The 63988-nt window shown below is 41.1% G+C and overlaps 3 protein-coding genes across 3 annotated transcripts; all 3 read left to right on the forward strand.

Moving 5' to 3' along the window:
• Nucleotides 1-29176: 29176 nt before the first annotated feature.
• ACRALDRAFT_1035222 (uncharacterized protein) lies at nt 29177-32326 on the forward strand (the record flags this gene model as incomplete). Its single annotated transcript, XM_071014990.1, has 3 exons — nt 29177-29273; nt 29400-30708; nt 31066-32326. Coding segments are annotated over 3 exons (2667 nt in total), but the record flags the coding sequence as incomplete, so codon positions are not given.
• A 2428-nt stretch (nt 32327-34754) lies between these two features.
• Nucleotides 34755-35183, forward strand: ACRALDRAFT_2107131 (uncharacterized protein; the record flags this gene model as incomplete). Its single annotated transcript, XM_071023326.1, has 1 exon — nt 34755-35183. A coding segment is annotated over one exon (429 nt), but the record flags the coding sequence as incomplete, so codon positions are not given.
• A 12049-nt stretch (nt 35184-47232) lies between these two features.
• On the forward strand, nt 47233-57275 carry ACRALDRAFT_2020547 (uncharacterized protein; the record flags this gene model as incomplete). Its single annotated transcript, XM_071020019.1, has 5 exons — nt 47233-47353; nt 47516-47600; nt 47651-47725; nt 47761-47847; nt 57248-57275. The coding sequence occupies 5 exons, from the start codon at nt 47233-47235 to the stop codon at nt 57273-57275; spliced, it is 396 nt and encodes a 131-aa protein (XP_070874229.1).
• Between the last annotated feature and the right edge of the window lie 6713 nt (nt 57276-63988).

Below are 63988 nucleotides of genomic sequence, written 5' to 3' on the forward strand. Positions count from 1 at the left end.
GAGGGGATATAAGACGGACTAAGGCCCCGATATAGCGCTTAAGGGTATTATAGATAAAGGAACTAGTATATATAAAGCCGCTATAGTATTAACTAATAAAACCCCGGTTTATAAGATAGAGTTACTAGGATAAGGTTTTATTTAATAATAAGACTAAGGAAAAAGCCACGGTGACCTTTAATAGGTGGGTCGATAAGCTAAACCCAGAGTATACCCTAATATTCTTAGACGGGTTATAAAGAGGCTAAAAAATAACCTAGGCCTACTCGATATAGCGCGGCGGGAGAGAAATTACCTTTAGTCGCGGATATATCCGTAATATAATGGTTTTTAACGGGGAGGTAACCGGAGTAGCTAGGGGACTAGCTATAGCGGTCCGCCTTCCGGAATAAAAGAGATTACCTGCTATATCGATAACTAAGTAATACTTTAGGGGCTCGCCGGTATAGTACTTAGATCGTTATAGTAAGAGTTCTTATAGTAATAACGCCTAGTAACTATCCACCTAACCCACCTATAGTGGTTACTAGGATATATAGGAATCCCGGGTAATAAACGGGTAGATAAGCTCTATTTAAGCGAAGACGCCTAGGGGATTCTATTAGAAAATAAAAGGCCGACTTACGCTATAGTAACAGCTATTATAATAGCCCGCTATAAAACCAGGCTTTAGAAATAGCACGCTAGGTCCTAGCTATACCGGTATAAAGCGGCCGTGTAAAAGAAGCTAGGGTTTAGTTAGAGATAACCGAAAGAACTAACCCTCCCCTAAAAGACCCTGATATGCCTTATCTTAGTAAGGACGGGACACGGGGACTTTAAAGAATACTATTAAAGGTTTTATTATAATAGCTATATAGCTTATTACGGCTATGGCTATATAAAGACTCGGGAGCACTTCGCCTACTACTATAAGGTTAGAAACTCCCGTAGATAGCTAGAAAAACTCTAGCACCACGAAGATAGGAGGAGAACTCGCCGCTTTAACCCCTAGGAGACCCTTATAGAGATCCTAATAAATAGCGCGGCCTTCGCCGCGCTAGCAGATATAACGGGCTTCCTTAATAGGATCTGCCCAATTCCTTTAAGCAGAAGGAGGACTAGCTAGAAGGTGGACGGTGATTAGTGGATAGTGGGATAACCATAGGCGCGTAGACCCCTAAGAGTATACGGCGAGACATAGGGACTTTCTTTTATCTTATATACTTTCTTTAATAATATAGTATAGATATCGTTAGTTATTATAATTTAAGAGGTATAGAGTTAAGCGATTAGCACTATACGGCCTGGGCATAGATATATAGATATTCTACCGCCCGATATCCCGATAGCGGGACGCGGCGCTACCTTCCGCTGGCCGCCGCCAAGGCGTTAAATAGAAACATACACACACACACACCTCTAAGATATCTATAACTAAGAAGCTCTTCTTAGACTAGACTATATAGGAACCTAATTAGACCTATACTAAGTTTATTAATAGGCTAAACGTATTATTTAATAAGGTATCCCTACCCTTCCCCGATAAGTAGCGTATATAATTAATCTTAATAAAGCTTAATAAGCCGCTATATAACTAGATTATAGCCGCTGGTATTCTTACTAATACTAAGGCGTTAGGTATTATAGCCTAATAAGCCGAGATTACTCTCTTATATAAGAATAAAGAAGAGACGCCCCGGAATAATCGCCTAAGGTATCCCTATAATAAGAAGTGTGGGCGTAATAAGGCCCTTAATAGGGCCTATACTATAACTATTCGCTCCTTTATGCCTTTTTAAGGTTTCGTGGAATCGATTAAAGTAAACGATATAGAAGCCCCCGAACCTCCTAAGAGGCGTAATAATAGTAGCGTTATATACTATAGCTATAACGAGAAGGCTTATTACCGGAACGAATACCCGAAGGAACCCTTCAAGTTAGGTTAGTTATTAGGATACTTTATTAGTTAGAACCCGAATAACTCACCGGTTAACCCGAGGCACCCTATTATTAGATAGGCTTAGACCTAGGAAGGGCCGCTATCTTAGCCGTTCTTTATTAGTAAAGGCGCGATTAAAGCGAAGTTAGAGTTACGGTTAAGCGGCGGATAGAGCTGCTAGAGCGCTAAGCTTAACGGAGGCACCGAGGTTAACCTAATCGACTAAAAAGCCCTGCCCCGTAACTATAGTTCCCTAGAACCACTAAAAAGACTTAGATAGGTTATCCCTAGGGTCGACGTATAGTTTATCGGGTCCTTTAAGACGTATATTAAGGTTACGGATAGTTAGGACTAAACCCGGATATATCCGATTAAGTTCGAGGTGCTGGATATCGATGCTAATAGGTCTTAAGTTATCCTTAGCATACCCTGATTAGTGGAATATAAGCCCGTTACCTTTTTTCGGTCCGGCGAATAGATATATCGACTCTAGTAAGAGGATCTTTAAGGGGTCCCGAGTCGAAGAGAGTCAAAGAAGGCGAGGGAGGATATATAGCTTATTATCCGCCTTATAAAGTCCGGTGCCCACTATATTAGCCGAGTTATCGGTATAAAGTAGAACGCTATTAAGGAAAAAAAGAATATATTACTTAATAATCCTTTAATCCCGGTTATCTAATCGGACCTATCGCTACCTATACCCCCTATCCCCCCTAACCCGACCTAATTAGACCGAGGGATCCTAGAATATCTTAATCCTAGACCCGACTAGGAGTTATTAGACGAGGGCGAGTTAAGGAATATTATCCCTAAGTATTATCCAGAGTTCTTAAACGTTTTTAATATTATAGAGGCCGGCTATCTACCCGCTTGCTAGTATTAGGATCACGTAATCGAGATAAAGGAAGGTAAGTTACCCCTATTTAGCCTTATCTGCCCCCTAGCCAAGTAAAAACTAGCTATCTTATAAGACTATATTAAGGAGGCTATAGCTGAAGGGTGGATTCGCCTATTAATAAGCTTTACGGGCGCCCTGATCCTGTTTATACTAAAGAAGGGTAGATAGCTACGCCTATATATAGACTATCGAGGTCTTAATAAGGTTACCTATAAGGACCGTAACCTACTCCCCCTAATACACGAAATCTTCGATTATCTCGCGTCCTCTACGGTCTATACTAAGTTAGACTTTAAGGACGCGTACTATTACTTACGAATTCGAGAAGGGGATAAGTAGAAGACGGCTTTTAAAACTAAGTATAGACACTTTAAGTACTTAGTAATACCCTTTAGTCTATATAATACCCCGGCTAGTTTTTAGCGTTATATTAATAAAACCTTAAAGGGTGTTATCGATACTATCTATATTATATACCTAGATAATGTCCTAATCTATAGTAAGGACCTTAGTACCCACCGCGTATATATTAAGGAGATCCTTATACGCCTAAGGGAATAGTCCCTATTCGTAAACCCTTAGAAGTGCCTGTTTAAGACGTAAAAGGTCGAGTGCTTAGGTTTTATATATAGCCCTAAGGGTGTCCTTATAGACCCTAAGAGGGTTAAGGCTATGAAGGATTAGGAGGAACCTAATATCGCATAGGCTAGCCTAAAGCAGGTCCGGAGCGGGTTATTCCGGGCCCGAAAGGGGGAGTGGATCTGCCGCAGGAATAAGGGCAGGAATTTAGCACTACGATCAGAGATTTCTATAAAGAAAATTAAATTAATAGATTAATCGCTTATTTTTACGTAATTAAGTTATACGCTATTTATAATAAATAAGAGTCTTATTTTACTCGAAAACCTATTAAAGCTATTTACACCGAGCTGCCTATAGCTATAACTATAACCTTAAATACGACTATCTATACGAGCCACGAAGACTAGGAGCTATAGAAACGCCTCTATAAAGTCAGGGCCCGTAGTAACGGAGTCTAGGACTTCCTACGCCCTAACGATCCAGCCCCTAGGCCGTAATAAGCCACCCGTCCCGAATTTACTTCCTATGCCTCTATCGCTAATATTAACGGGCAGCCTACTAAGATCTCCGAGCTAACGGTTATAGGTAAGGCCGCCTACACCGAAAACTACCGACGATATAAAGAAGATCGTAAAGACTACGAGACCTATTAGAAGGGTATTAACGGTATACTTAAGTGGGTGGAAGAGTTTATCGTAGCGAAAAGACGGAAGGCCCTAATAAAGGGCACGACCCCGGAAAAGATCTACGTAGTAGTATAAGCCGACACCGCACTATATCTCATAACCCGTATAAAAGACTCCTAAAAGAACTACGATCTATATAAGAATAAGCCGCCTACTAACCCCCGGAAGGTGGGCGCCTAGCTAGACGATTAGTAGGACCGGCTTTAGGACTATTATAACGTCGGGATATATAATAAGCCCCGGGAGATTTAAATTAACGACTTCTTTAACGCTATACGACCTACCCTAGGTGACTAAGAGGATATAAAGGAAGTAACGCTAAACCTTAAAATACTATCGGCGATAACCCTTATCGCGGAAAGAATAAAGGCGGCGGAATAACTAAACGTACCGCCTACTTAAAGCCATAGAACTATAGCCTTCCCGGCCCTAAACCTAGGCGAAGGTAACGATAATAAAGGGCCGTAACGGACCGGGAGGGCTAACCGGACCGGAGCCTAGCAGGGCTATAATGCCTACCCTAAAGGCAAGTCAAATAACTGTATAAGCTCTAAGCGCCGATAATCCCTCTTTTATAAAGATAAGTACCCCGCGTACTACCAGCGCGGCCATAATCTACAAGGCTACTAGATACTATTCCTAGAGTTAGCGCCGGAGGGCTTTTAAGCTAATAACTCTATTAGGAGGCTCGTAGAGAAGTCCCTTAGGATAGATCGGGACCTATAAGGCGCTATAAAGAAGATTAGGTCCTAAAATAAAAAGAAAAGGACCGCCGCCACTAACTATAAAATAACCGATAATAATAATAAAGTCGGTGGCGGCGGCGGTAACGGCGATAATAATAACAAAGTCCTTAAGGAGGCGTGATTATATACGGCTATAAAAGCTACCGCCACCGAATATAAAGTAACCGATAATAATAATAAAGTAGGTAGCGGCGGTAAAGTAACTAATAATAATAACAAGGTCTTCTTTAAAATCAAGAAGACCACGAAGCTAGAAAAGCTTATAAATGCATCCTATAAAGGGTAAGGCAAGGCGTTAAACACCGTCCGTTCTAAGCCATGCCGGCTAAAAGCTCCGGCGGCCACCCTCTCGGCCACCGTATATCCTTTACGGCAGTCCGCTATACTAGACTTAGGTTCTACCTCCCACGTTTTCTATAATAGAAGCAGATTTACGGATTATAAACCGGCCCGCCCTAATAACGTTATAATCGCCGGCACTATAGCGGTGCCGATTTAAGGGTATAAAGACGTTATTATTATAATAGAAGGAATAGCCGGCCTAATAAAGTTCCGATTAAAAGACATAGCCTACTACGAACATTTTATCTATAACCTAGTCTTTAATAAGAAAATACGTTAGAGCGGTTACTAATAGGATTAGGAGCCGCTAAACGATTATATACGCCGCCGCGATTAATTAATCTTTTATAAGCTAAGTATCTATTACGATTAAACCGTTATAAAGCTCTTTCTAATCACTAACGCCCTAGCTACTCTTCTAGCCACGAATCTACTAATCCGAAAACCGATTAAGAGGGAAGCCAGCTAAGCCGACGGCAATCTATAGTATCTCCGTTTAGGGCACGCTAGCCCTAATATAATAAAGTAACTAAAAGAGTAGTTATAGGGCGTTAAACTAAAGGGGCTAGGAATAGTAGAGTATAACGCCTACGCCTAATCAAAGATAAGCCGTTAGATTAGCCGGCGGACCCGTATAGCTCTAAGCTACGCCGGCGAGAGGTGGGCGATCGATTTCACGGAGTTCTAACTAACTACCGAGGGCTATATACGGATTATATTCTTGACAGATCGATATAACGGATTCGTGGTATATTACGTTATAACGTTAAAGAGGGCTTCCGATATCTATATAGTTATAAACTAATATATCCGATAGGTTTAGAGTTAATTTAACCGGCAAGTACGGGTTTTTAAGTATAATAAGGAACTAATATAATTGCTCGAAATACAGGGCTTAGCCAAGGGTTTTAGCATCCGATTAGAGTCCTCTTTAGCAAAGACCCCCGCTTAGAATGGTGGTGCCGAAAGATCTAGGGCTGTTATTATACTAAAGGCACGAGCTATACGAATCCACTCCTAATTACCCGATTTCCCATAGGTTAAAGTCGTTCCTACTGCCGCTTATATATAAAACAGAACGCTAAAATAACGCCTTGGCTAGAAGACCCCTTTCGAAGTTCTTTATTAACGTAAGCCGTAGCTAGGCCACCTTCGAGCCTTTAGTTATAAGGCCTTTCCTATAACCAGAGTAGTTCTAATAAGGTCTAGAAAGCTTTAAAATCGGCTAGCGCCGCGGGCCTATATCGGCTACCTTATAGGATATGATTTAACTAATATCTACCGTATCTGGGTCCCTGGCCTTGAAAGGAACGGGATCGTTCGTACACGTAACGTTATTTTCAATAAAAAGGAGTATTTTAACGGTAGTCTCGAAGCCCTAAAGGACGACCTACGTTAATTAACGGAAGAATAGCTAGCGGATATTATTAATTAGATCCGCCTACTAGATCCACACGTAATTAAGTAAGGAGAGCCGTCGTCGCCTAAGATATATATAATAGCATACTTTGAGCCTATTCTCTAGTCGGGTAGCGAGGTTAACGAACCTCTCCTAAGGGCTACGCCTACCGGCCGCGAGGCTTAGGGGGTAGAACCGGTTATAGAGCCCGAGAGGCCGGAACGGTAGGAGGAGCTTATAGAGCCTACGAGGCCAGAGCTAGAAAAAGACTCTTCTATGGCCGTGATTAATTACTAACGCCTAGATAGTTACCTTCTAACTCTACCAGAAACCCCTCCTTAGGTAGGGCTTACGGCGGCTGCTTTTACGGGCTATATACCTATAAAGCAGGGGGGAGCTAAATTTCGAAGCTATAATAGTAACCGAGTCTGGATCTCTGCTTTTAACGCAGGAAGATATACCCTATTAGTCCGTAATTTAAATAATAAGCCGCTAATAAAGTTAAAAATCAAAAAGGCACTTAAGAGACCCTACAGTAAAATACACCGTAAATAACTGCCGGCCCCTCTAAGAAATTAACGAGACCTTAAAAACCACTAATATAAGATACTTTTCCGATAAGCCTAAAGGCATTATCTAAAGAGTTATAAAGAGATAGGCTCGTGGATTACGGTGCTAAAGGATAGGGCGAAGGGGTATTAGGTGCTTAGCTATATATAGGTGATAACCTATAAGTATAATAAGCATAGCTTTCTATAGAAGTATAAGGCTAGACTAGTAGTCCGCGGAGATTAAAAATATTAAGACTTATTAAAAGATATATATATAGCCACGCTTACTGGTTATTCCTTTAGATTATTAATAGCGATCGCCGCCCGCTTCGATCTATCCTTAATATAATACGACGTTATTAACGCGTTTATACACGCCCCTCTACTACACGATATATATATACGGTACCCGCCCAGGACCGCGGTGCCGGGTTAATTATTATTACTAAAGAAGGCGCTATACGGGCTACGGGAGTCTCTATTACTATAGCAAAAACATATTATAGAAGTGCTAAAAAGAGACGGGTTTAAGATAGTGCCGTAAGAGCTCTGCTGCGTTATACGCCGTAGGCTAATCCTATTCTTCTATATAGACGATATCGTGTTCGGCTTTAAGGAGGACTTTAAGGAAAAGATAGAGCAGGCTATCGCGAGCCTATAAGAGCATTACGCCCTATAAGGCGGGTAGCCACTATAATAGTTCCTTAGGATTAAGGTTATTCGGGACCGTCCCTCGAGGAAGATATAGTTATTATAACGCGATTATATCGTGAAGGTAGGATATCTATTATTAACGGTATCTAACTATAAACCTATAAGTCCTATAAAGCTAGCAGAGCTATTACTATATATAGGAAAGTCTACTACTATTAGAAGCTATTAATATAAGATAGGATCCGTTCTATACGCTACGGTGATTATACACCCCGATATTGCCTTTATAGTATCTCGACTCTATAGATTTAATATAAATCCGAGCCGTTAGTATTATAAAGTAGCCGACTATTTAATCCGATATCTACTAGCTATATAAACCTACGCCTTAGAGTTAGGTGGTAGCGACTCTATTAAGGTGTTTACCGACGCGTCCTTTACGGATAATTTAATTAATTAAAAAAGTAGCTAGGCATTTATAATACGCCTATTTAAAGGCATAGTAGCCTAGTAAGCCAATAAGTAAGTAACGGTAATAACGTTAATAATAAAGGCGGAGCTACTCTCGTTAGTATAAGGTGCGAAGAAAGGGATATTCTCGAAGCGGCTATTAGAGGCGATAGGTATGATATTCGATAACCCACGATTAAAGGTACGATATAATAATAGCTAAACGATACGCCTACTAATAGCGGAGATCGCTTAATTAAATACGCGATTATGGTATATAGATATATATAACTGCTAGTTACGAGAGGCGTAATAGTATAGGAGGATTAAAGTTAGCTACGTTATAAGCGCCGATATAATCGCTAATAGATTAACGAAGGCCCTGTCTAGGGAAAAGTTTATAAGCTTTAGGGAATAGGTGGGAGTGATGGATATATAGGGATATCTTTATATAAATAAGCTAGAGGAGATCTTACTGGAGTATCTAGAAGAGCTAGAAGAGAAGTTCGACAGAAGCTACGTGGACGTTATAGAAGGGGATATATCGATAGAAAAAGCCTATAAATAACGTTAACTAAGTAACTATTATATAGGTACTTAGTTAGGGGGGTGTGTCGTATAGGCTGGCCTAAAGTAGGTCCGGAGCGGGTTATTCCGGGCCCGAAAGTGGGAGTGGACCTGCCGCAGGAATAAGGGCAGGAATTTAGCACTACGATCAGAGATTTCTATAAAGAAAATTGAATTAATAGATTAATCGCTTATTTTTACGGAATTGAGTTGTATGCTGTTTGTAATACCTAACTCTATTAAGAAGATTTAGGTTTGAGACTGGATATTCCGACTATACTACTTGGATATTCCGACTATAGTTCTGATATGGACCCACCCTTTTCCTTTTTCGGAATACTATATATTATACCTACGAATACTAAGTATAATCGTTAATCGTTTAATCGCCCGAATAGTCTTTTGATATTAGATTAATTTAATCTCTCGGGTTAATTAAAGGCAGTGGCTATAATAATTCGGATAATATTAATTAAGACCGATAGTTCTATTTTATAGCTGTTTGCCACTAATTAAGGCCTCTCTATAGAATCCAGTTCCTTATACTTTCCGATTCATGCATCTAACCTACTGCTGCTGCTGTTGTTATTGTTGTTGTTGTTGTAATTAACGGATCAGCTCGTTAGTTCGATTAAAGCCAGCCGTAGTAGTAATTGCTCCTCTTGCACCGCGCCCCCGGCCACGCCCACGGCCACGGGTATTTTCGCCTTGTTGCTGTTGTTGTTGTTGTTACTTAGTATTGTTGTTGTTGTTACGAGCCTTATGCCATCTCCTCCTGCCGAGCCACCGCCCGTTACTCTTCAAGCTCCTTTGCGTGATCGTGAAGCGCTATCGCGTTGTTGATTGACGTTATTGATTAACGTTGTTGATTGATGTTGTTAATTGACGTTGTTGATTGACGTTATTGATTGACGTTGTTGATTAACGTTGTTGATTGATGTTGTTGATTGACGTTATTGATTGACGATATCTTGATGGGTTGAATTGATGTGGTAGATTACTTTGTGCGTGGTCCAGAAACTAAATTTGATTGGCTAGAAAGGTGGGTCCACAGGAACTATAGTCGGAATATCCAAGTGGTACAGTCGGAATATCCAGTCTCTTAGGTTTTCCTGGGTTTTACCAGTTTCTACTAAGATTTTATTAAAGGCTACTCTAAGGTCGCCGCCCCCTTTATAGACCTATTAAGGTTAGGGGGCAGGCCAGGTATATTCTAGTTAAGAGATATAGAGAGGGCCGCTTTTAGGAAGTTACGATTATTATTCTAGTCGGTACCTATACTACGGTATTTTAACCTAGCCCTGCCTATTTGTATTGAACCCGATATATCTAATTTCGTACTAAGCGCTATAATTAGCTAGTATAAGGACCGAACCTAGCGACCCGTAGCGTTCCTATCTAGGAAGCTAAGGGGACCTAAACTAAACTATTTAACGCTAAACACGAAGTTAATAGCGATTATTAAAGCGTTCCGGTAATAGCGCTACTATTTAGCGTATAGTTAAACCCTAGTAAAGGTGCTAACTAACCACTTAAACTATTAGTATCTATTGAATAAGCCTCGAATTAAACCTTAATACGCCTATTAGCTAAAGGAGCTTAAGCTTTGATTTTAAGATTCATTACCGTCTAGGTGTTTAGAACCCCGTGAATAGGCTTTTACGGAAGCCGTAGCTCGCTATAGATTAGGCGGATCTTAAAGCGCAGCGGTAAAAGCCCGTTAAGGGATTTACTAAGAAGTTTGTTATTAGCCTTATAAGGGCCCGAGGTATACCTAAGCCCTTAGGTCTGCCTAGCCTAAAGGACGAGATTATCTTTGCCTAGAAGGATAATCCCTTTTATATCTCCTTAGTATCGAAGGATAACTTAGCGGACCTATAGTCCTATAATAGTTAGGGTATGGTCTACTTTAGGGACCGTCTCTTTATACCGAACTAGTTAGGTTTACGCGATAAGGTCCTCTGGGTATTTTATAACGCACCTATTACGGGCCACCCTAGGTTAGGCCATACTATTAAGAGGATTTCTAAGTCTTATTACTAAGAATACCTTTTACGAGATATTAAGAAGTTCGTGCCTACGTATAGTATTTATTAGAGGACTAAGCCGTATTAGTATAAGCCCTTTAGGTACCTAGCACCTTTGCCTATACCCGAACGGCTATTCTAAAAGATCTTAATAGACTTTGTAATAGGCCACCCCCCTATAACCTTATAGGGAAAGAAAAGGGACTCTATCCTAGTCGTAGTGTGTTAATACTAAGTACGCGATATATATCCCCTATAGTAGCTCTTGAATAGCGAAAGGCCTTACTAATATCCTATGGGTATATATTTTTAGCCCCTATGGCCTACCTAATAGTATCGTTTTAGCCTAAGGGTCTCTATTTATTAGTAAGTTCTAGACTACCCTATATAGCCTCCTAAGGGTTAAACGGCGGTTATTAACCGCGTTCTACCCCTAGATAGACGGCTAAACGGAACGATAAAACCAGAACTTAGAGTATTTCCTACGGGTATTCGGTGCCTTATATTAGGACGACTAGGTTAACTAGCTACCCCTAGCCTAGTTTACTTATAACACTGTATAGCACTTAGCTATCCAGTAAACCCCTTCTATTACGCTAATAGGTTTTAACCTACGCGGCCTATATAATATATAGATACGTAAGTCGGGTAAGGTTCGTGCCGCTATAGCCGAGTAAAGGGTAAAGCACCTTATATTAAATCGTAGGGCTATAGAGGTCCTTATTAGGAAAGCCTAAACTATATATAAACGGTATTATAACGCTAGCCGGGGGGCCTAGCGGTTTAAGATTAACGACTATATACTATTATCCTTAAAGAACATTAAGTAGCGTCGCCCTAATAAAAAACTATTAGATGAGTTCCTTAGCCTTTATAAGATTACCTCCGTAATAGGATAATATAGGCTCGCCTATAAGCTATAGCTCCTAGAGTCGATAAAGATTTATAACGTTTTCCTGATGTCGCTCCTCGAACTATAAAAGTCTTAGGACGGTAGGTCGCCTATACCCATAGACGTTAAAGTTAAACTATAATAATTTAACGAATACGAGGTAGAGAAGGTCCTGGCTTATCGCTATAATAGGAATAGGCGCGAATACCTTATTAAGTGGGCCGGGATTAATATAAATATAATATATAGGAACTATAAAGATACCTCCCCGATACGCTTATCGAGGAGTATTATAATTAAAAGAGTAAAACCAGTTAATAGTATCGTTAGTGCCCGGCAGGGACATTTCTTATTCAGGTCTAGGGAAGAACAATAAAAGAAAAAAAAAAGAAAAAGAAAAAAAAGAATTAAAAAAAAACCGAACGCTAACGCCCCCTCCGCCCCCTAACTCCCCTTAGTCCGAGCCTAATAACTACTATAAGTAATCCTTATTTAATTTTTATAGCCGGTCTTTTTATAAAGACCGGCTAACTTCGAATTTTATTTAACTTACTAGCCTAGGCGGCGGGTAATAGTAGCTAAGTAACGCTCTATATAAACAGGAGTATCGCGCCTTTTACGCTTAGCCTTCTTTTCCTCCTCTTAGCGACGATACGCTACGGGGTCGAACCCCTTATTATCCTAAGTATATTTCTTTATAGCCTCAAGAGCCCGATGTAACTTAGTTTAGACCCGGAAGGCCCGGAGCTTATATATATTAGCGGTGCTCTTTATAAGGATATTAGGCTAACTTATAGACTTTTAGTCGTTTAGAGTATTACTGCCCTATATAGCCGCCACTAATATCTTCTATAGCTCTTTAGCTACCTGCTCCGCTTATAATAAAAGCTATATATCAAGTTAATAACCTCGGGAGCGATTAAAATAAAGGGGACTATAGCTATATAAATATATTAACTTATAGTCGAGGCTATTACTATTATAATAATAATAGCACTTATTAGATACCTTACTACCGCGGTAGGGCTATATAGTAAGGGGGCCAGTAGCCTTATCGCCACGTAGCGCTAGGGAACCTAGCATATAGGCGTACCATCTATAAGGAGCACGTAGCTTTAGGCCTAACCTAACTAAAATAATAGGATATACCGGTATTTCGACGCCGCCGCCGTCGCTAAAGTCCGAGGGTCTATCGCTAGACCCGTTTATAGATAAAGCGAACTCCGATAACGATAACCTATCGGAGTTAGCTTCCTTATCGTTAAGGATAGTGGCTTTATCGGCACTACCCCTTATAATAATAGCCTAACTAGTATAGTTAAGGATACCCTCTAGGTCACTAAGGGGCTTAAGAGCACCCTATAGCGAGTTATTACTCCTTAAAGGTAGAGGGCCGGTCGACTTAATAACGAGAGTAGCTATAATACCGGCTTCTTAATAGTCCCGACTAGTATAGCTTATTTAGCTAACGTAGCTGCTATACCTAGCTACTCCATAGCTTTATTCTGCGAGGAGGAAGAAAACGATAAATCCGAAGACGAATCCGATAATAAGTCCGATAAAGGGTTAGACTACTACTACTACTATTACTATTACTATTACTTAAGAGTGGCCGCTATAGCCGCGGCCTTAGCCTTAGCCTAAGCCTTTTTAGCGGCCCGCTATGCCTTCTTCCTAGTAATCTTAGTTATCTCCTTATCGATAACCTTAGGTGCCACCTTAATAGACTTAGTGCCGACTGCGTCGGACTTTTTACCGGCCTTACCGGACTTCTTAGAGGACTTACCGGCCGCGCCGGACTTTTTATACTTATTAGCTAAAGCTAGGGGCGCTATTATTTAATAATAGTCTGCGTTTATATAAAGGGGATATAGTATTTATATAATAGTGATAATAATAATAAGAATAGTGATAATAATAATAATCTACTATAATATTAGCCGAATCCTAAGCTAGCTCGCGATCCTATACGCGACTAAAACGATATACGGAACCGCGTACAGATAATATATACCCTAATAAGGAGTTCGTGGGATAGGTTAATACCCTTAATATAGACGGGGATGGATAATGTACTATTAATAGCGATACTATTATTATTATTATAGATAGGTAAATAAGAAAGGGTAAGGAAAAAGATAAATAATAAGATAAGTTGGGTAAATAGAAAAGTCCTATATCAGAATAATCGTATAACCTAATATAGGCCCTACTTATATTATTCCTTCCCCTTTTACCTAAATACGATTACCTATTACGGGATTCTATAATACGGTTATTTAGTTAATAAAGGACGCGCCTAAGGTGCTATTATAGTGCACGCATCTACGGATAGGCTTTATTATTATTAATATTATAATAGATATCACGCCTTATTATTACCCGGCCTTAAGCTAGATAAGCCGCGAGAGGGCGATAAAGGAGATAGGGTAAGTTCTTTATTATTTAGGACTATATCGTGATAAGCCTTATTTTAAAGGTGTCCTTTATATAGGCTTTTTAGGTCGCCTTAATAATAATAGTAGTATAAGGGGAGGAGACGAAAGGAGCCTTAGAGAATTACGAAAGTAATAAGGGCTATAATTTACTGCCTATAAATACTACTACCGACCGACCTAATATCTGCTTTTAGAGTTATAGTTTATTCTAACTAGAGCCCTTTATTAGATAGGGCCCTAGCTATAGCGCTTAGGGCTTTATTATAGTATAGTCGTAGTAAGGGAAGATAGATAAAGGAGACCTAGGGGAGTTATGCTTTATCTAAAGATAACTAGGCCTCGCGGTTTATAAAGACTATGGTTATACTATATAAGGTAGGCGGGATTAATTAGAGGAAGGTTAGGTTAAGAGGAAATTAGTCTAGTTTAATTTCGGGAGGATAAGGAGGGAGTTAGTGACCCTGTTAGGTAGACTTAGGGCCGGCCTGCTCGTTCCTAGGTCGGGATAGATTGATAAACGGGCCGGACCGACGATAGTTACCGGCTCCCGTGGACGGAAGCCTTAGAAGGAGGGGCGTAATATTAGGGATATTCTATTTAAGGAGATTGGATAGGACTTAGAGGCGTTTAAGAAATATATTAAGGACCCGGGACCGGCCCTAAGGTTAACCCTAAGGATATTTAGGACCGAGTTATGGTTTAAGACTATTAAGCTAGCCTAAGACCCATATGTCTTAGAGCCTTGGGTTATTATATATCGATCCTAGGGAGGATAGTCACTAGTCCTTAAGTAGGGTGTTTCCCGTTAAGTCCTAAGTTAAAAGGGTTTAAGGAATAATCTCATAATCATTCCCCCCAAGGTTAGCTTCGTGACCTATTCTTATTATAGTCTTAACGACTCCCTTCACTCCTTATATAAACCTATGATAATAAGGGCGCGGTATCTTAGGGCTCCTTGATGGGTTTTTCTAACCGTTAAGGCCTTATATAACTAGATTTTCTTAAAATTCTCAGGGCTAGGGACTTACCGCCGTTCGTATAGGCCTTTATTACCCTAATTATAATAAGGTTAACTCTACGCCTTTATCGTTTCCTACTTAAAGGGCTATAGTATAAAATCTTTTTATATCTAGGCTCTATAGCCCCTAATAGTCTATATCCATAGCTTTTCCTATTCCGGTAAGGGAGCGCGACCTCTATCTTTATATGTATACTATATCCGGAATCTATCTTATAGTTAATTTATTCTTTATTCTATTTATTATACCTTTTTCTTAACTATTTTTCGCTTTTCTATCCACCTTTACCTTATCAGCGGTAAAGGCCTATCTCTCCGTCTATAGCTCTTATCTTATTTTTAGTAGGGATGATCCGTCACTGTTTTCTAGTTATTAGGTTTATTAAGGCTATATAGGGGGCAGGTTTCCTAGGCTATTATCGTAATCTTAATACTAATCTCGAATCTTAATGCTTTATTTTAATCTCGGCCCCTCGGCTATATACTTCCCTTTTCCCGTAATTAATATATAGTTTGTTTAGGTAGGCCAGAACTCCCCTTAAGTGCTTCCGGTTACCCTAATTAGACGATTAGGACCTCCTAGGCACCGAATAGATCCGCCTCTAAGCACTAATTAAAGAAAGGCGAAGCCGTTACTATACAGAACGGCTTAGGTAGTATAAACTAGATAAATCTTTAATAACAGGAGTGCTTAAGACCACGAAGTGTATATAACTAAAATAACATATATAATAAAGAGACCTTTAAAAGAGGTTCCTTAAGGTGCGCGCGACTTTAATCAAGGCAACGTAGCTTAAACGAAGTGAATATAATAAATGTGGTAAAACTTGGGGTTAAAAGGATAATGATTATATAGAATAATAAGTATCCTCTGCGTCTGGGTGGCGTCGCCACGTATATATAATATATAAGATAAATAAAAAAGATACGCGCGTCTTATAACGTCACGTGATATCCTAACGACATAGCACTGGGTCTCCGATCCACCCCTCTATATTACCTTAACTTCTATATACAAATTAGGTGTGATATATAGGGAGGTCGGGCGTCACGTTATTAGCCCACTAATTACGGTCGGAATAATAGGACTTATAGTCGTTCCAGTTAAGCCCTAGTATTATTATATAATTAAATGACCGTAAAAGGACTTATAGCCACCTCTAATAGAATAGTAATTATCCCCTCTAACTTATTTAGCCGATATTCTAGACTAGCTAGCGTAGCGTTATTACTATGGCGGTGGCTAGCGGGGTAAGTACGGCTAGCGGCGCGCTTAAAGGATACCACCGCTACTATAAGCCGACCTCGGGCCTACCTAAACTTAGCACGGTATAGTTTCGGCACCCCTAAGGATATAACTTATAACCACCCCGTCTCTACCCCTATTAATAGCCTTTATAAACTCTTAGTAATATTTAAGGATATATAACTATTACTTTAGGGCTATAGCCGGAACCTATACTAATTATTAGAACCCTATTACTACCGCCCCGGCACTATTAAGATACTATTATAAAACCGACTTATATCCTTATAAGTTTAACGACTATTGATATACTAATAGTATACTGCTCCCTTTTTAGTAGTATTAGCGTATACTTCTATATCCTCGGGCTTTTCGCCCCTAAGGCGCTTAGTGTATCTAAGATAACTATTTAGAGTTAGAAATAACCGCCTATTAGTACTATTTTAGTACCCTAAGGGTGTCCCTAGGAATACCTATAGCAGGACTCGTATAGCACCGGCCTTATAGTAACACGCGTTATTTCTCTTCTTAGGTTATTCTTCCTTAGGAGGTATCTTAGAAGCAGTTAGTACCGAACCCGGACCCGATACACGCCCCCTATAGCATCCCTTTACTTATAGCGATAGACTTAGGTTATTAATTATTTTAACTATTACTATTTGATTAACTATAATCTATCTTATTAGCCCGCTCTAACACCACCGACTTCCTGCCCGCGCTACCACTTATAAACAGATAATACTAAAAAGAAAAGAAGACCCTATCTATTTATAAGACGCTAGACGCGTATTATTAGTAACTACGGCATAGAACCGGGAACAGAGACAGGAATAAAGGGGCGGGCGGCTTAAGGGAAAATCTATAATATCGCGAAGAGAGGGTTAAAGGAGGGAAAATAAGAAGAAGGGCGGAGCCCTCGAAATTTTTAATTAACCTAACTATAGCTATAGAAGGCTACCGAATTCGGCAGGCATATATAATAAAGGCAGGAGCCCCTGCTAAGATCCCCCGCCTAAAAAGAAGTTGTAAATAAAGCCGGCTACCCTGATACAGGGAGGATTCCCGGAACACGGAACCGCCGCGGACCTCTTTCGGCCCCCTATATAGTATGCCATACCCTAGGCTAAGCTAAAACCCCCTGGCCTACTACCTTCCCGTTAGCTACTAGACTAGAGGTGTGATCTAGATACGTATCGAGTTACTGCCGGGACCGTTAAGGCCCCGAAGCGGCACCGATCCTAATAAGGAGAGTATAGGGGTTTTTCTAGGGTACGGTTAGTCCGACTAGGGCACTTGGTTATTCCGACTGGGGCAGTACTGACAACACTTGACGCCAGCCGGCACGACTTCTTTTTATACCTAGATACTTACAGATACGTATTAAGCGTATCGTTGTTACGATTATTTAACTGTATTATCACGATGATTAATTAACTGTATCGTCACTACGATTAATTAACTGTATCGTCACTACGATTAATTATATTATCGGTATCGTTACTACTATTAACCCAGTATATCGTCGCTACGATCGATTAAGTGTATCGTCGCTATGAGCGATTAAGTGTATCGTCGCTACGATCGATTAAGTGTATCGTCGCTACGATCGATTAAGTGTATCGTCGCTACGATCGATTAAGTGTATCGTCGCTACGATTAATTGAGTGTATCGTCGCCACGATCGATTAAGTGTATCGTCGCTACGATCAATTAAGTGTATCGTCGGTATCGTCGCTACGATCAATTGAGTGTATCGTCGGTATCGTCGCTACGATCTCGATTAAGTGTATTATCGCTACGATCTCGATTAAGTGTATTATCGCTACGATTAATTAAGTGTATTATCGGTATCGTCGGTATCGTCCTAACAATCAATTAAGTGTATCGTCGGTATCGTCGCTACGATCTATTAAGTGTATCGTCGGTATCGTCGGTATTACCGGTATTATCGGTACGTCTACGATCGATTAAGCGTATCGTCGTTATGATTAATTAAGCGTATCGTCGCGATCAATTGAGCGCATCGTCGTTATGATTAATTAAGCAGATATCCTATAGTATATAAAAGTATCTGGGTATAAGCGGAACACGCGGGCGGGTATCACCGGCTATTAACATAGGACCCTAGTCGGAATAACTAAGTGCCCTAGTCGGACTAACCGTACCCTTTTTCTACCTAAACGGGTTTTTCCCCTCTATAGCTAGCTAAAAAGGACTGTATAGCCTAAGCCGGGCTCCTAGATTACTTAGGATAGCGAAGTAAGAGAATAATAATAATAATAATAATAATAATAATAATAATAATAATAATAATAATAATAATAATAATAATAATAATAATAATAATAATAATAATAATAATAATAATAATAATAATAATAATAATAATAATAATAATAATAATAATAATAATAATAATAATAATAATAATAGAGCTCTTAGAGAGCTATAGTAACTTATAAATTAACCGACGATATAATAGCAGATAGTCGGCGCTAGTAATAATAATTATAATAATAGAATTAAGGAATAGATAAAAAATCATCGTTATACGATTAGCTAATATAATAATAGATAATAGTGATAGGAGTAAGATTAGAAGCTATAAGGGGAATCGCGTAAAGGAATTATATACTCGTCGCCGAATAGTTACCTAAGGTTAGGCATAATATCTATAAAAGGTTAAATAACTATAGGCAATAATAATAAGTATTACGGAGTTTCTATAATAATATTCGGATAGCCTTTATAGTATAGTAGTGGTATACCTAGTATATAGTTAAGGTAACCGGGTTAGTTCGAATCCGGCTAGAGGCGTATATAAAAGAGGAACCCCTTTTCCATTTTTACGCTACTCGGATCCTATTCTAGGGGGCCCTTATCTACTTTAATATATACGATAAGGGTTAAACAGGGGGCCCGTTAGACCCACCTTCCGCCTGGCTTCGCTAGTCGTTAATAGGTGCCACGAGGGAGTTAGTCGCCTTACCGTGGAGAATAAGAAGACGGTATCGCGCTGTCCCTAAGCGCGTAAGTAAAATACGCGGCGTCTCTTCCACGATACGGAGGCAGCCTCTTACGCTATTATATAAGCGTTCTGCGTGGGCATATAGCCCGCGTTAGCTCCACCTATAGCCATAGAAAGTATAAGAGAAGCTTAGGAGCTTTAACCCTAGGAAGCGCACATATACTATATAAGTCGCCTATAAGTAGGCCTATAGGGGTTAGCCCTAGGGTACACGGAAGGCGTATAAAATAAACAGAGATAACTACGCGCGCGCCGTTAAAATCAAGTATATAGTCGGCTTTAAAGCTGCTACGGGCTATATTAAAGGCTTCCTAGTACTAAAGCCACGAGTTTCGTATTAGTAGATAAGTTAGTATCGGGGCTGCTATGGCCCTATAAAGGCACTAATCCTAAGAGAAGAGTATAGGGGTTTTTATCTAAGTCTTATACTAGTTCCCTAAGTCTTATACTACGGTTTTCCCCCCTATAGGTATCGGAGAAGGACCGTATAGTCAGAATTCTGGCTCCTAGCTACTTAAGATAGGATAAGTGTCAGGTACCGGACCTCCGGTACCCAAGTACCGGATAATTACAAGTTATAATAAGGTTCTAGGCCGGTATAAAGTACGGATAACTACGGAGTATCCGGTCCGGGGCCTAACTCGGAGCTAGCTATAATATAATCGGCACCTAGGTATAAGTCGAGTTATCGCTATAAGCTAATAGACGGTAATCGATTAAGCAGAATAGACTCCCGTGCTAGACTAAAGCTAGCTAGTATATATAAAAAAAAGGATAGATAGCCGCCCTTAGGATAAGAAGGCTAGCGATTAATTTAACTCTTCGGCACCCCTTACCTTTTAACTTAAGTATAATTATATCTTAACTACTAAATACCTTTATCCTAATTATCTCTTTACTCTTCGGGATTACCCACTTAATATATTAATCGCTCTCCCCCTCTAAGGGCGCGAGGACCGTTAAGAAGTTAACATAAGATAGTTAACCTAATTAACGATTAATAGATACTCGATACCACTAGGTAGCCGGAATAAGCCTAGCCGGATACTAGTTTATCTATACCCACTATTAAGGCACCGCCGGGTTAGGAGTAAGGACTTACGCCTACGACGGAACCTAGTATCCCCGAACTTTAATAGGAACCTAATCCCGTTTAAGCTAATTATAGACCACCTATAAAAGGGCGTCCGATTATTATTTATTCGACGCCTACTGCTTTAATACCCTCGGGCCCTCTAGCCTATAAGCCGTTTCCTCTTAGGCCCCCTTATAAGCAGGTTCTAAAGGAATAGCTAATATACTAGTAACTAGAAGAACGCCTACGCTACCTAGAATAAGATAGGGAGCGTAGACTTAAGCGCTAGCTAGAGCTTAAGGAACTGGCTATGTATTAACTAGGTCTCGACTAGGACCAGTAATAGGATTTAGGCGGTATAGCAGTTAAACGTTTCGCTAGTAAATAAGTAGTTCCGGTTCCCGTTAATCAGTATACGACTATAAGAGGTCCCGGTATCCAGACTAATTAGGCTAAGGTTAACTACCCCCTTCCGAAATAGGACAGGATATCCTAGGCTAAGTACCGGACCTTTATCTAGGAGATAAAGGAATAGTTTATAATTAACCCTTATAGCTTTCTAACTAACGCTATTAAGAACTACTTTATTATCTCCTCCTTATACTATTATCTTAAGGAACGTTGGCGGAATAAAGTTCGCTATAAGTATAACGGTTAGTCTGCGCGGGTCTTATAGCCAGCACTTAAGGCCTGGCTTAGTTAATAGGTAGATAACCAGGATACTCGCCTCTAGGAGGTCGCTATTTAGATTATATCCGAGTAAGAGTCCTCCTAGAAATATAATAAGACTTTCTAATAATTTATCCAGAAATAGGAGACTCTAGAGTCTAAACTACTAAAGGAACCACCGAGTTCTAGCGTATTTAGATAGTCCTAACCAGAGTCTACCTAATAACCCGCGACTATATTATCGCCTAAGGAGTCCCACGGGTATATAAAGAGCTTACCCCCTTATACCGAAAGGCGGTGGCCTTAACGTAACCTTTAGAGAGTCGCTTTAAGGGTAGGCTATAATCACGATATAGCCAGCGTGACTAGCGTAACGACTAAGGTAATCGATAAGGATATTAAGATTAGATAGCGACTCTAGCTACTTAGTCCTAGACCACGGCGTAGCCCTAGAGTTCTCCTAACTCGGCACCTAGACGTAATAAGATATTTTCTTCTTCCTCCTATCCCCCTATTAAGAATATTACTTATTATAACTACTAATAGCGAGGCTACTATATAAGCACCTATAGTAACCCTCGCGTTAAGCGATAGAACCCGAGGCAGAATCTAAATAACTAGCTTATAGCCGGGATAAGGCTAACGTTAGGCCGTATTATAGTTAAGGACCGATAGGAACCTTCCCCGCCTAAGGATAAAAAGACTCCTATTAAACCCGTAAAGGCTTATATTAGTATCCATAAAGGCGGGGGTTAGGTTATAACTCTAGCGCGTTTAAATAGCGGCGCTAATAGTAATATAGCGGATCGGTCCCTTATAGGCCTAGATTAAATCGTTATAGGACCCCGATTATAGGTAGGATAGTTATTTAAGGGTATAATAATAATAACGTATAGAATAGTATCAGAAATTATTAAGATAAAAGACTATTAGGGCCGTATAAAGATCTAACGGGACGAGTTCTATATTATAGACCTCGACCCGTCTAGCCCTAAGATTATCCTAGGCTTACCCTAGTTAAGATAAGTTAACCCTAATATCGATTAGGTCCGAAAGACTTAGATTTACCCTCTTATATAAGGTAGCCTAGAGTTAGTTATATCACGAAGAACTATAAAAAAGGCAAAGGAAGACGCGTAGCAGGTATTAATACTAAAGTTACCTAAAGAGATTACCCTTTAGATAGGTTATATAAGCTTATAGCAGTATCCGGATAAGGTAGAACAGGCACCACTAGATAAAGAACCGGATAAAGATTATCCTAAGGCACCCTTTACCCTACCCGACTAATATAAGGACTTTACTAATATATTTAATATTAAGGACACGGGCTAACTACCCGCCTATTAACGCTAGGGCCACGGTATTAATATAAAGGAGGGGAAAATACTATTATTTAGACCTATCTACCCTCTCGCGATATAAGAACTCGAAGTACTCCGGTAATATATTAAGGATATACTTATAAAGGGTTAGATTAGACTATTAAGTAATCTTACAGGAGCCCTTATCCTGTTTATCCCGAAGAAGGGCGGAAAGCTACGGCTCTATATCGATTACCGCGGGCTTAATAAGGTGACGGTTAAGGACCGTATACTACTCCCACTAATTTACGAGATTCTAGATAGGCTATCTACCGCTAATTATTATACTAAGCTAGACCTTAAGGATACCTACTACCGGCTCCGTATCCGGGGCAGAGACGAATAGAAGACGGCCTTCCGGATAAAGTACGGGTACTTTAAATACCTTATAATACCGTTTAGACTTATAAACGCCCCGGTAAGCTTCTAATAATATATTAACTAGGCCTTAGCCGGCCTTATAGACACTATCTATATAATATACCTTAATAATATTCTGATTTATAGTTAGAACCTAGACGAGTACCGGGTATATATACATTAGGTCCTGTAGTAACTCCGCGACTAGTCGCTTTTTACTAATCCCGAGAAATATAAGTTTAAGACCCGTAAGATTAAGTTCCTCGGATTTATCTATAGTCCTAAGGGAGTCTATATAGACCCTGTATGTATTAAGGCTATCCGCGATTAGGAGGAGCTAAATACCGTTAAAAAGATTTAAGTTTTTACCGGCTTTACCGGGTTTTATAGGAGATTTATTAGAAACTACGTAAAGGTGGCCGCACCGTTAATAGATCTAACTAAGGGGGGGAACCCCGGGATTATCGTTTTCGGACTAAAGGCTAAGGCAGTATTTACCGAAATAAAGAGGCTTTTCGTAGAGGTACCCGTCCTTCGGCACTTTAACCCTATATTACCTATACGTATTAAGCCCGACGCGTCGGCGTTTATAATTAATATAGGTATTAGCCAGCTTAAAGATAGAATATAGCGCCTTATCGCGTTTATATCCCAGAAACTACGTAGAGCCGAACTTAACTATAGTACGCCTAATTCGGAGCTAATAGCGATTATTAAATTATTCCGCACCTAAAGGCACTATATAGCTTATAGCCAGACTCCCGTATTAGCCCTTATTAAGAACTTAAATCACCGACACTTAATAGATAAGCTAAAGTTAAAGGCGTAGTATACCCGTTAGCTTAAAGAGATTATAGCCTATGATTTCGAAATTAAGTAATGGCCGGGCTTATTAAACCCAGCTAATAGCCTCTCGCGGAAGCCGTAGTATACCCCGAATAACTCCGAAGTTACCTCCGAATATACTAAGGCTATAAATTAGTTTTTAAGAAAGTTTATCCTAGGATTAATTACCCTAGGAGCGGTTATTAATCCTAACTCGCCCACGTTATATAAAGAAATTATTAAGGCTTAAGCTAAAAACCCGTTTTATATAAACTAATAAGAAGCTAATAATAACCGGTAAAGGGCTAGCCCCTAGTTATAAGATAAGTAAGGTATCCTATATTTCTAAGGGAAGGTTTTTATACACGACTACTCCGGTTTATATAGAAAAGTTCTATAAGTATTCTATAAGAGTCTAGTAGCTAGCCACCACGGAATTAAGAGGACCGTTTAACGGATCTCTAGCTATTACTTTTAGAATTATATATCTAAGGATATTCGGGAGTTTATCCCTACCTATCTAGTATACTAGCGCGCTATGTCTAGGTATTATAAGCTATATAGCAAGCTAGTAAGTCTTCCTATTCCCGAATATCTATTTTTAGAGATTTTAATTAATTTTATTACTAGCCTACCGCCTATAATAGGGGCAGGCTATAAAAAGGATATAATTTTAGTCATAGTCTACCGTCTAACTAAGTACGTAATATGTATTCTGACTAGTAGTGGCTTAATAATACCCGAACTCGCGGATATATTATAGATATATATCTTTTATCGGTTCGGTCTCTTAGATAGTATTATTTTAAATAGGGGGGCCCTTTTTACTAATCGTTTTTAGGCAGCTCTTTATTATTACCTAAGCATAGATCGCCGCCCATCTATTATATAGTATCCGTAGATAGATAGCTAAACGGAATAATAGAACCAGAATTTAGAATACTATTTATAAGCTTATTACAAGTTATAGTAAGACGACTAAGTAGATAAGTTACGACTAGCTAAGTTTATATATAATATAGTATAGTATTCCGCCACGAAAATAACCCCCGCGGAGGCACTAATAGGCTATAACCCAAGGGGGCCCGATAAAGTAAAGTTATACTAAGCTAATAAAGTCCGCTCCGTAGAGGCGGACCGGTATACCGCCTAACTCGTGGCCGATTATAAGACCCTGGCTAAACTAATTCAGAGGGCTTAGGCTATATCTAAACGTTATTATACTCGGAGACGTATAGCCTAACGGTTTAAGATAGGTGACTATATCCTGCTCTCCACGAAGAACCTAAAGTAACGCCGGCTATCTCGTAAATTAAGCGATAAGTATATTAGACCCTATAAGATTACGGGAGTAGTAGGCAGCCACGGACTAGCCTATAGGTTAGAGCTGCCCGCTAGTATAAAGATATATAACGTGTTCCTTATTTCGTTACTTAAGCTATAAAGGTCTTATAACGGATTACTACCTAAACCGTAGGAGGTGGCGGTTAACCTATAAGAAGACGACGAATATAAGGTAAAAGCTATTATAGCCTACCGCTACTAGGGTAAATAATATAAATATCTTATTAAGCAAGCAGGTTAGGGCTATAAAGATAATACCTAGGAACCTATAAGGAATATACTAGCGGAACTAATTAATAGATACTTTATATATATTCTAGCGACGATTACGGTATAGCGGGAACTAGATTAGGACGATATAATAGTGGATTAAGGATATACGGAGTGCCTTAAAAGGATTTTTTATTAAAAAAAAAAAGAAAAGGAATAAAATTCCCTTCTTAAAAAGAAAAAAGAAAAAAAGAGGAGGACTAGTCGGCGGCGAGGCCGGTAAGACTTAGCTATAGGTTATCGCCGAGTTCCTGCATAGGAGTATTAGCGGTAGGAGGAGGAGGAGGAGGAGGAGGAGTAGTAGGTAAGGGGGTATCTCTATCTTTATCTTTATCGTTATTATTAGTCGTGGTGTTATCCTCGACTAGAATAGGGGTGGCCTTCTTCTTAGCCTTACCCTTCTTCTAGGCAGATAACGGTCCCGGGGTGGGTATACTATAAACGCCGTTACCGGCGCCTAGGTTAGGGAGCACTGCCCCGGTATTACTATTTATGATAGGACTAGTAAGCGATCCCGTAGCGGTAATACCGCCCTAAACCCCTAGGAACTGCTTTAATAAATTCGGAATCTCCTTTTAGGCTTTTAGGGAGGCCGATATTTCCTCTAATAAGGCCGCAGCCCGCTCTAGGGTATCCTGCTTAGCGGCGGTAATCTCTCTATCGTCGCGCCGCTCGGCCCGCGTACCCTTACCGGAACCACGGGTAGTCTCGGCCTTATACTTACCGATACTAACTTTTAAGATTTACTAAGCTTAAAGCGTAGCGTCCTATTATAGCTATTAGTATTTAATTAGACGCGGGATAGGAGATACTTATAACACGGGCTTAGTTAAACCCGCCTAGTCGTGTCTTAGCGGCCTTTAGAATATCCTATAAAACTTTAGCGGCGGCCTTACCCGTTATCGGTAACTAGGAGACGGTTAGTATAGAATAGACCACGGAGCGGTTTATAGCGGAGGGAGTATAAGCCTATATCGAGGTATAAATAATTACCGTTAACCTAATAGTAATAATATTTCGCCGATTTCTTTAAGAAAGTAGGTAAGTAAGAAGTTAAATATAGGCTAATAATAGGACACGAACTAACGCTATATCGGCACGACTTATATAAGATAGTGCCCCCCTCCTTTAAATCTAAGTCGGCTAGGTAGCTAGCGCACTATAAGTATAGGGCATAAAGGCCCTCCCCTTCGCCTATATTAATAAGTCTAGCGGCGGCAGCAGGCAGCACGTTAACGGCGCCGGCTTTCTTCTAACGTTTACTAGGAGTTCTAGCTACGCTATTACCACTACTAGCGGCACGCTTCTTATTACTCTTAGGAGCCATAGTAAACAGGGAACGCTACGATAATAGTTAGCTTATATTCTAATTATAGGTTAGACGGTAAGGGGAACTTATAATAACACGAAATAAAGATAGCTATAATAAGAGAACGAGACTAAAAAAAAAGATTAGAGTTAGTAATAAAACACGACGCAGATTAATAAAGAGAATGAATTTATATAAAGCTATCGTCGGCTAGTGTTAACTCTATCGCAGAGCAGCGTGGGATCACTTATAAAGCTAGCTATCTAATCTAATAAAGTTAATTAGAATAGGGTTAAAAGAGGAAAATAATAAGAACACGATTATAGGAAAGTTAGAATAGAATATCTATAAGGTTAGGTAGGACTAATCTCCGGTTTTACTTATATAAAAGAAATAATAAAGGTGACCTTATAACTAAAAGGAATAACTACCCTAGTATTATAATAAAGGTAGTCGCGGGCTAGCCTTACTAAAAGGATTCGGGATAATAAAGTAATTAGTAAAGGATTATATTATAACCAGAATAGGGTTATTATAAAAGACGATATTTCGGAATAAGTAATTAGAGGGAGAAACGTAACGGGTAAATTAGGCAGAAGTTATAATAGAGTTATTAGGTAGATCGGGGGTAGAAAGGATATAGAGGAATATCGGGTCTAAGGAAGATATAGGGATATCAGATTAGTATTAAGGTTTCTAGGACGGAAACTATAAAGACAGGGCGCCTTATTAGGTGCCGGATATTCGGTACCTAAGTACCGGATGATTACGAGTTATAATAAGGTTCTAGGCCGGTATAAAGTACGGATAACTATAGAGTATCCGGTCCGGGGCCTAACTTAGAGCTAGCTATAACGTGGTCGGCACCTAGGTATAAGTCGAGTTATCGCTACGAGCTAATAGACGGTAATCGATTAAGCAGAATAGACTCCTATACTAGACTAAAGCTAGCTAGTACGTGTATAAGAAAGGATAGATAGCCGCCCTTGGGATAAGGAGGCTAGCGATTAATTTAACTCTTCGGCACCCCCTACCTTTTAACTTAAGTATGATCACGTCTTAACCACTAAGTGCCTTTATCCTGATTATCTCTTTACTTTTCGCGATCACCCACTTAATAATAAGGATAGTAGAGTAAGAAATAATAAAAAAATAAAAAGATATTCGGATAAATTATAAGGTATATAGTCGGTAGATAAACACCGAAGTAAAAAAAGGAGCGGCTACTCTTTTTTCTTACGGGTTTTTAATAAGAGCTTGTGTAGAACCAGATAAAGGCAAATAATCGCGATAAACGCGTAATTAAAGGCATTATAATAACACGAGTCTACGGGACCAGACTTATTAAAGGGGGGTAGTGTAACACGATAATCGTAGAGCCGCTAGTATATAGTCGGACTGATAGCCGCGCATAGACCACTAATCCGAACCTATCTCTGTATATACGTTAAGGGGTTAGTTTAATCCCTTAAGTTAAAGTCTTAGTTTAAAGTCAGCGCTTAGTTAACGAATATACTGCGATTACTCTGCGGTACTAAGCTATTAAGCCGTTTCTATAATATCTTTTCCTTAACTAAAGTCTACGGACTTTCCTTTCGTTATAGGAGTTAGGTTCCTTCTCTAATTAGTTTTATCATTTTTGCTCGTGTTGCCGCGGTAGTTCTTAAATCACTCTTAATAATCGAAGATTATATATATAAATAATAAATATAAGGAGATAACTCGATAAATAGAACGGGGCATAGAGGATTTTGTAGGTAAAATCAGGGATTAATTTATATAAATTAAATAAATTGGAAATAGATAAACTAAGGTGATAAATAAGATTAAAGATAATATATAAACCCGAATATAAAAAATTAATAAAATCAAAGAATAAATAATATATATATAAGCGATAAATCGAGCTAACTACTACGAAGTTATATTAAGACTCGAATAGCTTAACTAAACGATACACTAACTTTATAAAAAGGGATACGCTAAGAATAAGCATATAACCCAAGAAGCTATTAAAAGGGAGGAGATAGTCGAAAATAGTAATAACGATAAGGAAACAAATAACAAGGATATTATAGTCTAACTACGGGGGGGCACCTATAGCGTAAGCTGTACTATTAGGTGGCGTTAAGCTATAACGGCTTTAGCGTAGTGGCTGGAACATATACGCGATATAGATTAGTTTACAGGCTTCGGCCATACAGAGATTAGCTTCTTTCAATAATCATCATCACTGTTCCACACAAACTGCCCACAAGCGGTCCGTCTGTTGCCCCACGCCCGGCTGCTTGTGATAATCCGGATCCGATATACCGTGGAAGCACACCATATACGTACTAAGTATGGCCTCCGTCCCTAATGTCCTTTTTCTTCCCGCTACAACACCACTGTTGGCATCTTGACTAGCCCTTTTCGGCGTCTGTTGGCATAATAATGACTACTATTAAGGCCATTGACCCCGCGACAGTAAGGGAACAGAACGTCTAGCTTATACTTTCCGTGCTGACACGCCAAGGTCCATCAAATTCAATCGGGCCAGGTCATCGTTGATCTGTGTTGCGTGGTCAAGGAGCTCGTAGAAAATAGTCTTGATGCCGGCGCCACCAATATAGGTATGTCCGTCGTATTTTTTCGTATCCACGCGTTCAACAAACGTCAAGCCCATGCACAAACGCACTCGGGACCGCGGACTGCCCGAATGTTGACATGACTTACCACGGTCGCTTACTACGTACTAGACGTGCGATTCAGAAACCAAGGACTGGACGGTGTTGAAGTTCAGGACAACGGTCCTGGAATCACCCCCGACAATTATGACAGCCTCGCTCTTAAGCACCACACGTCCAAGTTGGTGGCATTCTCGGACATCTCAACCATTCGTACGTTTGGATTTCGTGGCGAGGCCCTATCGTCCCTCTGCGCCCTATCCCGCTTCTCCGTCGTCACCTGCCTTGCTGCGAACGCCCCCAAAGGGACCAGGCTTGAGTTTGAGTCTTCTGGGAGACTTAAGGGAACATCTGTTGTTGCTGCCCAGAAGGGAACGACTGTCTACGTCAATGATGTGTTCTTCAATCTCCCCGTGCGTCGGCGCGAACTTGAGCGTAACATCAAGCGTGAATGGAACAAGGTTATTGTCCTCCTTAATCAGTATGCGTGCATACAGACCAATCTCAACTTCACTGTCTCTCAGCAGCCCAGTAAGGGCAAGCGAGTCCTCCTCTTCTCTACAAAGGGTAATGAGACGACGCGAGAGAACATAATCAACGTCTTCGGCGCCAAAGCAATGGCTATCCTCATCCCATTGGATCTGAAGCTCGACATCGATTCTACGGTGGGCCCAAGTTTGAGATCCAATCACCGTACCGCCGAGAAGGAATCCAATCAGGTCCGGGTCCAGGGTTTTGTCAGCCGCCCGGCTTACGGCGAAGGCCGCCAGACACCCGACCGTCAGATGTTTTTCGTTAATGAAAGACCATGTCTATTACCCCAGTTCTCGAAGACATTCAATGAGGTCTATAAATCATATAGTTCCTCTCAGTCACCCTTCATCTTCGCCAACATTCAGCTGGATACCCACCTATACGACCTCAACGTGAGCCCAGACAAGCGGACAATTTTACTTCATGACCAAACTCGAGTGTTAGAGAGTCTCAGGGATGCTCTCGCGTCTCTATTCGAGTCACACGATTATTCCATTCCCACATCTCAGACTGTCATTCCGAGGCCCATATCGAGGACACGACAATCCTTGCTAACCGGAGACCGAGCAAAACCCTACTCCTCTCCGCTCAACAAACTGACCTCCTTAGCCCCACAGCGCGATATCGGCCATATAGATGACAGTCTTTTGTACCATTGTCGGGGGCTCATTTCTCCCAAATCCGCCGAACCCCCCGGTGCGGCACTACAGGGTATTGCGAGCCAGCGGACATCCTTGTCGATCAACTGTGTTATTCCACCCAGTCGCTGTCGAGAAAATGCGGTGTCCAGGGCCGAAGGTGCGTCTGCGCACACGGCAGTTATCCTCCCAGCGGCAGACCCCTCCATGTCCCTGGGACAAGGAACGAATCAGCTATATCGAGGCAATGCCGGAGTCGGCATGTCATGGGGGGTTTTAGCAGATAGTCACACTGGGTCTGGATGTAATGGGAGCTCGGTTGCAAAAATTCGCGTTTGTCCAGCCTCAGCTTCAGCCGCAGATGAGAAAAGAGAGACAGTTATCAGCAAACGCCCCACTGCCAGCTCCATATTCACCAGCTTACAGCTCGGCATGAGACTCGACCAGCCCACTAGCATGTGTTCAATACCCATTTCGGCGTTTAACGAGGCCACTACCACCGCCGGCCGCCAAGCTCTCGATCCGAATCCGATACAAAAAAAACTGGAACACGCGAAGAAAGCGAGGTGCAATTCAGATACTCTCTCGCAGGGTAGCGAACAGTCACTACACACTCAATTTGGGTGGAGCCCGGGGAGTGGCATATCAAGACATCAGGCACCTATCGATTATAAAGAGAACGAGGAAGGCGATCTAGAGGCTGCTGAGCACGGCTGGGTAATTGATGGGACTTCAGCCCGGCACGTTGACGTCCGAGATCCGGTGACTACAGACGACATTTCGAATCACAACAGGCCACAAAGTGACCGCCAAACCCAGTCCCACACCAAATCTGGGAGGCGCCCTTTGCCGAGTAGCGACAAAGAAACCTCCGAAGAGCAACCCCCCAAGGTAGCACACTATTCCGGCTTGACGCTAACCGTTAGTCGAAGTAACGCCACTTTGCACCTTGTACAGACGATGAGTTCCGAGGAGACGGCCATTCCCGCCCGGATCAATGACCGTCATTTCCATGCGCGTCGCATTTCCTCTCAATGTTGCAATTCTGCTGCAATCACCAGGGAAGGATTCGAAGCAGACAATGCCGAGGAAACTCTGTCTTTGATCATAACAAAGGGGGATTTTGCTCGGATGTCTGTCGTTGGTCAGTTCAATCTCGGCTTTATACTCGCCGTCAGGCACGGATCTGGACCCAGACAACCGCATATAGGAGATGACAATCTGTTCATTATTGACCAGCATGCTTCTGATGAAAAGTTCAATTTTGAACGCCTGCAGTTGACTACGGCCCTCCAGTCACAAAGTCTTGTCCATCCCAAGCGCCTTGAACTAACCGCTTTAGAGGAGGAGATTGTCCAAGAGAACTTGTCAGTTCTGGAGCTCAATGGTTTTAAGGTGCGCGTTGACGAGTCGGGCTCTCAACCAGTTGGGTCGCGGTGCGAACTTCTTTCCTTGCCACTGAGCCGCGAAACTACCTTCACGATTGCGGATCTGGAGGAGCTAGTATCTCTGCTCAGCGACAGTCGATATGTGGACTGTCGCTCGGCACCTCGGCCGTCCAAGGTGCGTAAGATGTTCGCTATGCGAGCGTGCCGGAGTAGCATCATGATAGGGACGACCTTGACATCTCGCCAAATGACGAAACTGGTGCGTCATATGGGAGATTTAGATAAACCATGGAACTGTCCCCATGGCCGGCCGACAATGCGACACCTCTATCGCCTCGGCGCTTGGGATGGGAAGGATTGGGATGAAGGCTCCTGGTCAAAGGACGGAAAGGGAATTGTAGTGAACTGGAGACAGTACTCTCGTGTTGACGATGGTTGATAAGAACTTATCTCAGCAAGCTCAGACCACCCTGGGGCAATAGTGTGGCGTAGGTACGGAAATTATGCAAAATTATCGGTGAGGTACATTAATATAGGTCATATTATACTATTAACCAATTATATAGCTTTATTTCGTTTATCCTAGACTTGCCCGCAGGATAGTCTAAGGCGGGAACGCAAACAGAACCGTAGTTAACGAATACCTTTTTTTATAACTTCGGGCCCTATAACGCGATATCGTGATTAAAACCATTAATCGCTTCCTATTAATATCGTAGAGTATAGGGCTTTTTAATAATACCGATATTCCCGTGATTTCGACATAGCCGACCATCCTAGCAGCGAGCTAACTAAATTCACCCGTAGCCTAAGCGATCCAGGCGCCAGCTAAGAGGCCAGCTAAGAGGCCAACCAAGAGGCCAGCCAGGAGGCCAGCCAAGCTAATACTCCCACTAATCGACACGAGCGCGATTAGGCTAAAGATAAGGATAAGGCTAATAGTAGAGTGCCTAAAAGTATCATCGAATTAACTCGTGGTTTCTGGTATAGAGAACGTATTAAAGCTCGTCGTCTTAAATTATCTAACACTTCCTCTTAGTCGATCTAATCCTTTATTACTGCCTAGGTTAGAAACCCTTATTAGGCTCGCCTCCTAAAACAGGCCCTTAGCAGTCCCGAGGTCTCTAACTGCCTAAAGGCCCAGGGCGTTACTATTACTACGGACAATAAATCTTAAGATAACCAGGTATTTAACTCTTTTAATATTCGCTAAGAGCTAAGAGCCCTAAAACACTAGAGTGGTTTCGATATATTCGATCCGATTAGTTATTATAATATATAGGATAGCGAGATAATAGTTAACTAGGTCTATAATACAGAATAGTTAAATATAACGCTCTAGGGCGTTTAGGGCGTCCTAAATACAAACGCCCCTTATCTTTTAGCCCTGATTAGCTAGCTAATAACCTAATAGAGAGCTTCGGCTAAGACTATAATTAACTAGACGGCGGCTGATATTAACGTTAACGAATAGCCTTCCACGTATATTATTATATCTCTCTTACTCTCCGGCTACGCTAAAAGGAGTACGATATTCTTCCGATAAGTTATCGGCTTATATCTGCTATCTAATAGAACGCCTCGATCTATAGTTAATAGTATAGCTCGACTTAGTATCTCTATATCGTATAAATACCTAAACGATTTACTAAATCGTATATCGAAAACTATAATTATATATCCTCTAAGTCTCTATCTTTATTTTTTATTTTAATAAGCTAACTTTTATACCGGCCGATATTAAACGCGTAGCTTATAATCCTAATACCGTTATCGTATATAATAACTTTAACTTCCTTAATCGAGTTAGAGACCTTACTAAAGGTAAACAGGATTAGTTTATTAACCTAATAAACTCACTAATCGTGTAATGCCCTAAACTTAGCGGGCCTATTATATAACGTCAGGTTAACCTAACGAAGCCCTTTACTAAGAAGATAGTGCTGAACTATTTAATCCCTTATAAGCTATTACTCGACAAAGCCTTACTCTTTATAGTCCGTCACGCTATCGCTAGTATCTTCCCGTCCAATAATACCAAGCCTAAACTGCTAACCGTGGAGCGGGTAACTTATACTAATAGTCCTTACCTATAGCTCGAGGCGATCTTTAAAAATAAAGGCACTATTACTAGGGTTTATACTCTATATAAAAAGCTTTTTAGATAACGCCTAGGCTTAGACGATAACTAGACTGTTAATAAACGACTTATCCTTGTATATAGCGATTAGAAGATAACCTTATTTATTTATAATATAAAATAGTTATAACTCGAGTCTAGGAGCCCTTAGGAGCGACGCGATTAGATACTTCCTATTCCTATATTGTTCTATATCAAACTTAATATATTAGAGATACTATTCCGTAATTTCTAGGATACTAGTAATTAACGTGTTTAATCTAGTACCACTATATCCTATAACGTTATATAGTTCTAGCGCGCCCGTTATATTAACCGTAAAAGCATTAAATACCACTAGGCTCTGCTAGCCCTTCTATATAGATATATAGTAAGGATCCTGGCCTAGCTAATTTATAAGCTATTCTATAATTTATAAGAGGAAGGCACCGCTATTATACCGTCGAATATTAAAGATATAGTAAAGGATATCACGCCTAGCGAGCTTAATAAGTATCTTACTAAGGTTTAGTAGAAGCTATTTACCCTCGAGGCCTGGGTTAGTAATACTATATAATTAGAGGAAGACGGGACTATTAACGTTAAATTCCGTAGTTATTACCGCCTCCTATAGTATATTAAGGTTCTGCTTATCGTCCACGAGGCTATACGTTATAAAGACTTCGGTTTACTACGTGATATTATACCCTAGCTGCCTATCTTCTTTTAGGGAGGTAAATTATAGAAGTATGGCCTAGAGATAATGTATTTTGCCTGGCTCTTATATCCAGATATATCCGATAAGAAAGTAAGCGAGGCTATCTTAAAGGGCGGGCTTATTCGTTATGTTACTACTGGCAGTGGCTATAAAGCTATTAACTTACTAATTAAGTATATTAATGCCTCCTATACGCTAGACATTAAGCATAATAAGAACTCTATTCACGATATCTCTTTAACCTTTAAGAGATTAGCCCTGAATAGAAATTATATCGCTATTATTTATAAAGCGGTAGAGGGCTTCCTTAGAACTAAGCAGAAAGGAACTTATACCTATAGGAAGGCTTTAAATCAGATTATAGAGTATGCCTATAAGCTATATAATAATATAGCTACTAGTCCTCGACGCTATAAAGGGCCTACTTTTAATACGCCTAATATCTATAAGCTTAGTTAAGAGGCCCTTCTAAAGCGTCTAGAAGAGTTTAATAATAGCGTTAGGAAGCCGCTTAATCCCGGTAAATAGGCCGGCGTGCCGGGTATAGCTAAAGAGGATAATATAATTAACTATCGCGAAGAGGGCGATCGCTTATTTAGAGAAGAGTATGACTTTTAGACTGGAGGTTTTGACTAGGACGATTAAGGCGGTAATTACAGTAATCAGTACTACTAGAATAATAATTATCGTAATTATAGTAGTAATTATAGTTTAGTTACTTCTATTATTATTACTATAAGAAGGGTGCCTAGTTAAGTCTAGGTCCTAGAAGCAGACAGTTACTTTTATAATTATTACTATAAGAAGGGTGCCTAGTTAAGTCTAGGTCCTAGAAGCAGATGGTTGCTTCTATAATTACTATACTCTAGCTATTTAACTTGGTTTATACTTAAGATAATTATTCTAATAATAGGTAATACTTAGTAAAGTAAGGGGTGCTATAATATATATACTGCCTTTATAAACTATAATAAAGAAGTGATAATAGTACAAGAAATTAATAGAATAAGGGATAATTACGAGTAATTATCTCCTAATATAATATCTCCTCTAGTCACTTCTTTTGTTCTATCACGATCCTTTATCTAATAGTAATATTACTACTATCACTAATATCACCCCTATCACCACCTTTACCACCTTTACCACTATTACCGTTATAGCTTAAGATATATATGATCTCCCCTCCTTTTCGGATAAGGAGCGACGTATATTCTCTGTTATCTATTCGTGGATATCGTGTATAGATATACTAATCAGGAGGGTAGGAGAACCACTAAGTAAAAGACCTAAGAAGTATTAGAAGCAGAAGTAATAGCAGAAACGCCCTCGAGCCTAAGAGGAAGAGGTGGCGCCCTAGATAGGTTAGTTAAGTTAATTAATACTTTAGAATTATATAATAGCTAATAAGTACTATAATCTATATAGCGTACGAGTATATTAAGAAGCATCTTATATATAGGCTCTCCCGCCCGGCTACTAGCGCCGCCTATCGCTTCGCGGAGCTGGTATTAAAGAGGGGCCTTGTCGTTAGTAATAAGGGTGCGTTTACTACTAATAAGAGCCAGAACGTCGCTGCCACTATACTATAGGTCGCCGGCGATAAGGCTCCCTCTTTATATAGCCGATATAAAAGCGGCTTCGGCCTATAGGCTAGGTGTATAGTGCTACCTCCCGGGCTACGTAGTATTATAAGGGGCGCCTACGCCTACTGCTATTATAATAGCCAGGGAAGCAAGTGTTCTTACTATAACCGTACGTACCTAGAATAACTATAGGAGTTAGCAAGTCTCTAACCGTTATTCTAATAGACTATCTTATATCCTCGGCCCCCCCGTCCTCGGCGCCCCCACCACTATTAAGCCTGCCCGCCCCCCCCTTCGAGCCCCCTCCTATAATCGCCGTTTTACCGACTACCGCACTGCCTAGGTCTGCTAGCCTAGACCTGCTAATATAGAAGAAAGAAGAATACGTAAGGATAACGGATACCTAGCGGGCTAGCGTTAAGGCAAGGCTTTAGATTAAGATAGCGGCCCTGGTATAGGCGAAACTCGAGACGCAGTAGCAGCAGTAATAGCAGCAGTAGCAATAGCAGCAGTAGTAATAGCAGTAGCAGTAATAGCAGCAGCAGTAATAGCAGTAATAAGAGGAGGGATCCAATAAACCTAACGCTAAGGTGCCCTAGCCCTTCGTTCTGCGGTTATTCATTAAGCTAAACGCGAGCGCCGAAGCGGAGGGTAAGGATAATAAAGACGAGGAGGAAGAGCCGGATATTAACGAGCCCCTTAATATCTTAGAGTAAAACCCTATTAACGCTTATAATAGGAACTAAAGAGATAAACGGAATTAAGCTGTTTTCTTAATACGGAACGATAATAAAAGCCTTATTACCTAGGTAGTAATTACTATAATTATATTAGAAATAGGCGAGGCTACGAGCTTAATTTGACTATACTCGACTATATATATCACGCTTATACCCACCACAGCAACTACTATCCTTCTTTTCTTCTATAATAATTGCTTATATTTTTAGCTATTCTATAATAATTACTATAATAATTATCTCTCTTATTTCTTTATAGCGGGGCCGCTAATAGATTAAGGGCCTAAGCCACGGTCACGAGCTCGTTTATAACCCTTCTTTGCCTTCCGATTATCCTATACCTATAAGACCTTAGGTACTAACTTAATATAGCATAGATTAACTAACTCCTGCCTGTGACTCTTACGATACTCCTAATCTACTAGACTAGGGACCTTATTAACTAACTTAGCTATAATACTAAATAGTAGCTGGCCCTTATCCTTTATAAGTCCTGAAAACTAGTATACGATAGCCTATTAGAGGCGACTCTCTATCTATATCTCCGGGATAAGCATTATACGACGCTTTTTAACGCTAATAAGAGTCTATGCTTTCTCGCGATACTAGGCAATAATTATATCTAATACGATCCGGGTAAGGGACCTAACGGACGGTATCTTATTACTAGCATCACGAGGCTATAGAGAGGGTATATCGCTAAGGCTATAGTTATAACTATTATAGTAGATATCCGCGACGACTTAACGCTTATACTTAAGGTCTAAATTATCCGGCTCCTAGAGATAGTCCAGGATAGCCTTACGGAAACACTTTACGTTAAGGAACTTTATTATCTCCGGATAATCCTTAGTAAGCGCCTTACGTTATTTAAGCTCTGACTTCTACTATTTAACCTTCTTTTTGATACCAAAGAGAGTCTACGACTTACCTATTATAACGGCACGCTAATCCTAGTCGCTTATACCCGATACCTAGGAACCAGCCTCGCTATAAGTATCTATCTCTAGGAGGACACTAACTACTTCCTTAAGACGGCTAGGACGAATAGGCTTATACGTAGCAGCCCGCCGGCGAGGCTTAGTCCTATAAGGGATATTATCGACCTATCCGAGATAATCGAAGCACCATTAGGGTATAAAAAGGTAGGCGGTTCCTTGATCTCCTATGTCCTTACGTATAGCGCGTCCGAATCTTTAGATAATATTAGCCAGGTTTGGTTATAATAGTAGGCCGAACTAGACAACGTTCTTAATATCAGGAATATCGATACCGACGCTTATCGCTATAGTAGCTAATAGGACCCTAGTAACAGAATCCTCTTTACGGAACTCTTCGTAAATAGCATCTCTATTACTCGGGCGAACGTCTATATCGTACTATCGGATAATAGCAGCGGCTTATAAGCTAGTAAGATCCCGGTTTTTTCATAGCTAACGGACTAAATACCTACGGGCAGTAAATAGCCTAGGTTTTAAGTCTAAATAGATAATAGTTTTCGGAAGATCCTAGGGTCTCGGTGCTATCTATAGGATAAACTCGAGCCGGCGAGGGTCCGTTATATAGCCACGGATAAGGGGCTGGACGATAATAGAGATATTATACCTGTCGATAGATATCCTAAAGATCTTAAGGGTATAGTCGAAGCCGGTATATTCTATAACAAAGTCCTGACTTTCACGATCCAGTATCGTAGTATAGCCGAAGAGTAGGATATCCTAGGGTATAAGCAAATAAGCTTCCTAGATATAAGCGAAGTCAGGACGGAATTCGCGCTATTAGCTAATTATATAGACTTTATTAATAGCCAGTAAGCCTAGCTATTATCTAAAGGCAGGATCACGGGCGACGCTTTTAAACCCGGGGCTTATAAGCTGCTTAGGCGATAAGATAATATAGGAGTGCTTCCCTTAACGAACGTTATCCTAAACACACCGATTCTTTAAATGTTAGTATTTATACTAGAAGAATGCACTATACTAACGCACCTTTAGATAAGTCTCCGCCTCGATCTAGAGGGACGTCGATCCTGGAATATCCCGCTAAATAGCCTTGGCCTACTATACACCGAGTCGCGAAAGAGGCACGATTATAATAGTGATCTTTATTATAATCGCGGTATACGCGTATAGTATCACGCTTTTACTATATCCAGTGGCAGCGATAAGTATAGTATCCTTCTTATCGAAGATAAGACGTTAAATATAGTTAACCTGCCTTTAGCGCGGTTCCTATACGCGTAAGATTCGATAAATAACGTTTAAGACGATTACACGCTAAGCTCCGCGGTTCTATTTACTCGTATACTTATAAAGCTAGTTGACGCGCCGACGGAAATCTTCCTTAGAACCCTTATGAAATAACTTATTAGGATTATTAGGCTATATCTTTATAGTAACGGCTATTATCTATTAGTGGGTTAGCGCTACGACCAGCTCGCCGCTAATCCTACCTGCTAACGCCGTTACTATCGTGGGTAGTTTAGTATATAAAGAAATAAGAGGTCTTATAATAAAGAACTAATAGAACCGTTTTCTAGGTAGATACGATAAATAAGACTAACCTTTATATAAGTATCTTCGTGTCTACTCTAATCCTGCAGGAATAAGAAGGAAAAAGAATACCCGAAAACCAGGATTGGTATACTACTTAGGCGGTAACTTATAGAAACGTTATAAAACCTGCCTTCTAAGCTTCTCCTACGTTTAGCGATCCTTAGCCTATAATTCTTTTTCTAGTATCTGCTGTGGCGGTTAAGATAGAGGGGGGTCGTTATCGCGAGCAAAGTGTGTTCGTGGGGTTAAATTCTTAATCGGGTATCACGGCACGTAATTATAATATACCTATAGGTTTAAAAGTTATATAGTTATAATCTTTAATTAATTCTCTGCCTTAGACGAAAAAGAAGGAAGTTAATATCTTAGGTTATTATAGTGTTATCGTGAGTTAAAAAGAGACCCTTGATTCTATCCCTATACTAAACTATTCGTGGCCTACGCTTAGCTCTGCGTTCGCTCCTTAGACCTTTTTCCTAGGCATATTAGTTTAATATAAGTCTAATATACCTTTTATAGCGTGTAGCTAGGATTTACACCTATTAAGTGCATTCCATACATTCCTTTATATAGCATATGCATTAAACAGGAAAGCCCTGTGGGTACGTACTGCCTAGGCAAAAAAGGTCTGAGCTTGCTGAGATAAACAAGAACCTATGCCCACGGCCAATGCACAGATGTTGTCACATGACTAAATGGGTTATGTACACCTGTCAGGACACTAATATCGTACGAAGTGTGATTTGTGTTCATTGTAGACTATAAAAGAGTACCAGTCTACGATATCAAATATATATACCCAAAAGAGGGGAAAAAAACACTATGATACATCTAATAGAAGTACCGCCGTATTCGGAGCAGTGTGTAACGTGGCTCTGCGAATATACCTAACAGGCTTATCGGGGTATTTAGGCATAAATGCCTGACACCCCCCCCCCCCCCCCCCAGAGCCGCAGGATTAATCCTAACGGTTCTGATCGAATTAAAGCTTAAAAATAACGTAAAATCTAGGGTTTTTAAGCCTAGATATTAATCCAAAGGTCAACGGCTTATTAAACAGCTCGTGCCTTATTATGATCCTAAAAACAACGTGATAATTATTATATAATTATAGTTAATCTGATAATCGTTAATCGCGATCGTAATCTAATCCAAACTACCGTTAAGGCGATAGTAATCGATCCGCTTAAACTAAGCCAGCAGGGCTCTTTTCTATCCTAAGTATCTTAATAAACGTAGCGTGCTTTTACGGCGGTAATGCCTTTATTATCCTATCGCTAATAATCTTATTAGTGGCGATCTAATTAATTATAATCTCTCGGCGTTATGTAATCTACCGGATCTATAGGCCCTATATATCCAGATACTTTAACTTCGAGGTAACCTATAGCCGAGGGCTCTCTAATAGCTAACGGGTCTAATTATTATCGTAATAGATAGTGATAGGGTTAACCTTAAAGGTTAACGTAAGGTCTTTTATTAATTATAATATCGCGATATACTGCCGGGCGGCGGCATTTAGGGCTATAAGCTTTACCTCGGTGCTGGATATAATAACGCTCGTTTACTTATTCGCCTTCTAGTCGATAGGACCTCTAAAAAGCATGGTTATATATCCCTAAGAGCTATACCGAGTCTCACGATCGTCTCTAAAAGCGGCGTCGCTTATATAAAAGAGGGCGTATTTAGCTAGGTTTTTATTGAAATCCCGTGGCCTAAAGGATAAGCAGAGGGACCTTATTAAGTTAAGGTACTTAAGGCACCTATTAGCGGCCTTATTATACTAACTGGATAGATTAGTGGCGAATTCGGCTAATCTAAAAGCGGCCTTCGCGATATCCGGCCTTATTTAATAGGCTACGTAATTAATCGATCTGACCTTTTATAGATATAGATGGATAGAGTCCTCTAACGCGTACTATTAACTATTCGGTTCTAATATATCGGGAAAGGCGAGCGGCGTAATGACCCTCCGGCTATTAACGATATTTAACGCCTTTATCCTTTCGTTAATATAGTTATTAAGGGATAACTAGAGTCTTTAGCGTTTACGATCTCTTATAACCCTGATACTAAGGAACCACTTAATAGAACCTAAATCCTGGATCTAGAAGCGCTCTTATAGCTGCTTAATTAGGTCTTTGGCGGTGTTAATATGCTCCTTTTAATATAGTAAAACTATATCGTTAATATAGAAGAATATAAGTAGCTTATTATTTCGGAAGACGTAATCGTCCTCCTTTAACTGCGTAAGACTATACTTACCGAAAATAGAAAAGAGCTCCTGATGCTATAGCTTAGGAGATCGGCGTAGCCTATATAGGGCCCGGCGCAGCCGGTTAATCCCACGGTTCGAGGGGCGTAGGAGGCTTAAAAACGGCTCTAATCCGGCCTTATTAGTGATGTTAGTAGTAGAGGCGGCCTATAGGATATTCTATCCCGGCGGGTCTCTAACGTAGACCTTTTTATTAAGGCGGGCGTTAGTAAACGCATTAACGGTATTAAGTTAATGGGTCTCTAGATCGAAATAGGCAGTAATAGCTATAAGCGTTTTAAAAGTCCTTCCGGCCAGGGTAGAGGCGTAGGCGTTAAGGTGATTTTAAGGCTATTAATTACCCTGAACGCAGAGGCGTGCCTTGAATTTAGTAACGTAGCTAGATAGATTAACCTTATATTTAAATACCTATATTAGATCTAAAGGGCGGCTCGGAACGGTAGTATACTGTTTTACTGCTTTAAACGTGCCTATCTTAATAAGAGCCTATACCTCTTTAGAGGCGGCTATAACCCACTATGTCCTATATAGAGACCTTATTATCTGGCTCTAATTAGACGGCTCTTCGGGTATATCGCGGCGTAGCAGCGGCTTTTTTAGTATATTAAAGCGGTTAAGATAAAGGAAGGTAGAGTCGGCGTATCGTTATAGTGGCCGGCGGTTATATTATGGCCGAGAGGAGGCTGCCGGCGTGGTAGCCGGCGCTAAAAGTTCTAAAGATAGGGCACTTACCGTAGTAGTAGTTAAAGATAGGGTACCCGCTATAGACGAGGATAGACGGGTATCCGGCGCTGAATAGTCCAAAGATAGAGGGCCTGCCGGCGTTAAAGAGGTAGCCGGTGGAGGTAGCTATTAAGTAGCTGCCGCTATAGAAGGGCTCGGGGCTACCGTTACGGTAGCCGTGGCGGTAGTCGTTATTTTATCCTCTAAAACTAACTAATTAGGGGATAATAAACCTATAGCCGTGGTAGTGCCGGCGGTAGGCGTAATAGTATCGTTAGAGTTATCGGAATTAGAGGAATCTTTATCCGAGTTATTATCGTTATCGGTGTTATTATTATTAGAGTTAGCGGCGGTTACTACTAACGTTATAAGAGCTAGAGGCTTAGCCGGAGGAGCCGGCTAGTAAGCAGCTATTATAGTAGTAAGTGGAATAGCTGCTATAGGCGTTAATTAAGGTAAAGTTAGAGGCGTTATTATAGGAGGGGAAAAAGAGGAAGAAGAGGGCGTTGTTTTAGAGATTATTATAGGAGAGGTTTTAGAGGTAATTATAATAGTAATTATAGCCGGCGTTATAGCAGAGCCCTAAGCCGTGGCTGCTATAGTAGAAGGAGTAACCCGGGTAGCCATTCTAGCTGCCGTTTTAGGCGGCTATAATCGCTATAGTAACTTATCCACCCCCCTAGAATTAGGCGAGGGAGTCGAATTTTCTATTACTTTAATAGCTACTACTTTAACCTCTTCTTCTTCGACTTATTTAACTGCTTTAACTATAGCTCTTTTAATTACTTTAAGCTACTCCGGCCTCCTAATATCTTAGAATAACTCTATTATCGTATTATACTATAACACTATGAATTAATCGTAAAGCGGCATCACGCTAACTATTTCCAGGGTATCCTTATTAGTATCGTCGGCGTTAGGCAGGTTAAGCTCTTTAAAAAGCTTTATCGTAATAGGTGGGTCCACGTCACGATCCTTATACAGGATCTTTTTGTGAAAGCTAACGTCTCTTATACGCAGGACCCTTCCGGGCTTTAGCACCTAAATCCGATATATACTAGTATTTTCGTAACCGATCAGATAACCGATATAAGCCCTCTCCGCGAGCTTCTTATTCTTCCGGCGCCTATATTAATAGTTAGTAGTTAATAGATAGGCATAGTAACCGTACCTTTTTAGGTAACCGATTAAGGGGGTGCTAGTAATATGCTCGATGCCTATCTTATTAACCCGTTTATCTATATAACCCTTCGGCGACTTCTACCCGAGGTCCCGGCGTGGAATTAGATTATATAGATCTATCGCGGCGGCCACGATCTCCGGCTATATATCCTACTAAAAGTCAGAGGCGATAGCGAGGGCCCGGGCTATAGTATATATAATAGCCCCGTGGCGTTCGGCTCCGGCGTTCTAGGCGGCCGTATTCGGTAACGACCTCTTAATCAGGATCCCTGTAGTATACGCCTAGTTATTAAGGTTACTCTGCAGGGCTTATTTATTATCGACGCGTATTACTATAATAGGGCAGTGATACTACCGTGCCGTATATAGCTTAAAGGAGGTGACCGATAGAAAAGCTGACTTAAGGTCCTTTTAGGAAGTCCCCTACGATAAAGTGCGTATAAGGGCAGTGGTATAGTATTAGCTTTATAAGGCTATTAAAGGCCTTATTATTAAAGAAGATATCGATATCTATACGCTGCTAAGGGCGTGTGGGCCGGTGGTGTAGAGGGGTAGACCCGTGTTCCGGGTCAGGACGTTGGATATCACGTGACCACGTACGCGGTCCCAGAGATCTGGTCTTATATACGGCTATTCTTCGGAATAGACCCACTATATCTAGCTAGCTTTTTATCCGATCTTTCACGATCATCACCTATCACCCATTATAATCACAATTTGTATTATCCTTCCCTTTTTGGTTATCTAGACGTTCTAGACGATCCAGAAGAGCCGACCATAGGCCCGCCTGCCTATCTAGCTATTCGTTCCCCTGATCGGACCACTGCCGACCCTTCTAGAGGCCCGGCGACCGTCTCCTCGGGACCCGTTTAGCTCTAGATACGGACCCGTGATAAGCCTGACCCTCCCTTCGGCTAGCCTATTAGTTGGTTATTTGTTTTGGCCCTAGCGGAGCCGTTCTGTATAGTGACGGCTTCGCCTTTCTTTAATTGGTGCTCGGAGGCGGATATAATCAGCGTGGGGGGACTTTATCTATCCTTTCCTGCGCTCAAGGGTAGTTCCGGCCTGCCTAAACAAACGGCCTGTCAACACGTTATTAATACGATACGGTCACGGTTTTCTTTATTCTGTTTTAAGTCTTCGGTTTTAGGTCTTCGGTTTTAAGCCTGAGTCTTCGAGTCTTGAGCGTTCGGATACGATACGGTTACTGGTTAGTCCTTTAATAACGGGCGAAGGGCTCTGGAAAAGGCCTGGAAGAATATCGCGTTACGTGGGCACTAGAAGAAGAGGTCCGAGAGATAACGATTCTGTTTCGAGTTTAAGTTTTGATTCCGGCTACGATATATTATTAATAAAAACAACAAAAACACTATATACAACAAAAACGCCAAAAACAGTTGCCCGGAGCCCGAGTCTCCGGAAGAGCGATCCCGATAGTGCTTCGGAAGAGCAGAGACTGCCTGCTTAGAAAGAACAGTCCATCCCGACGCAGAGGCTGCCTGCAGATCAATAGCCGTAACCCATCCCGACGCAGAGACTGCCTGCATATTAATAATCCCACGGATCCGGTTCGACGGTCCCGAGTACCACGGATCCGGAAGAGCAGAGACTGCCTGCTTAGAAAGAATAGTCTAATCCGACGCAGAGACTACCTGCATATTAATAGTCCTAATACAAAAGGAAGACGCCTTAGCGTCGTAAGAGGAGGATATAATACCGGGGTTAGAGTGGTCAGAGCCGCGTATAGGATACGTTCCTGTTCCTCTTAATCGGGTTAACCTCCTGTTTTAAGGTCCTCGCGAGAGTCGTACTAAAGGCGTGCGAGGCAGCCCTATAGGAGCTATACGCTTAAAGGGCACGCGATATCTCTTTGCCGTTTGCTTCCCGTTTGTCTAATCAGACTAACGGTGACGTTGCTTGTGGGCAGTCTATCAAAGGCAGCCGTAGCTTAAGCCGAAGCAGTAGTCGGAAGAGCCGCCGCCGCTACCGCGGCAGAAGTACGACTCCACGGAAGAGTCAGGAAGAGAGTCCCGCCGCCCGGCACGATCCCGTTCGCCTAATCAGGTATTATTCCTGCGGTCAGGATAGCCACCATCGGCGTACATGCCCGGAAAGGAAGAGCCCTATTAGCTCCGGGATCCGGAAAAGCTCCTATAATAGCTCCGCGCTTTAGAAGAACTGGCGCGTTAGTTCCGTTAATCCTGTTATTCCGGCGCAGAGCTCCCGTGCTAGCTCTACCGCCCCCGCCGTAAAGAAGAGCCCCGTCGGCTCTATAGTCCCGAACGGGCGTTAATGTCTTTAGTGGATTTACCTCTAGGGCCAAGGGATTTTTCCTTACTGTCTTCCTCCCTCCACCTACCTCTTTTTCCCCTTCCCTCTTTTCCCGCCTCCTTTTCCTTTTTCCCTTTTTCCCTCTACCTATTCCTTTGCCTAATCAGGGTAATAGAATCGTTTTCGGAAGCAGAAGATATGCGTAGACTCCGTGAGAGCTGCTTTTCTAGTTCCTAACAGGGGCCGTGTCTTCTAATCGACGGGGGCCGCGACTATAGCCTCCGTGGATTCGAATCTAGGGCCGCGTCTCTTTTAATTACGCCCTGGGGCCGGATTTTTTTTTCCCGAAGCTGCTCCGTTAACCTAATCAGGACCTCTTATTTTTATTTATTTTTTAGGTTATTTTAAAAGCTGCCCTCGAGGGGGACCTCTTCGTATAGCTTTAGGGCCGATAGATAGCCCTGCCCTTCCCCCGATTTCACCCTCTTTTCTTTTTCCACACAAAGACCCTAATCCAGCCTATTCTTTATATGGAAAGCTATACGCCGCAGGAGCTTCTTCGTATAGCTTTAGGGCCGATAGACAACTAGGCCCGGGGCCTAGCCTATAAGTCTATAGGAGTCCTGCCGATTTTTTATAGATTTTTCCTGGCCAAGAGTCTATAGGAGCAACCTGCCGATTTTTCAGCTTTTCTTTTTACCTCTTCGTTAGACTATATCTTTTGTAGTTCTTTACCATTTCTTTCGCTCGCAACCACGTTGGCCTGATCAGAAGAAGAGTAATCGAACGGCTCCGATTTCGATTGATTTGGATCGCTAGTTATTAAGTTAATAGTTGGTTTAGTAGTACGCGTTAGATATCTTCGTCGTCTCTTTCGAAGCAGACCACGTGCCACTAAGCCCGCCTACTCTTTTTGGATCTTGATCCTGCCTGCCGTTTTTGCCGGCAGTCACCACGAGCATGCCCTGCTCACTCTTTTCCTTATTTTTCCTCTTTTTCCTACTCTTTTTACTACTCTTCTTTTCCCTTTTTCTTTTCCCGATATCTTCGTTCCTCTAATCAGCCCGAGCCTGATCCGCCTGTCTGCAGTTAATCCTGCTTCTTCTTCCTGTTCCTTCGAGCCCGGCGACATACTGCCGCCTCGAAGATCCTGCCGCTATTCCTGCCGAAGACTCGATGCCGTTCTTCGCCTATCGGCTCTACGAAGGAACCGACGAATCGACCTGCTTCCTGCGTGCCGTGCCACGCCACCGCCAAAAAGATCCGACCTGCGTACTTTACGCCTATGAACCGAGAAGTGGACTGCCTGCCTGCCTTAATATAGGCAGTGGAAAGAGATGAATATACTCTGCGCTATCGCCTGGTTCTGCGTTTTGCGTCGTTGATCTTTTACTAGGGCCGCCGCCTATTTACCGCCGCCTACCCTGTGTATGCGTTCGTCGTCACGGTCTTCTCGAAGACTACGCTAGGGCCGCCGCCTGTTTACTGCCGCCCACTGCCACCGCCGCCGCCGCCGCCTGGCTTACGCATGAAGGACCTGCGAGGTCACCTCTGTATCTTCGAGGTCACCGTCCTTCACGCCCGCGTCTTCGAGAGACGTCTTCAGGAATATACACACGCGAGGAAAGAAGGACTGCTGCTACGTGCAGCTGGAAGAGGAGCTGTATAAGTCTGCTTATGGATGCCCTGATCAGGGCAATGGAGATATATTTGGGACGTTGCTGTTTGTGTTTGTGTTGAAATTATCAAGACCGAGGCGTGGCTTGATAATTTGGGGCCGATTGTAGAGGGGTAGACCCGTGTTCCGGGTCAGGACGTTGGATATCACGTGACCACGTACGCGGTCCCAGAGATCTGGTCTTATATACGGCTATTCTTCGGAATAGACCCACTATATCTAGCTAGCTTTTCGTCCGATCTTTCACGATCGTCACCTATCACCTATCACAATGACAATTTGCATTATCCTTCCCTTTTTGGTTATCTAGACGTTCTAGACGATCCAGAAGAGCCGACCGTAGGCCCGCCTGCCTATCTAGCTATTCGTTCCCCTGATCGGACCACTGCCGACCCTTCTAGAGGCCCGGCGACCGTCTCCTCGGGACCCGTTTAGCTCTAGATACGGACCCGTGACGAGCCTGACTCTCCCTTCGGCTAGCCTATTGGTTGGTTGTTTGTTTTGGCCCTAGCGGAGCCGTTCTGCATAGTGACGGCTTCGCCTTTCTTCAGTGGTTAGGCGTTCTTCGTGATACTAGTCTCCGGGCCTTACTGCCGGAGCAGCTCTCGTACTCTATTATAATGGGAAAATCCTCCCCTTTAGAGACGGTGCCGCCTATATAGGCGGTTATAATATATTTAGGGGTTTAGCGCTTATATGGCCTAGCCGCTTATGCTATAAATAAGCGTCGGCGACGCTTATAATTAGGGCTCTCGAGCTATTAAAAAAGCTCTGCTATTAAGCCGTTAGTTAGAGGGTAAACTAACCTCCCACGTTCTTTAAAGGCAGGGTAACGGTCCTACCTTTTTCCTTGATTTCTAACGCCTATCTACCGGTAACGAGCGATCCTTTTAGAAGCAGGCGGAGGGCTAATATAAGGGTTATAGGATATCCCTTAATATACGCTATATTCTTTAAAATCAGCGTATACGGCTAATAATCCCGATCTTTAACCTATAGCCTTATAGTGCCGAATCCGGTAACCGGATCCGACTCTCCTCCACCGTTATCGAATATTATAAGCTTTTCCGCGGGCTGGTAGTCTTCTAGACGGTAACGCTTATTAGTGATATACCTTATAATGCCGGAATTAACTAATAGCTTATTTTTAAAGGGTCTATCTACGGCTCCAGTTAATAAAAAGCTATATATACTATACTATCCGGTTCTATTATCCGAATCCGAGTCCGAAGCAGCGCCCCCGGAGGCCACGAAATTAGATAAGTCCTTAGAAGGGTCTTTCGAGGGTGACTTCTATTAACCCTTATTTCCCTTACCTTCGGCGTCCTTTTTAAGGTTACTCTAGAACCTCTTTCGGCGTTCGTTATCCTAGCTAGCGATAATCCGGTTATAGCGTTCTGCCGTCTCCTTAGATAGTTTAAAGGTCTTCCCTTTTCGGGCCGGGTTAACGTTTAAGCAGGTCTAAATTAGCTTATAATAGCTTCGGGTCTTCCAGGCTATACAGCAATCGCAGATAAATTCCCTTTTAGTACCCTAACCCTGTTAATAATCCTTTCGATCCGGTTAACGATCCTGTTAACGATCCTGTTACTAACCTTCTTTATCTTTTCCTAGGAACGTGGGTGTATAGAACGATAATAATCCCGGCTTCCGATCTAAACGCAGAGGGTGCCTATAATATAACTAGGTGGTATATTCGTTAACGACGGTCTCGATATCCGGTAATTTAGCTTTATTTTCTTCTGTTAGTATTATAGAAAACCGGGCTTCCGACCACTCCGGGGAAATCGATCCAATCGTATTAAAAAATCTGTTAAGCTAGTCTATCTTCGAATTAATCGCGCGAACCTAATACGTCTTTACCTCTTTATATAACTTACGGAAGTCGTTAAGCTAGCGTTAGTAAGGTATCTTCCTAATAGATTATATATAATCGTCCTAATAGCGCTTAATAAATAACCTCTAGGCGGCGTTAGTAGGCTTATAGCGTGCCTTTAGGATTTATAAGATTTCCTTTAGGTCGTCTTTACCGGCGAAGGACTCCGCGAGGCTCCGGTCTATAGTAGTGGTGATATAATCTAGTACTGCCTTTATCGCGGCCTTTTCCTGCTTATATTCGTTATAGGCGTAAAGCTATAGCTTATATCTTTAATCCTTGTTTTTATTATCTTTGCTTTCGGTAGGAGGGTTAACCTTTTAGAGGCGCTACGGACGTTTGGTATCGTTAAGATCCGGATCCACGAGCTTCGTAACCTCGTTAAAGAGGGCGACTTCTATCACACGCAGATACCACTAGTACCAGTCTTTAAAGGAGGTTAGTATAACCAAAGTTATCGTGACGGCGTGGAAGAGTAGCTAATTAGATAAAGCAGGAGATGGAGAAGGAGAAGGAGGAGGAGGAATAGATAGAGGCGGTTAAAGGGGTTAGTGATAATAGGTAGGCGGACGGGCTAGTGGACGACTCTATCCGTAATAGAGCAGGGACTTAAAAAGAGAAGCAGAAGAGGGAGAGGCCATAACGCCTATAACTATTAGATCGACCGGAATAGAGGCGTATTACTAGAGCGCCGGGCTTATAACTATTAGGACACTAATATCGTATAAAGTGTGACTAATGTTTATTATAGACTATAAAAGAGTATTAGTCTACGATATTAAATATATATACCCAAAAGAGGGGAAAGAACACTATAATATATCCAATAGAAGTACCGCCGTATTCGGACCAGTGTGTGACGTGGCTCTGCGAATATACCTAACAGGCTTATCGGGGCATTTGGGCACAAATGCCTGATAACACCTCTGTAAGGATTAAGAAGGTTAGTTTATGACTCGCCCTATGTCTTAGTCGTTTATTAGATTATACCGCTAATCGGTATCTTCCTATATAAATTTATATAGAGAGGTATATCCGATAATGCCGATATAAGACTAATATTAATCAGGTAAGTAATATCTAAAGCTATTACCACCTAGCCTGCCTAAATACCCTGACGTTAATTACTTATAACTTTACTAGTTTTTCTATAATCCGTATTTTAAAGATAGTAATAGATTTATTAGAATAATAGCTTTTTAAAATCAACTCTATTACCGACATTCCTCCCCTACGCGTGCCCTAGGATAACGCTAAAGATATTAGGATATAGCGCCTATCTACTCCAGAGACTTCCTGGCTTCGTTGCCTTCTTATCGTCGACGAGTCCCCCGGTATTAATTATAATATAGATAGGGTCCGTAACCCTCCTGCTTCGCCTTATACTATACGATAAAACCGTCTAAATACTCGCTTTATCGAGGCCTATTGACGAGATTCCTTATTGCCTCTATTTATAGACAACGACGGCCTTAACTAGCTGTATCGAACTATACAATCTTAGGAGCTTACTAGAGACTTAAGGCTAGAGCTTCGGGGCCTATAACGTATCGTAGGCTAGACCTATTAATAAATCGCAGACAGTACTCATTATATAGTAGGCTAGAAGATTACTATACGTTAGGTCTAGCGTGCCTGTTAATAAGTCACCTTATAGAAATTAAAGAGCCGTAGGAAGAAGATTCGTACGCCTATCCGCCGCCGGATTTATAAATAGATTTTTAAAGACCGCCTTTATTTTATGGCGAAATAGGGAGACTTACGCTGGCTTATGCCTGGGCTATCCTTATATAGTGATACAGCTATTTGGTCTATAATACAGGATCTCTAGTATACACGCCGAATTCGCCCTTATAGAATTCTTAGGATAGAAGAATGTAGGCGTAAGCTTGTATCCTTTATAAAGGATATACTAGAGCTCTTTCTAAGACTAGAGGACTAGGTAAATAACCTTATCGTGATAGCTAATAAGACCTAGGCTGTTAACGATCGTCTCTAGAAGTAATGGGTTACTATTTATAATATAGAATATTCTAAAGACTACCCGCTACTATAAAGAAACCCTAAGCTTAGATATTTTAGGGCTGCTTTATAGGGTATATAAAGGGGCCCTGCTCTATCTAGCTATAGGAGTATAGCGCTATTAATAGGGATGGATTCGTAGAGTTTATTAACCCTAGGATTAACTGCTTATCATAGGATTTAAGTAAGGAGTAAAGGAAGCTATTATAAGACTAACAAGGAGGCCTACTAGTAGACTAAGGGAGGGGGTATTATGCTAAGATTATTTATTAAGTTCTTTCAAGAAGATATAGCCATAGAGGTCCTTATTTATAGACCTCTGGGTGCCACTTAACAGGAAGGTATTAGTTATATAATCTCCTCTTAGAGTAACTAAGGGACCTTCGTAAGCTAGGTAGCCTTACTATAAAGGCTACTACCCCCTCTATATACTCTAAGCTAGCTTTTATATTCTAAATACACAATAAGTCTTCTTTAAACACGAAGCCACCTGGTGGTTAGCACGTAAGCCTCTAGAACCTCTTTACAAGAGGCCTTTATAGCTTATGCGATAAGCTTATACTAAGTATTTGTAGGAATCCTAGAGCCTTATAACACGAATTAATAAGCCCTCTTTATGCCTCTTATATTGCTTTATAAATAAGCATCTTCTATATAAGATATATTAGCACGATAATACTCCCTCTCATAGGTCTAGAAAGGTAAAGAGGTAGTTTAAAGATCACGATATTATCGTAATAGACTATCTGCCTGATTCCCTTAATCTAACGCTTATAGAGTATATCTGGTTTTTATTAAAGAGCTGGATTAAGTTCTAATATCTATAGCTATAGTAGATAGAAAGGTAGGAAAGAAAGGCTGCTATCGAGGCTGCTTAGGACGTAGTTAATAGTGGCTATTTATAGTCTTTAGCTTATTCTATGCCTTGTTGTGAGCGGCTGGTTATAAGTTGTTCATAGAGTAAGGCCGAATAATTAAATTATCTAAAGCTAAGGAGAAAAGGAGGAAAAGGAGAAAACTCTATACGCGCTTACGACCTAAATATAATATCGCGGCGACCCACTAGGAACACGGTGTGATTGGTTAGAAGATCCGGTGCCTTACCGGATTATCTCCACGGGGTTAACCCGTAATATTACCCCCCTCCCCCCCTCGGTAAGCTATCGAATTTTAGTCTAGGTTAGTATAGCGTTATTATTTAATTAAATAACGCCTCTTTATCGATTAAATAACGACCTTATACAGCTCCTTTATCCTAAATAACCTCTTTACGCGTTAAAGACTACTTAAGGTAAGCCTTTATAGTTATACAATTAATTAACGTTCCGTATAATAATATTATTATTATTTATAGGTAGGTTATAGGGTCGTTCCTTTTATATAAAGAGCCCTTATAGCGTACCTTCCCTAACTATATAACTTACTTATATTAATAATACTAACTCCGCTATTACCTCTATGGTTCTATTTTTCTTCTTTTCTTTAATAATATATATTACTATCCGTAATACGTTTTCTATCCCCCACGACCCCTTCGTATATCGTTTTATCGACCTAACCTCTTATCCCCCTCTCTAGAAGATCTTTAAGTTTTTCGGATTATCTCCGGCCCCTAAGGTATATCTTCTCGTTCTTCCTATAAACCTCGCGCGACGTTTACTAACTTATATATATAATATAGGGGGCTAATAATAATAATAATAAAATACCGGCAAGGAGGCACCTACTCCCGCCCTGGCTAGTAAAGAGATTACTATTCCTGCCTCGGCTATAGACTGTAGCGCCTAGCTAGCCCGAGCCGCTAAGGCTAAGGGTAAGCGTTCCGCGGGCGATGCTTTTATAGTAGTTAAGAGCCCTATAAAGCGCGCTCGTGGAATAAAATATCCTCCTAAAGGGATCTATAAGGTTTTCTGCTATATTTATATAAAAGCAGTTACTAACGGCTAGGATAAGCGGCGCTACCACAACTAGTCGGTACCCGGAGCGAGGATAGCCGATCCTAAATACTATAACTACTCGAAGGGCAGTTATAAATACCTTCCTTGTCCGCTTAGGATAGCTACTCCGTTAATAGCACTCCTAGAGGCGGTAAAGGTGGTTAACAATAACCCCTTCTATAGCTCTAAGGCGATAAAGGCGCTTATAGCGGCTTATCTAGCCTTCTAGAAGGTGTTAGGGCTCTCGAAAAAGGCTTCTAGTATTTTATAGGAGGATAAGTCTATCTTAACGCCCATTAATTCAGGAGCCAGTAAGCCTTACTTATCGGTATATATTACCGCTCCCCCCCCCCCTCCCCCCCACGGGTACTCCTATATTATAGTAGGTGGACCTATACCTATTATAGCGCCACTTATTATCGTTACGCCTATCCCTAATATAACGATTACCTTTATAGGGGCAGTAGGTCTATACCGGTTTAACTGGTTTATATAACTGGTTAAGAATATTATAGGGGTTATAACCGTCGAGGCAAAGGACGTTAAGTCCTTTATAGAAAAGAAAAAGGATAGACAGGCTAAAGTCGCGCTATTAACGCTATCTCCCGTTATCTCTAAAAGCGATAATAATCACGAGGATAATCGTAATAATATTAACCTCAACGCCTAAACCCGGGAACTAGGGGTGGGGCTTATCCGCCCTAACTTACTTAATATAAACGGTTTTACCGTTATTCTAACCTTTATTTAATCCTTACCGCCTTTCTTATAACTCTTCTTCCTGTTATAATATTCGCGGGGTCTATTATTAGTTTTAATCAGGCCATACTTCTCTTTATAGCGATCTAAGGTGCTTAGTTCCTATAAGGACTCCGTCGGTTCCTAAGATATCTAGGCGTATCCTTCTTATTTCACTAACACTTCTTTTATAACACCTTTACCCACCTTCTTATTCCTAGCGTATAGGATTTCTTCTATTATCTATTCGTTTTCTTCTAAACTATCACGAATCGGGCCAGGTTAGGGGTCGTATAGAACTTATCTAGGAAGCGGGTCCTTATTTACGCATCGTAGGAGGTCTATATAAAACCTCGGGTATATATTTAAAGGTATATCTAATTTTACTACGTATAGGTTAATAACCTTAGTCACTCTATATTGCAAACAGCGTACAACTCAATTACGTTAAAAATAAGCGATCGATCTGTTGATTTAATTGACTCTATGGAAATCTCTGATCGTAGTGTAAAAATTCTGCCCTTATTCCTATAGCAGGTCTAATCCACTTTCGGGCCCGGAATAACCTATTCCGAGCCTGTATTCGGCCAGCCTATACGACACACCCCCCTAACTAAATAACTATTCGGCAGTTATTTGGTTAAGCTTATTCATAGGCTTCTTCTATCGATATATCTCCTTCTATAACATTCACGTAGCTTCTATTAAACTTCTCTTCCAGTTCTTCTAAATACTCCGGTGAGATCTCCTCTAGCTTACTTATATACAGACGTCCCTATATATCCATTACTCCCACCTATTCCCTGAAGCTTATAAACGTTTCCCTAGACAGGACTTTTATTAGTCTATTAGCGATTATATCGGCACTTATAATATAGCTAACTATAATCCTTCTACACTACTACGCCTCTTATAACTAATAGTTATATATATCTATATACCGTAATCGTGTATTTAATTAGGCGATCTCCGCCGTTAATAGGCGTATCGTTTAGCTATTATCGTATTATATCTTTAGTCGTGGATTATCGAATATTATACCTATCGCCTCTAATAACCTCTTTATAAATATCCCTTCCGTCGCACCTTATATAAGCGAGAGCAGCTCCGCCTCTATTATTAACGTTATAACCGTTACTTATTTATTAGCTCGCTAGGCTACTATACCTCTAAATAGGCGTATTATAAATATCTAACTACTCTCTTAATTAATTAAGTTATCCGTAAAAGACACGTCGGTAAACACCTTAATAGAGTTACTACCACCTAATTCTAAGGCGTAGGTTTACGTGGCTAGTAGATATCGGATTAAATAGTCGGCTACTTTATAATACTAACGGCTCGGATTTATATTAAATCTATAGAGTCGAGATACTATAAAGGCGATATCGGGGCGTGTAATCACCGTAGCGTACAGAACGGATTCTATCTTTTATTAATAGCTTTTAACGGTAATAGACTTCCTAGCGTACGGCAGTAGCTCTGCGGGCTTTATAGGACTTATGAGTTTATAGATAGATACCATTAATAATAGATATCCTACCTTCACGATATAATCGCGTTATAACAGCTATATCTTCTTTAAGGGACGGTCCCGAATAACCTTAATCCTAAGGAACCACTATAGTGGCTGCCCGCCTTATAGGGCGTAGTGCTTTTGTAGGCTCGTAATAGCCTATTCTATCTCTTCCTTAAAGTCTTCCTTAAAGCCGATCACGATATCGTCTATATACAAGAATAGCATTAGTCCACGGCGTATAAAGCAGCAGGGCTCTTACGGCATTATCTTAAACCCGTCTCTTTTTTTAACACTTCTATAATATGCTTTTACTATAGCAATAAAGACTCCCGCAGCCTATACAACGCCTTCTTTAGTAATAATAATTAACCCGGTACCGCGGTCCCGGGGGGGAACCGTATATATATGTCGTGTAGTAGAGGGGCGTGTATAAACGCGTTAACAATATCGTACTATATTAAGGATAGATCGAAGCGGGCGGCGATTGCTATTAACGATCTAAAGGAATAACCGGCGAGAGTAGCTATATATATATCCTCTAACAAGTCTTAATACTATTAATCTCCGCGGACCACTAATCTAGCCTTACACTTCTATAGGAAACCGTGTTTATTAAACTTATAGCTTATTACCTATATACAGCTAAGCACCTAATACCCCTTCGCCCTATCCTTTAGCACCGTGATCTATAAGCCTATCTCTTTATAACTTTTTAGGTAATCTAGTATAACGAGATGATCGTAGACCTATCGGTATGTAGTCGGACCGATAGCCGTGCACGGACCACCAATCCGAACCTATCTCTATGCGTACGTTAAGGGATCAGTTTAATCCCTTAAGTTAAAGTCTTGGTTTAAAGTCAGCGCTTAGTTAACGAATATACTGCGATTATTCTGCGATACTACGCTATTAAGCCTTTTCTATAATATCTTTTCCTTGACTAAAGTCTACGGACTTTCCTTTCGTTATATCTAGTTAGGCTTATCGGAATAGGATCTTGTATAGGTAGTTTTTAAGGTCTCGTTGATTTCTTATAGGGGCCGGTAGTTATTTACGGTGTATCTTACGGGGTCTCTTAAGTACCTTTTTGATTTTTAACTTCGTTAGCGGCTTACTATTTAAATTACGGACTAATAGGGTATATTTTCCTGCGTTAAACGCAGAGATCAAGACTCGGTTACTGCTATAGCTTCGAAATTTAGCTCCCCCCTACTCTATAGGTATATAGCCCGTAAAAGCAGCCGCCGTAAGCCCTGCCTAAGGAGGGGTTTCTGGTGGAGTTAGAAGGTAACTATTATCTAGGCGTTAGTAATTAATCGCAGCCATAGAAGAGTCGTTTTCTAGCTCCGGCCTCGCAGGCTCTATAAGCTCCTCCTACTATTCCGGCCTCTCGGGCGCCATAAACGGTTCTACCCCCCGAGCCTCGAGGCCGGCAGGCGCAGCCCTTAAGAGAGGTTCGTTAACCTTACTGCCCGACTAGAGAATAGGCTCGAAGTGTGCTATTATATATATATTAGGCGATAGAGCTGCCTTATTTTACGGTTCGCCTTGTTTAATTATATATGTTTCTGGTAGGGGGATCTAATTAATAATTTCCACTAGCTCTTCTTCCGTTAATTAACGTAAATTATCTCTTAGGGCTTTAAGCCTGCCGTTAAAATACTCCTATTCGTTAAAGATAACGTTACGTATACGGACGATCCCGTTCCTTCTAAGGCCAGGAACCCAAATAGGGTAAATGTTAGTAGAATCGTATCCTACGAGGTAGCCGATATAGGCCCGCGGCGCTAGTCGATTTTAGAGCTTTCTAGACTTTATTAGAGGTGCTCTGGTTATAGGAAAAGCTTTATAGCTAAAAGCCTAAAGGTAACCTAGCTACGGCTTACGTTAATAAAGGACTTCGAATAGGGTCTTCTAGCCAAGGCGTTATTTTAGCATTCTGTTTTATACGTAAGCGGTAGATAGGACGACTTTAACCCACAGGAAATCGGGTAATCGGGAGTGGATTTATATAGCTCGTGCCTTTAGCATAATAACGGCTCTAGATCTTTCGGCACTGCCGTTCTAAGCGGGGGTCTCTGCTAAAGAGAACTCTAATTAGATACCGAAACTTTTAGCTAAGCCCTATATTTTAAGCGATTATATTAGTTTATTATTATACTTAAAAGACCCGTACCTGCCGGTTAATTTTGTTCTAAACCTATCGGATATATTGGTTTATAGCTATGTAGATATCGGAGGCCCCCTTTAACGTTATAAGGTAATAAGCCATAAATCCGCTATATCGATCCGTGAAGAATATAATCCGTACGTAACCCTTAGCTATTTATTAGAACTCCGTAAAGTAGATCGCCCACCTCTCGCCAGCGTAGCTTAGAGCTATACGGGTCCGCCGGCTAATCTAACGGCTTATCTTCGATTAGGCGTAGGCGTTATACTCCACTATTCCTAGCCCCTTTAGTTTAACGCCCTATGACTACTCTTCTAGTTACTGTATTATATTAGGGCCAGCGTACCCTAAACGGAGATACTATAGATTGCCCTCGGCTTGGCTGGCTACCCTTTTAATCGGTTTTCGGATTAGTAGATTCGGGGCTAGAAGAGTAGCTAGGGCGTTAGTGACTAGAAAGAGCTTTATAACGGTTTAATCGTAGTAGATACTTAGCTTATAAAGGATTAATCGATCGCGGCGGCGTATATAATCGTTTAGGGGCTCCTAATCCTACTAGTAACCGTTCTAACGTATCTTCTTATTAGAGACTAGGTTATAGATAAAATCTTTATAGTGGGCTACGTCTTTTAACTGGAACTTTATCGGGCCGGCTATTCCTTCTATACTAATAATAACGTCTCTATATCCTTAAATCGGCACCGTTATAGTACCGGCGATTATAACGTTACTAGGGCGGGCCGGTCTATAATCCGTTAATCTGCTTTTATTATAAAAAACGTGGGAGGTGGTACCTAAGTCTAATATAGCAGATTACCGTAAAGGATATACGGCGGCTAAGAGGGCGGACGCCGGGGCTTCTAGCCGGCGTGGCTCTATTCCGTTATTAGCGCCGTCGCCGCCGCTTTTCGTTATTATTATCGGTTACTTTACTATAACGGATAGTGTTTAACGCCTTACCTTAGCCTTTATAGAATACATTTATAAGCTTTTCTAGCTTTATGGTCTCCTTAATTTTAAAGGAGACCTTATTATTATTATCGGTCACTTTACTGCCGCCACCACCGACTTTATTATTATTATCGGTGGCTTTAATATTACTACGGACTTAGTGGTCGGTAATAGCAGCTTTTATAGCCGTATATAGTCACGCCTCTTTAAGGACTTCGTTATTATTATCGCTATTAACCCCGCCGCCACTGACTTTATTATTATTATCGGTTACTTTATAGTCGGTAACGGCGGTCCTCTTCTTTTTATTTCGGGACCTAATCTTCTCCACGGCGCCTTATAGGTCCCGGTCTATCCTAAGGGACTTCTCCACGAGCCTCCTAACGGAGTCGTTAGCTTAGAAGCCCTTTGGCGCTAACTCTAGGAATAGTATCTAGTAGCCTTATAGATCGTGGCCACGGCGGAAGCACGCGGGATACTCGTCCTTATAAAAGAGGGATTATCGGCGCTTAGAGCTTATACAGTTAGTTAACTTGCCTTTTAGGTAGGTACTACGGCCTCGCTAGGCTCCGGTCCGGTTAGCCCTCCCGGCCTATTACGGCCCGTTATTATTGTTACCTAGGTTTAGGGCAGGGAAGGCTGCTATTCTATAGCCCCGAGTAGGCGGCACGTTGATTTATTCCGCCGCCTTCTTCCCTTCCACGACGAGGGTTATCGCCGATACTATTTTAAGGTCTAGCGTTGCTTCCTTTATATCCACCTGGTTACCTAAGGCGGGTCGTTATAAGCGGCTGGTTATAAGTTATTTATAGAGTGAGGCCGAATAATTGAATTATCTAAAGCTAAGGAGAAAAGGAGGAAAAAGAGAAATCTCTATAGGTGCTTATAACCTAAATATAATATCGCGGCGACCTACTACACGCGCGATATGATTGGTCGGAAGATCCGGTGCTTTACCGGATTATCTCCACGGGGTTAACCCCTAATATTACCACCCTCCTCCCCTTAGTAAGCCATCGATTTTCGGTGTATTAGTAAAGCGTTATTATTTAATTAAATAACGCCTCTTTATCGATTAAATAACGTCCTCTAGCAGCTCTTCTACCCTAAATAACCCTTTTATTTCGCAAAGGGTACTCGAGGCGGGCTTTCTTTATAGTTATAAGGGTAATTAACGTTTTATATAAGGATATTATTATTATTCGTAGGCGGGTTATAGGGTCGTTCCTTTTATATAAGGAACCGATATACGTACCTTCCCTGAACGTGTAACTCGCTTATACTAATAATACTAACTTTACCGTTACCTCCATGGTTCTGTTTTTCTTCTCTTCTTTAATAATATCCTTTACTATTAGTAGTACGTCTTTTATCGCCTACCACCCCTTCGCACGCCGTTTTATCGTTCTAACCTATTATCTCTCTCTCTAGAAGATATTTAAGTTTCTGAGATTATCTCCGGCCCCTAAGGTATATCTTCTTATTCTTCTTATAAGCCTCGCGCGATATTTATTAACTTATATATATAATATAGGGGGCTAATAATAATAATAATAATAATACCGGTAAGGAGGTACCTACTCCCGCCCCGGCTAGTAAGGAGATTACTACTCCTACCTTAGCTATAGACCGCCGCGCCTAGCTAGCCCGAGCCGCTAAGGCTAAGGGTAAGCGTTCCGCGGGCGATGCTTTTACAGTGGTTAAAAGCCCCGTAAAGCGCGCTTATAGGATAAAATATCCTCCTAAAGGAACCCGCGAGGATTTCTGCTTTATTTACGTGAAGGTAGTTACCTCCGGCCAGGATAGGCGGCGCTATCGCGACTAGTCGGGACCCGGAGCGAGGTTAGCTAACCCTAAATACTATAACTACTCGAAGGGCGGTTATAAGTGCTTTCCTCCTCTGCCTAGGATAGCTAGTCCGTTAATAGCACTCCTAAAGGCTGTAAAGGTAGTTAACGATAACCCCTTTTATAGACCTAAGGCGATAAAGGCACTTATAGCGGCTTATTCGGCCTTCTAGAAGGCATCGGGGGTCTCGAAAAAGGCTTCTAGTACTTTATAGGAGGATAAGCCTATCTTAATACCTATCGACTCGGGAGCCGGTAAGCCTCGCTTATTAGTATATATTACCGCCTGCCCCCCCCCCCCCCCCATAGGGACTCCTATATCGTGGTAAGTAAACCTATACCTATCACGGCGCCTTCTATTATCGTTACGCCTATTCTTAGCGTGACGATTACCTTTATAGGGGTAGAAGGCCTACGCCGGCTTAACCGGTTCTTATAGGTGATTAAGAATATCGTGGGGGTTATAGCCGTTAAGGTAAAGGATATTAAGTCTTTTAAGGGAAAGAAGACGGATAGGCAGGCCGAGGTCGCGGCGTTTATATTATCTCCTATTATCGCGGAAAGCGTTAACGGTTATAAGGACGCTTATAACGATATTAATCTCGATACCTAAACCCGGTAGCTAGGGGCGGGGCTTATCCGCCCTAACTTAATTAATATAGACGGCTTTACTATTATTCTAACCTTTATTTAATTCTTACCGCCTTTTCTATAATCCTTTTTCTTTTAGTAATATTTATATAGTCTATTATTAACTTTAATCGGGCTATACTTCTTTTTATAGCGGTCTAGGGCGCTTAGTTCTTATAGGGACTCCGTCGGTTCCTAGGATATCTAGGCGTATCCCTCCTACTTTACTAACGCCTCCCTTACCACGCCTCTGCCTACCTTCCTATTCCTAGCGTATAGGATTTCCTTTACTATCTATTTATCTTTTTTAGACCGTTATAAATTAGTCCGGGTTAGGGGTTATATAGGACTTAGCTAGGAAGCGGGTCTTCGCTCGTATATCATAGGAGATCTATATAGAACCTCGGGTATATATTCGCAGGTACGTCTAGTTCTATAATATACGGGTTAATAACCTTAGTAACCCTATACTTTTAGTATAGCTAGCTTAATTTACGCGATAGTCGCGGGGTAGAATAATTCGCGAGTAAGAGCTATATAAGGTCGCCTTCTTAGCACTATTCAGTAAGGATATAACGCTTATTCGCTAACTTTTCCTGTTATAGCTATATAGCTGCTATTAAGGCTTAGGCGAACTCTATAGCTTCTTAGAGGCGGCGGAGCAGGTTATAGGCTATAAACTCCCGAGTATCGCTGCTTAGTTCTTCGTGAATCTAGATCGGGTCGATATAGTATCCGTGTTCCAGGAAGAATGGACTTATCTTAGTGGTAAAGCTCTCCCGGTTATTTAACGCTAGTTAGGCGGCGGGTATAACTTATCCTAATCGTTTTAGGCATAGTAAACAAAGGCTTAAAGGTACGCCTATACTTCTTAATTTGCTTATTCGGTGGCGCTATTAATCTAGGGGTAGTACGCTATACTTAATTATTATTTAATTCTAGCTAATTTATAAAAGTATCGCTAAAAGCGACTTATTTAGTTAGAGCCTTTATCGCTTATAATTAAATAAGGTATACTATAAAACCGGAAATAATAGTATAGGAACCGTTTAGTATAAGCTTCTGCTTTTATAGAGTCTATCGCTTTAAGGGTAACAGCCTTTATAAGCCGGTCGGTCATAACCTATAGGTACCTACACCTTTTCTCTCCCGCGGGTAGCAGATCCGTCATAAAGTCTATTAATAGGTCGCTCCTTATTTTTCGGGAATCAGGAGTGGTTTTAAGAGCCTTTATCTAGCGTTCCTCTACGCGCGGCTCTAGTTATAGACGTCGTAGTTATATATAAACCTACGTATATCTTTATTTATTCCTAGCTAGAGGAAGCGTCTCGCTATAAGGGCGATTATATTATCTCGCCTTAGGTGGCCTCTGATTATAGAGTCGTGTATAGATTAGATTACTCGTGTTCGTAATATACTCCCTTTTTAAGCTCCCGGTACCTATAAGCGGTCTCAGAATATTAGTAATCCTTATAAGGTAGTCCTGTATTCGGTAATCTAGGCTTAGAGACTTAGTAAGGGAGGAAATTAACGATCGCCCTTAAATACGGCTTACGTGGCTTAACGGTACTAGTTATCCTCCTTCGCCGTGATATTCTATAATTATTATAATTCGTTATCGGCTTCGAATACCCGTAGGTTCTTATAAAGGAGGCGGATCTTTAGGGGGATTAAGGTCTCTAGGATTAACTATATATACTATACCTATTCCTATTCGTCGGAGAAGTCCTTTAGTTCGTCTTATTCTCTTCGCGAGAGAGTATCTATAGTATAGTTATTAACGCCTTTATAGTATTCTAGCACGAAGTTAAACTAAGCTAGCTCGCCGGCCTATCGGCTTTATCTTTTATTAAGTATCTTCTTCGTTATAAAGTACTCTAAGGCCTTATAGTCGGATAGGATTATAAAGCGACTATAACTTAGGAGCTCGGCTTTTTAGTATATTATATAATTTATAATCGTTAATATCTCTTTATTATAAATAGGGTAGTTATACTTAGCGCCCGTGAGTCGCCGCGAATAGTAAGCGACTATATAACGGTATCCCTATTCGTCTTCTTAAACTACTATACCTCCTAGTACGAAGCCCGAGTAGTCGTTTTCCACGAAGGTCTTATTACTTAAGACCTATTATCGTAAAATCGGCTCCTCCTAGAACCTCTTCTTAACTTCTTCGAAAGCGGCTTATTTAGCGGGACCCTAGGAGAATACTCGGTCCTTCTTTATTAGTTATATTCGGGCGGCCGTTATATAAGCGAAGTTTTCTATAAATATACGATAATAGTTTATAAAGCCTAGGAAGCTTCGGACTCCCTTTACTAAGGTCGGCGCTTCCTACTCTTAGATCGCTTTAGGTTATTAGGGTTACACGAAACGCCCTGACCGGCGGTGACTATAAATCCTAGGTACTTTATAGTCTTTACGCTAAACTCGTATTTCGCTAGGTTAAGTGTTAATCTCTTATCGCTTAACGATTATAAAACCAGGTTTACTTTTTTTTTATAGTCGCGGAGGGATCCGCTTAAGTAGATTAGGATATTATCGATATAAGCAGTAATAAAATC

The sequence above is a fragment of the Sodiomyces alcalophilus genome (genome assembly GCF_042370955.1).
Source record: "Sodiomyces alcalophilus JCM 7366 unplaced genomic scaffold ACRALscaffold_5, whole genome shotgun sequence".
Taxonomy (NCBI): Eukaryota; Fungi; Ascomycota; class Sordariomycetes; order Glomerellales; family Plectosphaerellaceae; genus Sodiomyces; species Sodiomyces alcalophilus.